The 64,958-nt window shown below is 41.1% G+C and overlaps 2 protein-coding genes, 1 long non-coding RNA gene and 1 pseudogene across 6 annotated transcripts; 3 read left to right on the top strand and 1 right to left on the bottom strand.

Annotated features, from left to right (window-relative positions):
- The first annotated feature begins 9,098 nt into the window (after positions 1-9,098).
- Positions 9,099-20,184, top strand: LOC103710229 (nuclear poly(A) polymerase 4-like). Of its 3 annotated transcripts, XM_008795880.6 has the most exons (12): positions 9,099-10,108; positions 10,226-10,303; positions 14,012-14,119; positions 15,626-15,688; positions 15,782-15,943; positions 17,243-17,356; positions 17,441-17,503; positions 17,601-17,930; positions 18,020-18,184; positions 18,317-19,378; positions 19,484-19,560; positions 19,664-20,184. In XM_008795880.6, exons 1-12 carry the CDS (start codon positions 9,983-9,985, stop codon positions 19,686-19,688), a joined length of 2,373 nt encoding a protein of 790 aa, XP_008794102.4. In that variant the 5' UTR covers positions 9,099-9,982; the 3' UTR covers positions 19,689-20,184. The 3 variants fall into 3 exon arrangements, with proteins under 3 accessions (XP_008794102.4, XP_008794101.4, XP_088565635.2); XM_008795879.6 differs by having other exon boundaries at positions 9,126-10,108; positions 19,484-19,734; XM_088709509.2 differs by lacking the exon at positions 9,099-10,108 and having other exon boundaries at positions 13,966-14,119; positions 19,484-19,734.
- Positions 20,185-20,224: 40 nt separating this feature from the next.
- Positions 20,225-21,313, top strand: LOC149751580 (uncharacterized). Its single transcript, XR_016397932.1, has 2 exons — positions 20,225-20,501; positions 20,600-21,313. It is a non-coding gene; the product is annotated as an uncharacterized LOC149751580 (long non-coding RNA).
- A 14,298-nt stretch (positions 21,314-35,611) lies between these two features.
- Positions 35,612-37,750, top strand: LOC103710230 (protein DETOXIFICATION 51 pseudogene; annotated as a pseudogene). Its single transcript, XR_015972489.2, has one exon. The product of XR_015972489.2 is annotated as a protein DETOXIFICATION 51 pseudogene (transcript).
- A 10,346-nt stretch (positions 37,751-48,096) lies between these two features.
- LOC103710231 (uncharacterized) lies at positions 48,097-52,055 on the bottom strand. Its single transcript, XM_008795883.6, has 2 exons — positions 49,001-52,055; positions 48,097-48,920 (listed from the first exon to the last, which is right to left on the bottom strand). Exons 1-2 carry the CDS (start codon positions 51,651-51,653, stop codon positions 48,472-48,474), a joined length of 3,102 nt encoding a protein of 1,033 aa, XP_008794105.4. The 5' UTR covers positions 51,654-52,055; the 3' UTR covers positions 48,097-48,471.
- Positions 52,056-64,958: the final 12,903 nt, after the last annotated feature.

Raw genomic sequence — 64,958 nt, 5'->3', positions numbered from 1 at the left:
GGAGAGTTAACCTCCTTTATTTCGATGAGCAGACCTCTCATAGGTCGACGAGCTGACCTCTTCTATAAAAAGGGGCCCAGGCACCAAGTATGCAGATCCAATTATTTTACACTGCTCTTCTCTTTTTTGTTGTTCCTCCAAAGCTCTGTCTAACTTAGACATCGAAGCCCCCTGGTCAAATTAGCTCTGACAAACTCCATTATTCTTCTTTCTTCCTGCATGTAGATTTATGGTGCTCTCCAAACCTCCATTGGACAAGATTTTGGTGGCAACATATGTGCTTACTACCACATACAAAATCCAAGTGCCACAAAGACTTACAAGCTTATCCCTAAAGGAACACGGTCCACCAACCTAAAAACGCCAAAGAATGGAGGCCAAGTGCTCGATCACAAGTACTTGAAAGCTTCTCCAACAAGGACCAAAACCAATAACCTTGGCCCAATCACACTGGGAACTTGGGATAAGGATTTACGGAGGACCAAAGTATATTCTCTCGGCTTCAACAAGCTGATCTCAACAACGAATGCAAATACCTAAGCCTATCCTTAAAGACACTTTAGCCTCATACAACTGACCCGATGTCCAGGAGATGACCTTAACTTTTTGAGTGGAACATTAAACACTCAAACATGACAAAGAATATGAGGTATGAGCAAAAACAACTTGATTTCATTTATATCAAAATGTTTAATTGTAGAGCAGAACAAGCTCGCCGCGCTATGAGCAAAAAGAAAGAAAAAGAAAAAGTACAAGGGCCCTTAAGCCTACTCCTTGGGGCTTGACGAAAGGAGCTCGACCACCGCATCCTAAGATGGAGGATTAGAGGCGTCCTTTCCTGCTCCTCGGCACCATCGGATTCTTCCTCCATGGTAGGGTTGAGGCAGTTGAAGTCGACCTTAGGGAAGAGCTTTGCCACTTGATTCTTGCATTCCTACAAACTTTGCAAGAACAAGTTAGTGACGCCCCCGGCAAGCTCTCGCAGAAACTCCTTCGAAGTCTCCCCCACAGCTCGGAGGGTTCTCTCCTCTACCTTGATATCCTACTGCTTGGTCGCCTGCAGCTCCTTCTTGACGTCGACATTATAGAGCTTGGCAGGCTTAGCTCGGCTTTTCAAGGCCTCTAGCTTGCCCTCCACAACCGTCAACCTGGCCCATCCCTCATCCACCCTTGCCTCTCCATTGGCCACCTTCCCCGTGGCATCACGAAGCTTCTGCTCAAGCTCTGCGACTCGATGCTTCACGGCCACGAAAACCTCATGCAGGACAAACATGGTGTCAGTGTTGTGAGTAGAGAAATGATTAGCGCAATGTCAAATCTCAAATAAGTTTAAGTATGATAGTTTGGAGCTTACCTCCTCCTTCTTCTTCTTTTTTACTAAAATGGGCATTTCATACATCACGGGTACGAATATATCCAATAAAATCGAAATTTGGAGCTTACCTCGATGACTATCCTTTACACCTTCATGAAGAGGTCATCTATTGTTTGGCTCCCTAGATAGGCTATGTTGTTGGGGAGCAAGACATTGCGAACCAACTTTCGGGCAACACCAGGACCGTTGAGCCCAAAATCGATGGTTTTCACTAACCAATTGTGGTTGTGCATCTCGACTGCAAGTGCTAGAGGTTGAGAAGAAATGGGACATACGATCTCCATCTCGGATTGTGCCTCCGCCCGAGGAGCTCTGTTCAAGACCAAGGCCTCTAAAGGAGCCAGGGTTGCTGGTGTCTCTGGAACTGGGATGACCTGAGACTTCTTAGTGGAAGGCCCAACCCCACTATCTTCGGTCGTCCTCTTCTTTACCGTGATGACCTTCTTTAGTGTAGCTCGATCCAACTTTATCTCTGCACAGAAAAAGAAAGAGTTAGGTAGCCGATTAATTATAGCTCATACCAAGGAAAAGAAAGTAGAGATCTTCACCTTGGAGGTTGGCTGGGTTTAGACTGACGTTGATCAGCATTTGCTCAGCCAAAAGCTCGCGTACAAGAGAAATCTTGGCTAAAAAGAAGAGCATCCAACGCTCGTTGATCGTTGTCCAAAAGGCTGGGGGGCTTATTCAAAGCTCTTTCGCAGCCTCCATACTGCTCAAAAAGCCCAAGGCTGCTTGGGTGAAATGAAGAAGAAGCAGTCCTTCCACCCATGAATTGAGGAGAGGTTTCCAGGTAAAAAGCAATAAAAGATAAGAATCTGACTATGATCCTCTATGAATTGGGAACCAATTCAATCGATACCAAAGGGTACCGATCTTAAAAAAAATAAAAAAATATGGTAGTAAGAATCTTAGCCTTGCCTTTAGAGTGTCTTCATAAAGGTAGAGTAAAGAAGTAAGACCTTTAGTAACCCAATTTTTAAATTTGGGCAAACTCAAGGAAAATTTAGGAGGGGCAAAATATTCTCCTCATTCTATCCAGTTCCATTCGATCTAGGACACTCTTCGATATCTGGATCGAAAGGGATCCAGATGGTCCTTCCTTCGAGCTATCAAAAGCTGAACTAGAAAGCATCCTAGAGGAGGGTTCAGAGTTGGATAACCAGCTTGCGGACAAGCCGCTCATGGTCACTCGCCTGACCCGAAACAAATGAAAACAAGAAGAAGAAGGGGGGTCGAAGCTGAAGAAATAGAAACGAGAGTGAAGCAGGAGAAGGAATACCTAGAGCCCTAGAGGTAGAAGACCAGGAACCAAGCAAGGAAAGGTGACCCAAGGATACCTACGAGCTAAGGAGCGACCTAACCCAGAACTAGAAACCCACCAAATGAATTGTAGGAGTGGATGCTAGCACCCCTTGAATCTATCCAGATGACCGACTCTCAGCCGATCGAGAGCATCTCTCTCATTCTATTCCACATTGATCGTACTCTCAAATCTACTCTATTTTACTGAAGTACTGCTTGACTTAGGTATAGAAGGGTCCTCGATGGGGTCCAACAATCTTTGATTTCTTCTTTATTTGTAGGTCGAACTTTCTCTCCGAACAAGCCAGCAGTTCTATCATCCAATTTCACTGGTTCACTTAAATCCGTCAGATTAGATTTTGGCAACAATACTTATCAAAATAAATTAAATATTTTAAAAAATGTAGTGTAGTTATTGATGGAAACGAGCTTGTCTAATGCCAACACAAAAAGCCCATGCTTATGGGCTCACTGAATGCCGACTGGAGGAAAAAATTCTAGCCCTCACAATTTCTTGTTCTCCCGCGAGACCGGTACCCATTTTTAAACTTTCCCGATGGTTCAGAATTTGCCTAAGGTCAACATAATTTTTCTATGCTCAGGCGTGGTCTGAGCCTTACTCTTACTTAGGCTTGGGTTTGGATCTCAGGTTTCATGATCAAGAAATTTTTTACCCAAAAAACTTTATATTAATTGCTGTGTCCTGAATATTAGTTCAAGCCAATTTCCATCCGGGAATTCCAAGGAGCAACAACTGCTTTGGGTCTCAGCATCTCTCTCAATATCATAGAAGACGAAAAACGGACAACGAAATGGCAGTTTTGTTGCAGGCATCTTGTGCACATGAATGTCAAATTTATGAATACAAGTAAATAACGGTAACATATTACAAAGCAAACAGGCCATGATAGCTCTCTAAAGAAGATTAATAGCCCAAAATAGATATAAAAGAGTGCTAAAATATTGTCCCGCCTCTTCCATTCGTGTCAGTTTGAAAAGCTGATGGTCCCCGGAACGAAGTTGAAGAAAAAGAACAGCTTACTTCACCCTTCCAGAATTTTTAGTCTCATTTGCGCCCCCCCTATGCCACCCTGAAGTAAATACCAAAACTATATTAATACATGTCAGAAAATGAAAGCGAAATAATGCTCTCTCTATTGGCAAGGAAGAAACCTATCTGAGTTTTTTTTTAAAAAAATGGAAATGGAGGGGATAAACCCCCCAACTACAAGAGAATTCTGAAAGTGGGAAGATGAGCATAACGAAATATTGGATTTTATAAGTGATTACATTACTTGGAGACAGATTATTATTAAAGTATGATGATATGTGCGGGCATGTGTTTAGTCCCGGATCAGTTATTCGCCGAGAAGATCTTGAGTGCTCATACAGAATTAAGGAACCTAAAAATATATTTTCCAGCTGGCCATTTTGGATGAGGATTTAGGTTGTTACAAATGATATCAAAGCAAACTCGGCCCATAGCCTATATGAACTAGGGGACACTGCAATACGGATTCATAGAGGCTGACTATGAGCCAGTTGTGGTGCTTAGTCTACTGCAACACCGATTCTGTTGGCTGTCTACGAGCCAGTCGCGGTGCTTAATCCACTGCAACACGGATTCATGTAGGCTGACTATGAGCCAGTCGTGTTGCTTCTAATGGGCCTTTGTGATAGCATAAAATTACTTGATGTTCCTAAATTATAAGTCTTCTATAGGAACTTCATTGCATTGATGGACGCTTCATGTTAAAAGAGAAATTTAGCATTGCGTCCAACGCTATTAGACTTCCTGGTTGTACCTTTTTCTATTTAGCAATCGTAAAAGGCCACTGATCTTGGACTCTCCATCTCAGTCCGAGAACTCCAAGCCCAAAATCACTAAGCCTACGTTGTGGGCTCTGGTAATGGGCCGGATCAACTTTGATCTATAGTGGTTAGCATTACAACGTTAGACTGGAACTGGAAACTATCCTGTTCGGCGCAGCCCAGCCAATGGTTCAATCAGTAAACGTCACTCAATTCCAGGTTAGTAAATCTACTTTTATTTGACGCAACAGGAATAGTTAGGATCAGATTGGATAAGCTGGCCAGTTGGGATAGGTTATGGGTGGAGCACATGAGCTGGACCTCAATGATAAATCTTCATCATGATATTAATATGGAATACAAGACTATAAGATGTTAAGCTTGATATATATTGCTGAAGGTTAATTGGTTCATTAACATGCTACCAAAGCTCAGATTTATTGGAGATTATAAGTTCAAATACTTTTTTTTTTTTTTGGTTATAATCCTTCTAGTTAGTTAAGAAAGCTAGACAGTAGTTTTTATTATTATGAGCTGGACTTTAAATATGACTTGTTGGGTTGGACTTATATATCAATCTGCTTAATGTATCAGAATATTCTGGCGTCCAAGTTCCAATAGTTCTTGTGACTTAATTATCCTCCCATGTACATGTTTAAGGTTTTATGGGAGGGAAGGCATCGAGACTCATATCCAGTGTTGATCTATTCCCAATCAACATATAAACTTTTGCAGTTAGTTGGTTAGTTAACAGATTTTAATATGCTCTCTCTCTCTCTCTCTCTCTCTCTCTCTCTCTCTCTCGCGTGCACATGCACGTGCATGCATACACAGGTGCACACACATATACGTGCGTACGCACACAAAAGTGGGTGTTTCAAGTGAAGTACTTTCTCCTACTAGCCCAACCGCTGGACTCCTACGTTAACATAAGGCCCTGGCCACATTGAATTGTGCTAAAGATATCCTGGCCAACAATCTAAACTAAACGTAACCTATTTAATCCATATTATAGCATGGCATGTGATGAGATCCAAATGAGTCAGGAGCCATGATGAGATCCAAATGAGCTGCGTCAGGAGTCATGATGAAAAGAAAAGATCCCATCAGCTGAGGCTTGTGGTTAGATGAGACCTGATGGAAGCGCGTACGACGCTATCTTTGCTATTTGACTACAACCCAGATAACGCCAAAACAGTTGGAGTTTGATTCATTGCACTTGGCCCACTTGGGTTTGGTCCCTGGTGGGCCACCCGAGCTGAAGCGAACTGTCCCAATCGCTCGCGATAAATTGGGCCGCAGGTTTCACACTTTGTTTTGTAACTCTTCCCTGATGGGCTCCCACTTGTATAGAATGATGATGGTAAAAGGCACAAGCTGTTGGAGGGCGGGGTGCATTCACTGAGAAAGCAAAGCATTTGCCATTTACTTCTTCTCATGCCTTACATGTTTGAATTGGCTTGACTCGACACAAAAATGAAAACTAGGGTCTTGTATCAGGACACGAAGTTAACTATTCAAGTTTGGCTCTTGAACTGCCAAACCAAGTTCAATGTGGAATCTGCTCTGCAGCATTTTGCTAGCATTGATCGCATTAGAGTGAACCAAATTCTTGTAAATCATTAATGCGATATTGTGTGAACAAGATCAATAGTGCACTCATATGCATTGCGCAAGGATCAGAATTGTCTACAAACATATATTGTGGTGCAAAGAAGGATCACTAAGATTAGAAGCAATATGCTCTTGCTCTGCTTTGTGTATGAAAGGAGTATTGAACTTCAAGCTCGAGTCAAGCTTGGCAATAGCTTGATGAGCTCGAGTCATTTTCTAAAAGGAGCTTGAAATTAACGTGTCTCCAAACAATGATTTGTTTTTGCAGTCAAGTGAGTCTGGGCTGTAAATGGGCCAAACTTTAGTGGGATAGGCCTCTCTCAAGCTCAGGCTCTGCAGAACCTCACAGCCCACCCTGCCCAGGCCTAAGCCCATATTCTCAATTGCCCAGACCCCGGGCTGAACCCATGAATTACGTGAACGACACGCGTGGCTCTACGGATTCGTTAAACTAGCAATTCGCGTTCATAAAAAAAACAAAAAGAAAGCAAGACGTCGCCAGCCGTTTTGTATTCCATCGCGCGGTCTGAGTCGTCTGACGCGACCCTCTATACTTTGACCAAAAAAAAAAATTCTGAATACCGTTCACAAGCCATCCTTTCTCTCTCTTTCAAAGAACGAGAGGACGACCACCAAGGTGGTAGCTCAGTTGGAACGGGGCGTTTACTTCCAACCAAGTGGTTCCAGGTTCGAAACACACGGGCGTCGATTAAATTTGGGGACCGAATGCTCCACGCCTGGACACGGGGTCTGAAAGTGCTACTGGTCGGCTGATAGCCTGGGTGGTGCCAGGTGTGACGTACTCACACGGAGGGTCGGGTCGGGTAACCAAGCCGGCTCACGGGTGGGGAGGGTATAAGGCCCTGTTTGGGGGAGCTTTTGATGAAAAACTGTGTTTGGTAAATTTTTCAAAAAGCTGTTTCAGCTTTTGCGGGAAGCTGAAAACAGCTTTTGGGAGGAAGCTCCAATTTGGAGCTTTTGGGAGGAAGCTGTTTCAGCTTTTTCGGAGAACTGTATTTTTGACAAAAATGCTCATATTAAAATAACATAATTACATAGTTTATCCCTGTATGAACCTAAAAATCTGCTGGAGCCAAGAACCCAAGCCGTCAGACTCCCTTCCGTAAGAAAAGGTATTTTTCTTTTCAATTTTTGTATGCATCTCTTGAACCACATTTTAGAAAAAAAAAATTTAATCCTTTTCCATACCTTCCAAAATCAATCTATTGTTTTTTTTTTTATCATCAACCTCGCGGCCCACGCTGAGGTCCTCCTCGAGCGTGGACCACGAAGAAGAGCCCCTGGACCGCAGGAAATTAATTTTAGAAAAATTATGAAAAATTATTATGGGAAATTATTTTATACTAATAATTATAATATTTTATACCTTTATTTTTGTATTATACTATAAATATAATATCATATTATATTATATCATAATACATTAATATGTTATATTAAATAATTTAATATTATGTTATATTATGGAAAATTAATTTATACTAATAATTATAATATTTTATACCTTTATTTTTGTATTATACTATAAATATAATATCATATTATATTATATCATAATACATTAATATGTTATGTTAAATAATTTAATATTATGTTATATTATGGAAAATTAATTTATACTAATAATTATAATATTTTTTACCTTTATTATTGTATTATACTATAAATATTGTATTATATTACATTACATTATAATATATTAATATGTTATTATAAATAATTTAATATTATGTTATATTATGAGAAATTAATTTATACTAATAATTATAATATTTTATACTTTTATTATTGTATTATACTATAAATATAATATATATTACATTATATCATAATACATTAATATGTTATGTTAAATAATTTAATATTATGTTATATTACCAAATATTAATTTACTCTAATAATTATATTACTATTATGCTATATTAACATAATATTATTTTGTATTACAATAATATTATACTATATCGTATATTTATGTATTAATTTATGTTATGTTTTATTATGTTGTGTTGTATAATACTATGCAATGTCCTTTATGGTAATTTTGTCATATAAAAGTACTTTCTCAATTTGTTTACCAAACACAAAACAAAGTACCACAGCACTTTACGAATGTGGTTACCAAACAACAAACAGCTTTTTATAACAGCTCTACTTCAGACAGCTCTACTTCCAACAGCTCTACTTCCAACAGCTCCCCAAACAGGGCCTAAGTAAAATAGGTCGGCGTGCCCAACACACGACCCGGTTTGCCCGCATCGAACATTCTCCTGGCGGGGTGGCTGCTACGCGGGGTTGGGCTTGTCCCTTCCTCCCCCCTGCTCCCTTTTTTTTTTAGCAAAAAAAAAAAAAAAAAAAGAACGAGAGGACGCGAAAGAAAGAAAGTAAAGAATCTAACGGGTCCAGTTCAGTACCTCTTCTCCTGTCCTATCGGGACCGTCGGATGGACGAGATCAGTCCACCAGCAGGCGACAGCGAAAGAGATGCACCGACGCAGGCCATATCTTTTTTTCCCCTATTTGACCCAGCCAAGGCAGGGAGAATTCAAAGGGATATTTCACTTCCCACGGTGCATCCGCCCACCAACGAGGACGGTTCCGGCCGTTCCTCCGCCAGCCTCTACCAGCCTTTCATCGGCCTTCTGCTACTTTCTGCCGGCCTATACGCCGCCAATCACGGCTATTTTTTTAAATTTTTATATTTATTTTGAATGCCACTTATCATATTTATTTATTTATTGTGATATATATTGCTATAGGAAGAAGCGGGCTGTGATTATCAAAGAGAAACGAGCGGCTGTGATTATCAAAGAAAGCAAGCGGCAGTGATTATTAGATAAAAACCACCGGCTGTGATTATTAGATAGAAACGAACGGCTGTGGTTATCAACACGTCGTAAACGCGGTGTAGGATATAATTTTTCTCCACAAAACCGCTTAAAGGTCGCCGCTGGGAAACCGCGTGGAACCTTCTCAAACCCGGCTTCCTTTTATTCGCTTCTAATCCTAATAATAATATAATTACCTCCCCGTATTAACACGTGCGCTCGCTCCCTGCTCCGTGATTACCGTGCAAGACCTCGCCGTCTCTCTGTCTCTCTCTGCCCCCCGCTTCGCCGCCCGGGAAACCGCTCGCGTATTTGGGGTTTCGCCGCCTCCCTCCGGTGGCGGATCCACAGATCGCCTCAGCGGAAGAAGCCCTGCAGAGCCGATCCTCTTTCTGGTTCGATCCCCTTTCCTTTGCTCCTCGATTTCGCCTAGGATTCCTTTTCTAGGGTTTCGGAGAGATCTATTTGTTCTTTCTCCTTCGCTGGATATAATTTCTTGCTCGAATCTATCTATCGTTTTTGCGGTCGGATTTGGTGTTTGGGTTCTGGATTTCCTCCTCTCGAAGATTTTTGGGTTTCGATCTGACGAGAGGAACGCTTTTATCTGAATTGGATTGCTGAAAATATTTTTTTTAATATCGTCGGATCTTCCTCCCATCGCTGAATTCTTCTTGAAAGTGTTGCCCTTGTTAGATTTCTGCAGCGCGGATCAATTTCTCGTCCTCCTTTGGTTCTAGGGTTCCCGAGGTGCTTACCGTCTCCGCCATCGCGCAGAGCTGGTGTATCGATTTGCTTTTAGGGTTGTGAACTTTGATCCTGTCACTATTGATGTTATTTTCTCGAAGATCTGAGTCAAAGACCGTTTTTTGAGTGTTGGTTCTTGAACTTTCCCTTTCGTTTTAAGGATTTCTTCTTCGTGTCTCCAAGATCTTAGCTGTCCTATTTTCTTTGAATCGCTCTTGGGCTTTCAGTGCTGCGGACGTTCTTATTTTTCGCTTAAGGTTTGGGTAGGGCTTTCATTGGGCCGTCCGATGGGTAGTTCTGATGCCATGGGCAGAATGCCGCCACCGCCTCTAAGGCAGTATGGCATAACAAAACCTATCTCCACTGCTGGGCCCACTGAGGCGGATCTCCAGAGAACAAAGGAACTAGAAAAAGTATGCCCCTTCTTCTGCTTCTTCTTCTCCTCCTCCTCCCTTCGTGGTATCATCTTGTAATTACCTGTTTATATATTTAAAATCTTGGTGTTCTAATATGTGTTTGTTATGCGGAAGTTCTTGGTTGATGCTGGTCTCTATGAGAGCAAGGAGGAAGCTGCAAAGAGAGAGGAGGTTTTACAAGAGATAGACAAGGTAATATCTTTTAAAGTTTCCATCTAACAAATTATTCACTCTGAATTTTGTTTCTTGGTTTATGCCCTAAGATAGCTTTCTTATTGAATTTCACTTTTCATAGGTTGGGTTCTTATGGTATGTTTTTAGATATGATGTCAAGAATTGATTAGCAATTTATGTAGTAGATCAGCTAAATAACTAGGAATAATTGAATGTGTTAGATGTTAGAAAAGTGGTTACATTTGAGTCAATTCATCTAGAGTTTTATCTAATGCTTTCTAAATTTTCTGCCGGTAGATATTCAAAATTTTTAGGGAAGATATCATAGTTAAAATATGGAATTTGTATGTTCCAGATGATTTTCTTATTAGCAGCATGTTTGTTAGGCATGTGCTTGGAAATTGTAATGACATCAAAAATTGGCAGGTTCTCTTTTAAATTGCTGTTGTAGTTGGATCACTCTTGTAGGAAATGAGGAAAAGAAGTGATCACTTGTTGAGAGATTATTAGGAACCTTGTTTGGATTATGAAATATAAATAGGTCTAGAACATGGAGAATATAAAACAAAATGATCTATGATAGTTTTTAGCTGGCAAGCATGCATCCTTGGTTGACCATTCACTAGGTCCACACTGTTGTCTTTGTCCTCTCTTCCTCCCTCGTTCCCTCTCCAGCACGGATGATAGCGTTGACTTTTTCATTAACATCTTCGTATAACTTCTATCTAGAGTGAACTTGAGTGCAGACAATCAAAGCACTGGTCTTTCCCAATGAAGTAATCATGCCATTACAAGAGAAGTTTATTTTTTTAATCTTGCACATGTATTGCCAAGGAAAAATGTTGAATGTTTTTGGTCTCTGCTCAAATCGAGTTAAGTTTTGTAAGAAGTGATCACTTGTTGAGAGATTATTAGGAATCTTGTTTGAATTCTAGAATATAAATAGGTTTGGAACACGGAGAATATAAGACAAAAATGATCTATGATAGTTTTTGGCTGGCAAGCATGCATCCTTAATTGTCTATCCACTAGGTCCATTCTATTGTCTTTGCCCTCTCCTCCTCCCTCGTTTCTTCTCCAGCATGGACCATAGCTTTGACTTCTTCCTTAACATCTTATAACTTCTATCTAGAGTGAACCCGAGTGCAGAGAATCAATTGTTGCACTTGGATCGCTCTAGTAGGAAATGAGGAAAAGAAGTGATCAGTTGTTGAGAGATTATTAGGAATGATCAGTTGTTGAGAGATTATTAGGAACCTTGCTTGGATTCCGGAATATAAATAGGTCTGGAACATGGAGGATATAAAACAAAGTAATCTACGTTTGTTTTTAGCTGGCAAGCATGCTTCCTTGATTGACTATTCACTAGGTCCATTCTATCATCTTTGATCTCTCTTCCTCCTCCAGCACGGATGATATCTTTGACTTCTTAATTAACATCTTCTTATAACTTGTTTCTAGAATGATCTCGAGTGTAGACAATCAATAAGTCAAAGTGCCAATCTTTTCCAATGAAGTAATTATGCCATTACAGAAGAATTTTATTTTTTAAATCTTGCATATATATTGCCAATGAAAAAAATTGAGTGTTTTTGGTCTCCAGCGCAAATCAAGTTAAGTTTTGCCTAGGCAAGGGTGCTACATGTATAGGCAATGAAAATGCTTTAGTCATGATTTGCATGATTATCATTTCAGAAAGTAAATGTAAATTTAAGTGGAGTGTGCAACTTTATGTTGGTGTTTGTGTGACCTGGTGGACTATATGCAACCTATGCCCATTCCTATTTGCTGAGCACAAGCAGTGTGAACTTGACTTAATGCGGGTACCAATGAGCATCTCCAAGTCAAAAAAAATGCAAAGTCAGGACGTGTATAAGAGTGTTTTCTGAGTGCATTTGGTGTTTCAGAAGAAAAGAAAGTCTAGAGTGATGAACTTCCGTTTGTAAACAAGCATATGTTTGTGCTGTTGATGCTTTTGAAAGAAAAGGCACATTTTTCTTGTTTAATGGATGATAAAACTGAGGCAAACACAGTCATCTTGATGAAATTGATGTGGTTGTTGATGTAGATTAGCTTTGTAATTGGATCTGTAATAGGCTTGGGATCTGACTATGCAATCAAAGCTAAAATAAAATGGCTCTAAATTTCAAGTTTTTTGTTTCATGGATTATGCTAAAGGTTACGTAGGGATGGTGCAAGTGATTTGTTTAGGTGAATTCTGACCCTATCATTGAACTAAAAATTAGCAAAAGAAGATTAGAGATTGAAAGTATAGTGTATGATTGTTTTTATTTTCATATGGTAATTATGATCTTCATCTCCTCTTAAGTCATTGCCAAAGGAATTATATGAGCAAATAAGTTGTATCATGCCATAAAAACAATAAAAAAAAATGAATTCTCGCCAGATGCTCACATTCTCAAGCTTATTGTGTGAATCAGCACAGAAGTTGGGTGCTGGAGTGAGGGTCCATTTCCAGACAATATGTCTAGAGAAGTTTCTAGCAAACATTTGTATAAAGTGACCGAGGGGGTTTACTTTACTAAATAATTCTCGATAGCCAGTTGGCAAGGGCAACTTCAAGCTTGGTTAGCTTTGTCCTTGGTCCTAGTTGGACTGAAATCACTTTGGAAGGTGGGTGGAAAAGAAGAGACTGGTTCACATGCTGCATGGAAGCATGGAGGAATTGTCTGGGAGTAACAAGAACTTGTATAATTAACAGATGCTCTAAGTGATGTGGACAAGGGAGTGTAAAGAGGGTCAACATCAATACATATTTTTAAATAACAGTTTGCTGAAATGAAATCATTATTTTGTGCTGCTAACTGTGTTCTCAGGGGCTGCATATTTGCTAGTTATGTGAAATTGACGTCGCACAAATTCTAAATCAAAAGCTCATATTGGAAGACTTATTGATTGCTTTTCAAGGAACCTAATTTGGAATAAATAAGGACTCATAAAGTGTGAAGAATGAGTTATACAAATAATAAGGAACTAAAATTTTGTGCATACAGTATTAAATTTCATTTTTTTTATCTTACATATATATAGACACACACACAACTCGAGGCACCTAATTATGCCTTATTTTTTCTTTTTCGGTTACTATTTTCCTAGCAAGCTTTATGGAAGTCTTTCTCTATAAGGCACTTAAGGTGTATTGCCATTACAGGCATGGAAGATTTTTTTCTTATAAGGAAGTAGATAGTAAATTAAATTTACTTTAGAAATTTTCATATTCTCTTTCCCTGTAGGAATTTGTTAGATTATTTGAATTTGCCGCTTTATGTTGTCGTTGAGGGAATGGATGAGTTCCTCATAAAAGGAAGTAGATTGTAGATTTAAGTTACTTTATCAAGTGTCATACATGTATTCTCTTTCCAGGTCTTCTACCATGGATTTTGTTAGATTATTTGAATTTACCATTTTTAAGCAATGCATAACAACTTGGCTTATGACATATTTCTTGGTGTTTGTAAGTTGCTCAGTGACAATATTAAAGTGATCGTAATGTTGCTTTTGAAAGTTGGGTGCAGTGATCATCCTACTTTTAGTATGGTTTTGATTGGTGATCATTAATTGCTATTATTTTTCCATGCAATTTGTTTGGTTTTTTCTCCTTCTGTTTACCTGTTCAACTGTACTATATTAGATTCAATTGTTTTCCACATTCTTTTCAGTTGTAATGGATTTGACTCCTTGTGGTATCGTTTGATGGACTCTCAGATTGTTAAAAGCTGGGTTAAGCAATTAACTCATCAGAGGGGGTACACTGATCAAATGGTCGAGGATGCAAATGCTGTCATTTTTACGTTTGGATCTTATCGCTTAGGGGTAAGACATTTTATGCCTTTTTGGGATATTGAATACTAGTTTTTCTTATATCTTTCTTGAGTTTCCAGAACCATAATTATTACCATAGCGATAATTATTAAGAATTTACACTGGGGCTAATTCTGTGAATCATGGAATTCTTATTTACCAATTAACCAGTTAGAAATTTTGTCAAAATCCTCGTTATAACCTTTTAGCACTAGTGATAATGCTTTTTACAGATAATTAGATGCATTATGACTGTAAAGCAATTTATGATATGGATGAAAATTTGTGACATTATTATGTGTCAATTTTTAGGATTAGTTTTGGTTCTTCACGCTGCTTGCATTTTAACATATTGTTTTTATCTTTAGTGATGCTTACATTTTTATTATAAAATTGTTATTGCCCTTAGTGGTTTGGTTTATGGGTAGAACTAGATCTTGATGATTTTTTCCTTTCAACTTTTGATGACGTATAGTAATATTTTTTGTAGCTTGAGATTTCAGTTTCTTTGTTGTTATATAGTCATCATGTTTATTTTCTTTCTTGCAGCTGGATGAAAAGAAAGACATTGCAATTTGTTTGGATGCTAAATGAACTAGAGTAGGAATTTTGAATGACTCACTTCTAGTGGATTCTTGATGACAATGCAACAAAACAGCTGCAAAAACAATAATGGTTGACTAGCCTGACTCGAAGAATTTGTTATGAATTGATTTGCTGTTGTTTATTTTGAGGGATATTTATTTACTCTTGCCAATCCTTATATTACCTTAACAGGTTCCAGCGTTGCTCTTCCTAGGGATTTTTTTTCTTTTTTTCCTTTGGACTTGTCCATGTAAATTAGGATTGATCTCAAAGTTATTGATATATTTCATGATCGGTTGTCAACCTGACGTCAACACTCAATGGACCAATCTCTGGCTACTTGGTTGCAGTAGAAAGCCCACCTACCTGGCCCAAACAATAGAAAATTCAGCCTGTGGGCAGGCCTATTTGTCTCTTTTTTTATCATTCTTTGTTGGTGCTATGTCTGTATTGTGTGCAATTGCTTACTATTTCAGCCATTTCATACAGTTAGGTATTGTGAAGTTAGAGTGAGGTCTGTCAACATTCTGGTGCATATTTTTGTTATACTTTTACTTTGAATATTTCTATCTCAGTATGCTACCATATCTACATTGTTTCCTACATGACCCACCTAAGTTTTCGTTATATAATGTGATAATACTCTGCTCATGTGCTGTCTCATATTGCTGTTTTTTTTCCCTCCAAAGCACTAGCAATTTGGTTTGTCTATCTGAATTTTCGTTCTCATTTTTTTTAGATTCTTACTTCCAAAGCACTTGCAATTTGGTTTGTCTATCTGAATTTTTGTTATCTCATTTTTTTCAGATTCATACTTTGGTTTGTTTCTTCACTTGGTCATTCTTTTGTAATGTTCTCTCTTAATTTTCTGGATAGCCATGCAACTAATGAATTCGATATCTGAGTATTATATATTATTTGGTGTTGTGACAGGTTCATGGACCTGGGGCTGACATTGACACTCTGTGTGTTGGACCTTCCTATGTTAACCAAGAGGTTTAATTATAAATGTTCCATTTGGTTAATGTCGAAACATTTAAAACCTTAGCATGATTTTGTGACACTGGTTTTGTTGGGTGCTGTCTGCAGGAGGATTTTTTCATTATTTTGCATAACATTTTGGCAGAAATGGATGAAGTGACTGAGCTACAACCTGTGCCAGATGCTCATGTTCCTGTTATGAAATTCAAATTCCATGGAATATCTATAGATCTTCTTTATGCTAGTATCTCCCTCTTAGTTGTTCCTGAAGTAAGTCTGTTAACAACTAATCAATTTTTCCCATATTTTTTGTAAAATAAATTGCCAGTCCATGTCATTGTATTGCTTTTATTTCCTAGTGTTTCCATTCCATGTCAATTCCATCATCTAAACTTATAATATATTGCAATCTCATCTTTTTTTCTCTGCTTTTTTTTTAGCGGCTTCTCTTGGGTAGGCTATGCAGCTGTCCTTTTTGCCTTTTATCTATTTACAAATCAAGTTGCTTTTATTTTGTTTTTCTTTGATCATTAAATAAGTGGTAGTTTAAAATGCTGCATATATATCATGCCTTATGTAAGTTGGTCTTGTTGACTATCAATGTGATTTTTTTTTTTTAAATTCCTAGTTTCTTGACCTGTTTTCTATGCAGATTGTCCTTTACTATGTCTGCTGCTTTACCTGTTGGTAACTTCATTACATTTTTTTATATTTTTGTCATTTCAATAGTTTGGTTTTTTTTTTTTTTTAATCAAGTCTGTGCTCTCATATCTCTTGCAAAGCATGCTTGCCCTCTTGATATGGACAAAATTTTTCAAAGCAGAACAAAATGTTTTTATTTTATGCAGTGCAGTCAGCATCTATTGGCAACACATAATTCTCCATTCATATTTTAATGTTACATTACAAAATTGGGCTTACTGAGAGGATCACTCCTCCTTATATTTTTAGGATACTAAACTTTTGCCCTTTGTGTGGTTAGGTTCTCTTATTTCTCCTTTTACTTTTCTAGAAGTGATATTTTCCAAATTTTGTGGACTTTTTGAGAAAATCATGTTCACTATTAGATGTTTCTCATCATCGACCAAGAGAAGCATCATTATCTGTTCTTTAGCGCCCAGAAACTTTGTGGATGGAAATGTGGCTTTTGAACTTTGTGTTGGCCTGCAAGCTCATGTCTGAAATTGAGAAATAAGTTGAGCCTGGCATAGGACTGGTTGATTGGGGCTTCATTGCAGAAGTTAACTAGCTGCACATATTCGGTATATATGGGACAAAATCTTTCTTAGAACATATCATTTTGTATTTTAAATGTCACAGAAGATGTCTGCAGGTGATAAAAATTATTCCAACCAGCTACACCGTGTCAGCAATTTTGTGCCTGGAGGCTAATTGTTCTCTGTAGTACTTATTGGCTATTTTTCAGTTTCAACATAGATTTGAGATCCTCTATTGTTTGACAATCAACTACCTGTAGATCCAGTTGACGTGCAATGTAGATCTTTTTTTTCCTTTCGGTTTTATGTTACGTTTGATGTATGTAGTGTTGCTCTACTTACTTTCATGCAGGATTTGGACATCTCTCATGGATCTGTGCTTTACAATGTTGATGAAGCAACTGTTCGAAGTCTTAACGGCTGCAGGGTGGCAGATCAAATTCTTCGACTTGTCCCTAATGTTGAGGTTACAATTCTTAAGGATTCCATCATTCTTTAGTAGTTTTCTTATTGTTGGTGTACATTTCTGAGCCATGTCGGTTTTCTGTAGAATTTCCGCACAACGCTTACATGCTTAAAATTTTGGGCTAAGAAGCGTGGTGTATACTCGAATGTAAGTTGGAGGTTTTTGGCTTGGTATTATTTGAATTAGTTGACTATTTGGATGTTCATTTTTTCATGTTTTCTTTTCTTTTCATTGCTTTTTCTAGGTGACTGGATTTCTTGGGGGTGTCAATTGGGCTTTGTTAGTTGCTCGTGTCTGCCAGCTTTATCCCAATGCTGTGCCGAGTATGCTTGTCTCCCGATTCTTCAGAGTCTATACACAATGGCGCTGGCCAAATCCTGTGATGTTATGTCCCATTGAGGAGCATGAACTTGGGTTCCCTGTGTGGGATCCACGCAAGAACCCTCGTGATCGAACTCATCATATGCCTATAATTACACCTGCATATCCATGCATGAACTCTAGCTATAATGTATCAACTAGCACCCTCCGAGTTATGATGGAACAATTCCAGACGGGCAATAAAATCTGTGAGGTATGAAATTTGTGATATCCTTTGTGGCATTGCTGAGCAAGGTCTTTTTACTATTCCATTGTGAAACTCATTTTTCCCCTCCTTACTAGGATATCGAATTAAACAAGGCCATCTGGAGTGCTTTGTTCGAGCCTTACCTTTTCTTCGAAACGTACAAAAACTATCTGCAGGTTGACATTATTGCTGCAGATGTTGAGGATCTCCGTTTATGGAAGGGAAGGGTTGAATCTCGATTGAGGCAGTTGACCCTGAAGGTAAGTTCCATTTGTGTTTTGGAACTTTCTTCATGACCTCAGAAAATTCATTTCATTCTATGCAGGCTGTTCTTATAGCACAATTTTGATGTGCCTTCTTCTATGCTTTCCTCTCTTCTGCACCTTAAACAGATTGAGCGGGACACATATGGGATGTTGCAGTGTCATCCATACCCCAATGAGTATGTAGACCCATCCAGACAGTGTTCGCATTGTGCCTTCTTTATGGGCTTGCAAAGGAAACAAGGGGTGAAAATACAAGAAGGCCAACAATTTGACATACGTGGAACAGTTGATGAGTTCAGGCATTCAGTTAATATGTATATGTTCTGGAAGCCTGGAATGGAAATATATGTATCTCATGTTCGGAGGAAGCAGATTCCTTCTTATGTCTTTCCAGAAGGTTACAAACGGCCTCGTCCATCTAGGCTTATAAGCCAGCACCAGGTTGAGAGACTTGGTGGTGAAAATGGATCTGAGGAATGTGAAGGTGGATCTGCAGAGGGACGACTGAAGAGGAAAAAAGATGCTGATGTAAATGATTTTAAGTCGAATGAACCTGAGAAACGGGCATCCCCAAATAGGCAGAAGTCTCCTGTAGCTGAATCTGTAATTGGTGGATCTGTGGAAGCACCTAATGTCAGTAGGGTTGTGGAAACTGAAGTGGTTAGACAGAATACTGATGGTGCATATAACCGTTGGCCTGAGAGGAAAAATGATAACCTAATAGAACTGGATAAGCAGGTAAACATGGACTTTGTTTGCCCAAGCAGGCAGGTGCGGACATTCTCACCTGATGTAAATGTTAATGGTATTGCCAGACCTGTTTCTCAGGACAATCAGCCAGAGATGACAGTGGACGCTGAGGTTAATTGTTTGAAGAAGAAGGGTTTGGCTGGTGTCAACAGGTCTGCAGAGGCAGGTGGTGCAGAAATAGTGCACTGTGGGAATGACAGCAGTGATGTTTGTAGGAAGCTGACCAATGGAACTTCACATGTGGAGATTGTTAGGGCTTCAGCAATTGTTTGCAGCAGTTCAGAGAGCATGTGTGCAGAGGTGGGACAAGAGCAACTTGTGGCCAACAATGATGGGAATGACAGCCTGGAATCATTGCAGAAAGGAATTGTGCCTTTGGAGAAAGAGTGCTTGAATGGAAAGGGAATGATGCAAAATGGCATGGCAGATGAGCTCGAGGTTTTTCTTCTGCTGCATGTTTTCCTTCTGAAGTTTTAATGTGGTAATGTAATTTTTTTCACCGAATGCTCTATTTTTTTTTATTCTCGTCTTTGATATGTGAAGGCAAATATCACACTTGGAGTGGTTCTCAAAGCTCGTGGGGGGGTGAACTCTGATGCTGCCCAGAAATCTGCAATAAGGCATGCGTTTCTAATCCCTAAAGTTTTATGTTTGTAGTGTTTGATTGCTCTGTTTTCTTTATATTGTCCTGTTTGGTGGTCTTTGTTTTTATGCTCGTGGTAGGTTGAGCGTGACGTCCACAGCATGAGGTTTAATGGAACCTGCAATGGATTGGAAACTTGCCATTGGAGGAAAGACAGAATCACCTGCTCTTGGGAGGGTAAGTTTTGCTCGACTTGAGTTTGGGTTTTGTGCATGGATTGGTTTATGCAAATATGACAGCTGATGGATACATGTAATTCGTGGTGTGAGCTTCAACGACTGGGGATCTTTGGGCAAGTTGTGTACAGTAGTTGTTTTATGGGAGATATGGAAGATGATACAAGCGCTAGAACTTTTATGAGGATCATTTATGAGGTGGTTGAGGAACCTGTAAACTGTTATTTTTCTTTGGGTTCTGGTGTCTGTCATGTCTAACCGGGTGGGATCAATACCAGGGAGTTGGTTTTGAAGGAATTCTGAACTCTAGGTTAGATTAGTGTAGGTTTATTTTCTCTAATTAATTCATTTGCTTTCGTTTTTTTAAATTTTTTTTATGTCACCTTGTATACTTTCCTGTTATAATATAACTTTTAACTCTGGAATTCCTTCTCTGGATGTTACTGCATGTGTCATCTCCATCAGCTCGTTGATTCTATTGGAGAATTATTTGCAACTTCCAACTTTTTTATCTCCTGTGGCGTGCAATTTTGTATTAGCTCTTGCTTGACAATACAAAGGCCAAACAGTGGTTTGTCTTCAGACGCATGCGTGCCGTAATGGTAAAAAAAATTATTTATGCTGGTTTGCTTGGTTTATAGGAATTGAATAAATCACTGTAAGTTTTGCGAGGATGAATTTTCGCGGTTCCCTCGGTGGCCAACTGTTCTGCCACCCAAAAGAAGTATATTGAGGAAGCCTGGTAATGTGGTTGCATGCTGATTTCACACCTTATTTCTCTCTCTTTTTGATTCTCAGGCTTTCCAACAGGTTTGATGGATATCATAATTTTCTTTATAGGAGAGTTTCCATCAGATTTTTGTCCTGGACTGCATTTGGTTTATGCTGTGGAGTGGGGAGTTTTACTGTAGGACATAGCAGGCCTATTCATTAGAAGTCTCGTAATATTCTGTTGTTACTTGAGAAAGGGTCATGGATGTCGGCGCCATCCTTGTTTTATTTCTTTTTGTTGGTCTTTGGATTAGATGATCGATTTGGTGGCTCTATTGGATCAATAATGCCTTCAGGACGTAGTAATGTCAAAAGTGCGCGGTGTTTATCAGTGCAGCATATGAAGGATTTCATCGTGTAAGGTATTCATTCTTCTGGCGTGCAGATATCTACTAGAAAGGGTTTCATCATAATGAATCTATCCCAAGGTTATATATCGTTGTTCGAGGTTTATTGTTCTTTTGGGGTGCAAATGTCTACCACAGGTCCAATGATTTCATCGAAGTGCAGCAATGGTCCTCTTCACCTATTTATTGTTATTCCTCTTGGAGTGCAAAAATCTCCTGCAAGTCCAACGATTTCATCGAATTGCACCAATGGTCCTCTTCGCCTGTTGTGTGGATGCAAAACTAACGTCCGCATATTCTTGTTCCTATGCATGGCATGCCCATTTGTGATTTGGTGTGCTTACTGTAATACTTACGTCAACCACGAGGGAGTGGCTGAAGTTGATGTTCCAGGGTTTCTATATTCACAAGCGATACAATAATTTCCTTTGTTCCACATTCCATAAGCGACTCATCCTGAGCTATTCTCGTAAATGCTGATAGCTTTGGGTGTTCTTTCGATTTTTGAGTTGTCAAGGCTCAAGCCTCCCAAGTATCGAAAAGAAACCTTGATTGAGCTTATATAAAATAAATAATTTGATATTTTATAACATACAGAAAATGATCAGAAACCTTACAACGGCACATATAATTCAGATACATTGACGAAGCCAAAATTCTTTCGGTCAGCTGTTCACGTAAATATTTGTTTCCATTCCTCATTATTCTGCAGTCACCTGATTGCTGATCAACTCTAGTTAAATATATAATTTATTTAAATCAGAACGATAAGCCTTCTAAATATACTAGGAAAATTATAGTTGGAACCCCTTGACTTTTGCCGAGTTGCACACCCACTCCCTTGAGTCTGAAAATTTTTAATTGGATCCTTCACATTTGCAGCTTGATCCAATATCATCCCACAATCCACCTGATATCATAAGTGCACCGTCATCCTAAATGATGAAAATAGGCTATCCCTTTTAAACACTTTGCTAAGTCCTCTACCTTGGTTAAACAATACCGTTTCATTCCATCTTTCCTTCATGGCGATTCTCCCTCCATTGATCCCGAGAGGTCATCCAGCCTCGATCCGCGAAAAGCGCATATCTTCCAACTACGGACATAATCTATGGCATCCTTAATCGAACAGTGATCAGAAATCGAGCCATAGATCTCGGTGAGTCCTGTCACTGCCTCGATCTTTACCCCTTCTCTTTTTCGACCCCGCATTCTTCGTCTCGCTTCAGATTGGTGATGGCACTGGCTGCTTTCATCAGGCCATGCTCTGCACCTCCACGCTCCATCTCCTCGTGTTGGCCTCCATCATCTACACCAACCTCTTCGTCCTCTATGCCTTCGCCTCCTCCACCTCCGGTTGCTGCCAGGTGCCAGCTGCCATAAGAACCTGTTCTTCCTCATCCTCCGCTAGATCGGGGTCTCAGAGCACCGGCTCCACCTGATCGAGCGCCACCCCTCCCCCTCAGCCGCGACTCATGCTCTAACATCATTCCATGGTCTCCTCTGTTGCCCTCTCTTCTGGGTGCTTGCTTCGCCCTACCTCCCTTTCTCTCCCTACGACCCCCTCCCCTCCTCTTGACGTCGATGATCGTCTCCTCAGAGAAGAAGAACTGAAGAAGACGAGAAACAAGGGAAGAGAGAAGAAGAACAGGAAAAATAGGGAAAAAGAAATAAAAACTGGAAAGAGAGAATGAGAAAGAAAGGGCAGCACAGAGAGAAAGGGTAATGCCAATGATGGTGGGAGGATCTCTCGGAGGTAGATCTTTTCGCAGGCAGTGATGGATGGAGGAGATCCGGGCCATCTCAGTAAAAGTGGGGTTCTTGGGATGGATGAGATCGACCATGATAGAGACCGTGATGGCGGTGGGGGCTCCTGTTGCGGTGGATGGTGGCTATTGTGCTGACTCCCACCTTGTGTGGAGTGCGACCAGCAACATAAGTAAAATTTTTATAAAAAAAATAAAAAGAGGAAAAAAAAGGAGTTATAATTTTTTGTCCTATTAGAGGGTCGATGAGAAGAAGAAGAAAAAAAAAGCCGCCTTGGTGAAATGTTTGTAGAATCCATCTGAAGAAGAAGATGAAGATCTTATACAAGGCATCCCAAGAAAAAGAAAAATCTTATGCAAACTTACACTCGGTGAGATTGTTTTCATTTTATTATTGAAACCTACATTCTTTTTTCATATCAACTCTTTGTTTGTGATCCAAGGAAGAGATCTTTGATGTATGTGATCCTCTAACTTAGCCTAGAGAAGATACTTTGTAAACCTATTATTGTTGATAGTGGAGGTTTGAGATAGACTTAGGTCCGGTGATTTTTTTCCTCACATTGGAGAGTTTTCCACCTAAAAATTGTTCTCTTGCTTATGGTTTCTTGGGGTTTGATTTTGGTAGTTCTTATATTGATTAGTTATTATGTTATTCTCATTCTCCTCACACAAAGATAGAAAAGTTATTTGTCTAGTAAATGAGTCTTTTCTAATAGCAATGGAGGACCTCAATGGTGAAAGAGGAGGTGACGGTGAGGGGGTGAGCAAAGCAACAAGTGCAAAAGGAGCATCAAAGGAGGTGAAAGGGGTTGAGAGTGTTGGGAAATTTCACCTGTCAATTCATAGAAAAATTTGCAAAACTAGAAATTAATTTAGGTTAGGCATACCACTTAAAATATTTTTTAAGAAATAATTTTTTTGACACTATGTAGGTGATTCTGTGGAAATATTATTCTTAGGATACGAAGCCCGCACTTCCTACATTTTAGGCCATGCGTACCCACAAATGCCCACAAACTTTTTATTTATAAAAGAGTTATCGGTATATGCCCAGAACGATGAAAAGAGTTATCAGTATATGCCAAGTGCACTGTATTATAAGAAGTAAAAAATAATATGTAACTCTTCGTTAAAAAATATAGTTGCTCAAAATTTCAAACTCTCTCCCAACATATAAGAAGTGGAAACGAAGTGTCTCTTCATTAAGGAAACCAAACATTCAAAAGTTCAAAGAAACAACAACCTCTAATACATAAGAAAAATCAGAGTTATTTTGAAAATAATAAAACTCTAAAAACACCTAATTATGAGCATTGGAAAGAAGTTGATGGAGTTTTAAGACATCTTAAATGTGCTATGAACTATGGTTTGCATTCTTCTGGTGTTCGATCTACTTTAGAATGTTACAGTGTGGCAAATTAGGCTTTTGGTAAGATGGATTCTATGTCTACTGGAGGTTGGCTATTCACACTTGGTAGAGGAGCTATTGCTTAGTCATCCAAAAAACATACGTGCATAGCAATGTTTTAATCGGAATATGTGACTATGTCACTAGCGAGTGAAGATATAATCTGGATAAGAATATTTCTAAGATATATTTCTTTTATAGAGGGATCAGTGCAACTAGTAACTATGTACGACGATAATAAGGCAGATATTCACTTGACACAAAATAAAAAACTTACAAGCAACTCTAAATCATATTTCAAGAAAATATCATTATATTAGAAAATTAGTAAGATAGGGTAAGGTACTAATGAGATGCTAGCTGATCTTTTTGCTAAAGCTATATCTATAGAAAAGATATGGAAAACCTCGAGGGAGATGGGATTATTACCAGTATAATGGGATTAGCGTAGTTGTATATTAGTTGAATATCTCAAGTCAAGAGTTTAAAGGAAATTAACCATAAGTGTTTCCGATTGGATTTGTAACAAGGTCATATTTTCTAAGTGCACTAAATCTTTGAAATTTGAGATTTTGAACCAAATTCTATTTCGACGGGGTAATATACTTTCTCTTTCATATGAGTTGGAGGGATAGAGCTTAAGTCTTTAATAAGCTTATAGATATATATGTTGGACTAAGAAAAAGCACTTTTGATAAGCTTACCTATTAAAGTGTAGAAGTTAAGGTCTCTACCTATAGATTTAACTGGTAAAGTCCTAGAGCAATTATGAATATAGGATAAAGTGCATGGTCTTTTAAAACGCAGTCATTTAAACACCAGTACTCAAGTATGATATGAATATAATTTTTCGAACAACACTATTAACAAGATCAAGGTTTAATCCTCTTATTCTTAGAGCCTGATTGAATACATTCAAACTATAGGTAAGAAGTTTTCTACCTGCAGCATTGCATCATACTAACACTTATGAATTTATTAATATCAATATTTTTGTTTATTTTGAAAATGGCGAGGGATTGTTAGAGTTTTAATATTTGTAAAAACTTTTCTTATCTATTAGAGGTATTTGTTTATTTGAATTTTTGGCCATTTGGTTTTCTTAACGAAGAGACATTTCGTTTCTCTTCTCGTTCATTAGGAGAATGTTTGAAATTTTGACCATACGTGTTTTTAGATGTGTCGTCTTTTTTTTTTCTTTTTTTTCTTTTTACTTCTATATAATATGATGTATATCAATAACTCTTCTCTTCATCCTTACAACCATACTTTTTCTCTCTCTAACAAATTAACAAGTATGTGGGTATTGGTGTACTATACGAGAGTGCAACCTAAGGTGCAGAAAGTTTGGGCTTTGCATCTTAGGGACAATAGTTTCACGATCATCTGTATAGTGAGGAAATAATTTGTATTTAAGAAAATACCTTAAGTGGGACGCTTAGCTCAGATTAATTTCTAGTTTTGCAGGTTTTCCTTTGAATTGATACATGATCAGAGAAATTATGAGAGTTGGAAAGGGGTCATTAGAGATTTTAGCAAATTTTAAGAGTTGCTTGATTATCATGTCGCATCGAGTCAATTAACAAACTCAAAAAGATCCGATTAAAAATTTTTGACCTACGGGGATGGGAATGTAACTAGGGCAAAGTCCAGGGGCATTAAAAACCACAAGTTGACCCCGGACTTCATGAGAAAAAATGGAGATTGACACAAGGTTGTTTAGTGGTTGCAAAAAGCACGTTAAACTAAGAAATTCCTTGATAAAAATGAAGATCGGGAATTGTGATAATTCATTTGAAACCAAGCACAAGCACCTAAAAAATTGGTGAAATAGGATTCACAAAATTCATCCCCAAGGATGAGGCGATTATGATTATAACTCAACAACATAATCAATTTTCTAAACAAATATTTAAACCAGCATTAAACAAGGACAGGGTAATCTAGCATTAGCACGTGAAGGACATTACAGCCCCTTCAATTAAAAATATTAGACTCGTGCAATGCAGTCATACAACAGCATGCTAGTGTTTGCCCTTAAGGACTCCCAAAAGGGAGAGGGCAAGTTGCTGAAAGCTGTTTCGTGGGTCATCAAGAGAGGGTCTCATCTTAGCTCTCTCCTTCCAACTTTTAATAAAACAATTTGTGGATTTACAGCCAGCAAAATTATGAGATTACACGTTGGGTTAGACCTATTTATAAATATTCAGGAATGACTTTGGAGTAGGCTAGCCCAATTTCTATAAAAAAAAAATTATCAGATTTGTTTTTTCTTATAGAATTCGGACCCTTTCCACTCTAAAGGCACTTTTAGATATTTATGAATATAGGCTTGGACCAACCTGTAATCTTCTGATTTTGCTGATTATATTTGCCTAACCTATGAATCCTATAGAATTTTTAACCCAATCATCCAAACAGTTTCTTAAGGGTTATCCCCACCAGTCCCATAAACAATTTTGGGATCAATGGTGAGGGACATAATGATTAACTTAACTAGAGGCAGAATGAGATGTCCTCATAAACATTTAGTCTAGAGAGGAGGGAGCAGTAGAAAAGAACCCAAGCTGGAAAACGTTATTTGCCCGTCTTTAGTTAAGAAAAAAGCAATCGATGTTGGCTCTTGGAGTCGTAGGACGTCGCCTATTAATGTTTTAATCGTTTGTCCTCAACATTGAAAAAAAAATATATTAGATGCAGCAGGGTGGCACACAAACCCAAATTTAGCCCGAGGGACCATTTCTCGAGGCGGTCCCAACGAGCATGGCAACTGCAACACAAGGCTCGTTGAGCTTGGCTTTATTGGAACACTAGAAGTGGTCCCTCTAACTCTCTAAGGAAGTCGAGGATGCGAACCGGGTCCTAGCTATCACTAAAGGTAGGAATCATGTCATCATTCCTTCATGCGTATTTATTGTCACGTGATCGTGAGTAAAAATGATTTGCTAAACCTGATATACATATTGATTTGTTCTCTATCAACTTGAATTTTTAGAACAAATTGGTTAGTTAGCATGGTATTTCAGTACAGATTGTTGGAAATGGTGAGTTTTGAATCTTCTTCGTATCAGTTAGTTATTCGACTAGATTATCATTTTGACTTATTTCGATCATTTTGATGATTATCTTGATTCATTTTGGTTATTGTTTCGACTCGTTTAGCCCTTCACATGCACTCATGATTGGGAGAGAGGATGTTGAGCCTGAAATATATTATTTTCTTGAGAGGAAGGAAAGAAGATATACCGTATCATAATTATCTAAGTTCCAATAATTGAAGATCTTAAATCCTCTGGTTGCCAAGCACGAAGGATGCGAACAGTTGAGCAAGTCCAAGCTCATGAGCCTGATACACATTTGCTAGCGATTCTTTTTTTTTTATCATTTCAAGCCTTTGGAGTCAGCTGATTAATTATCAAAATTTGTTAGAGACCCACTTTTTTTTATCATTCCAAGCTTTTGAAGTCAGCTTATTAATTATCATAATTTGTTGCAAAACCATACGACCTACCTTAGATATTTCCAGGTGAGGAAAGCTATTACAAATCACATTCAAAGTCAAAATATATAAGTACTCAATACCATGGTGTTCTTTGTAAATAGGAAGAGATATTCGCAATTGGCTAACATGATCATGTCGCTATAACCATCAAAGCCAATATATACATGTTCAGCTAGCCGCAATTTGCACAGCACGACCTTACTAATCTTGGCTGGATATCGAAGTCATTCAACATGTTCGCAATATTTGGCTAAGATTTGGCGAGTGGTAACATGTCATGTCGCCTGTAATGCAAATAAAGAGTTTCTTTTGAGACCTCCGCCCTACATGTATGCATCTTAATATCGTCCTCCTTCATGGCTCGTGCTTGTAATTGGGTCCTTGAACCTAATATCATGAGTCACACAACCTTGTCAACCCAAATTACATAGACCTTAGCCTGCTTGATGAAGGCCTAGCAAAGTCATTTCCTATCATGAAAGGACCTCATACTCCCCCTTCAAGGGAGGCGTTTGAAGAATGGACGTCGTGCAAGTTGCCTTTGAAACACAGGCCACATGAGGATGGAGAATGCGTGTGGGTCTTCTCTATGCCAGCTGTTGCCCTGCAAGGAAGCACAGGATAAATGGTGGACGTAGGCCGGCCCTTCACCATCTTTCTAAGAAGGAAAGTTCCACACACCAGGGAGAATGGAGATTAGATGGTGCCAAGGTGGCATCACATTACCATGTCGTCGCTTCATCAAATTTTCACTCACCATTTGTCACATTTGGAAGGAAGGTATTGTTACGTGCATGAAGGGAACGCATGCAAAAGATGGCACGACAACTTGTAGTGCATGGCGACAACCTGGTTGCTGATCGTAGCATCTTCAGAAGGATTCGAAGATATTTTAAGTGAATGAAGTCCGTGGGTGACAATTAATGGTTCCTTTGTTTTGAAGTCATTACTTCCATGCTCTCCAGCTTTCGAGCAGTACACCTTTTGGAGAGTCGTATCAGCGAGGTGGTAAGTTGGAAATGGAAACCAAAACCAGACATGGACCATTGCCGCGGCAGCATGCAGATCCCTGGCAGCCCAAAGTTGGCTTAGTACATGGCATGTTTTTAACTGGATAAGTGAGGATAATGTCAGCGGTTAGTATTTTTTCCAACGATAAAGCCTCCATGCTTCCCTAACTACTGCAGGCAGTAAATGTTAGTAGCGTGGTTTCCAAAAATTGCTAATAGATGCCCAAAATAATTGTAAGGACAATAATAAAAATATAAAATTATAAAAATTAAATGAATGAAATTGTGAGGTGTGTGAAAATACTGTCCTCAAAACAAAATTCACCCCCTCACCCCGGCGCGGATCCATGGTTTGATCATCTTCAACGTACCACGAATCCTGATCCTCCTCTTAGAAGCACAATCATGTGGGAGACTTGGCCCAATTAACTCCTCTAGCTACCCAATTGAAATGTTAGGAAAAAGGAGGAAAGAAATAGTGAAAAATTAAGTAGAAAGGGAGTGGGAAAAGAAAGTGTAAGAGGCTTTCTCTCTCTCTCGGACAAATCTCTCAGAGTCTCAATAGGTCTGGATGTAACATGCTAACACCTAGGACTTGAAGCGTTTTTATAAGTTCGGTCCAAATAACTGCCAGAGAGATCTATAAAGGCTTCAATAGCTCTCACAATAAAAACCTTAATGGCCCATTAGTACTGACACCTCATAATAACCTACCAGCACGCATGCACTAAGAGCCACAACTTATACGTCACAGTGCGTGTTCGAACTCAAAGTCAACATACCGCCTACATTATGGTTTGTCGAGCTGAGCCGAGGATTTGCACACGCATATAGTTATCCAATAGAAGATTATTAAAAATTAAATTTTAAAAGAAATTGAATTTATTCAAAAAAGAAAGAATTAAAGTTCTATTTAAAAGTTTGCATCTTTTAAAGTAGAAAGTTCAAATATTTAACATAAAATAGATGTTTTAGAAGGGAAGAAGAAGAGAAAGTTGTGCTAGAAAAGGAAGGATTTGTTTTCAAGCCTAGCAGAGACTATTGAATTAATTGGGCATTTTCTGAGTCATGCTTAAGATTATTCTCAATGAGAGATGGCTAAGTACGGGATCGATTCATCTCTTTGAGCCAAACTCTAGCTGGCACATCATCAAGCATAAACTAGGCCAACAAGAAGCAATAATAGCACTAGAACTCTGATAAGCTCGCCCTCTTTTTTTTTTTTTTTTTTATTTCGTGATAGATAAGCATGCACCTCCCCTACTTTGACGTAGACTCTCTCCATCTCCATCTTCTTGATTACCACTGAAAGAAATAAACCTTAATTTGAACCAAGTCCTGCCCTTTGTTTATGTTTGAACTTTGAAATGACATACTACAAATGCAAAACGACAGTCGAAAGGAGACGCCGAAACACTTAGGTTATTAGAAAAAGATGGCAAGATCTCTTAGTAGGCCGATAACGTCATCGGTCCAACGTCCAAATCTGGGACATATTAGTCGGAAACAAAGTACAGTCAATAAGCTAGATTTTTTTTCGAAAGAAATTTAAGGTGGAGGCCATAGTGGAGCCCAAGTTATCAGCATCCATTGTATCTGCTTTCGAGCCGTTTTAATCTCTCTCTAATCCCTTCTGGGCCCACGGGACAAGTACATTTGGAATTTATTTGCAGGCTGCTTCAGTGCATCTTGACAACTTCACCATCACAAAATCCAGAAAATAATTGATTAATGCTAAATTGCCCTCCTACCTAGGCTTGATGACGCTTTAGTTTGGTAACTAGCATTTAAAGAGCACTAATTTTGAGGCGGATGCATGCACGGCACCTTGCACATGGAGATAAGAGGGATCAAGTCAACAGTACTGGCAATATGAAGGATGTGGTCAGCATTTGGATGTGACCCAAAACAAACAGAGATACTTTCTTATCCACGGAACATGAGTGTGTCATGTAAGCAAAGTCACATGAAGCCGCGTGCGATCTTATCATGCAACCTTCCTGTTTTTTTTTTTTTTTTTGGTTTTCTAATCCGAAAGCAGCCCTAAGTTAATTTCATTTATTCTGAAAATGTTTTGAAAATAATATCTTGTCTTTGAGGACATGAGCACGATCAAAAAGGTTCATAATAATAAATATTATCTATATATCTGAGATGCTATTCATATCATTTGAGAAAATATTAAGAGACTGTGCATGTCTGTTACTAATCACAAACACGGCTTGCCATTTTGCGTAGCTACAGCGTGCAAAGCTGAGACCCTTCATGTCTTCGTCAGTTATTTTTTCTGACTTTATTAGCTGCTCTCACTTGCATATTGTGTGAGAAGCCGGCGTAGGAAAAAAAACAAACTTGAAAAATTAAAAGTAGTGCCATTGAGATGATCCATTCATGGGTTAAAGTTTTTCTTGTGCGACGGACCGAAAGGCCAACCCACTAGCAACCATCGATTACTGTTGAAGGTGATACAACCATAGGCGTGGCCGTCAGCCTTTTCTCCGCCCCCGGCGCGACCCGTTTCGCACAACCCCAACACACCATCAGGACCATCGAACCAGTGATCCCATCACGCAATCGCCCTGATCGGACGGTCGAAACACCGTCACATGGGTGGGAATATTCGTCGACTCCCGAGGAGGAATCCCGTTCCGGGCCGTTCCCGTTCCCATATCTCTTTCGGCCGAAAAAGTAGAGCAGTGCGGCGGGCGCCTAACGCCACCATAATTGCCAAGTGGGCCCCGCGCGAAGTCCCTGGGGAGGGGGGCCCACCTTATCTCTTTCAGCGACGGGCTTCCGGGCCCCAGCGCGCGCTCTAGAGTGCTCCCTCCACCTGATTGGCTCGCTGGCGGAGATGGGACGGCTGGAATCGATTCGTCCCGTTGGATCGGTGGGGTGGTTGTCGTGTTCGTCACGGACAAACCCGCAGGGCCACAGCCCCTGTCGCCAGCCCGCCCTCAAACGCTAACCGCTGCTGTGGCGCAGGCAGACAGCGCGAAAAGGCGGTGCGCACGCTTCCATCCCGTCCACCCCCGTGCACGTTAGAGCAAGTCCATTTCTTTTACATCTATCCGAAAATTTAAGCGATGGAACGAAGAAGTGGAACACTGTCTCCTTCCAACGGACAACTCTCCCCGCCGAACGCCCGTATAGATGTCTCTATGCGGCCTTTCGAACATCTGCCGTCCAAGTTACGGCTCCTCCAACGCAGCATGTCGTCGTGCCTTCATAGCTTTTTTATTATTATTATTAATAAACTTTTTGGAGAGGGGAGAGATAACGACGACCTCGTAGAAATCTGTATGCGAGCGTACGGATGCTAGGCTCTGCCCCTTGCTCAGCCAACCTGCCGGGCGAAATTACGGATCCCGCGAATCATTTGCGGGGCCCACGCCACCTCCGTTTCTCGCTTCCGCAATCCAACCGTCATCGCTCCCCCTTTTTGACGCGCCCATCTCACGGCTGTGCGTCCTCCGCACCAACGCTTGATTCCCATTAGTTCTGGTTGGAATATAATCCGCCATAGATATGTGGGAGCCAACAAGCCCGTCATCGGGGAATGATATATCAACGGCATCGAATCGGTGCAGCTAATAAAAAAAATCAAAGTTAAAATTAAATTTCACTTTCTCTTCTCCTAAATCAAAACGGTAAAAGTAAAAAATTATAACCAGTGCTGAAAAAAATTGCAAATCCAAAACCAAACCCAAAAAATCAAAAACTATTTAATTTTTTTATTTAATTTTAGATTTTTATATATAAATAACTAAATTAAAAAATATTACCCATAATCTTTAGAATATAATTCATACTGTCATCTAATAAATATATTCTAAAATAATAAAACCATATTCATAATGTTAGTAATTTGGCTTTTTATTAAATATATAAAATATTAATGCTATTAAGTATCGAGTACATTCGGTTTCATATTCGGTGCAGGGTTCGGTGTAGGATTCGGTTTTGAATCAAAAAATTATTAAAACTGTAATCAAAATTGAATAGTTTTTAAGTTTTAATTCTATTCTTAAGACCACCTTCATTTAATTTTGATTAAAATAAAAATAAATAAAATATTTAAATATCCATCCTCGTTGACATCTTTATTTTTTTTTGGTACATTGGCTGCTCATACCAATCTCGCATGACTACAACCAGCTACATCACTGGCAAGAGGGCTGCGCAAAGAAGAAGGAACAGAGGCCTACTAGGTCTAAAGGATTTTACCAAAATGATGGGCAGCAAATGAGGCGACCTAATCAACAACTTTGTTCGACTCCCGAAAGACATGCCTGACATAGAAAGTACGACACTCCTGCAACATCCAGGAGCGGGTGCTCTAGCTCTCCCCGCCTCTCCTCCAGTAAGCGCTCAATTAACAAGGCTGAGTCTCCTTTCAGGATGATATACTCAATCTCTAACATATTATTTCGCATAGGAAAGTCCCTCCCATGCTGTCCTAAGCTTCGCCCCAAATACTGAAATCTCGAAGAAACGATGCCCCCCATAGCAATTAACCTGGAGTCGTGGTCCCTGATCACAAATCCCACTCCAGCACCATCACCATTAGTGGGCAGATCCTCATCGAAATTCCCCTTAAGATGGTTAGAGGGTGGAGGCTCTCAAGAAACAAGGACAAACCTGGGCACTGTGATGGCGAAGAGGAGGTTCCAGATATCCCTAGCCATTCTAGATGAATCAGACTAGACAGTCTCAATAACTTCCATAGCCTAATGGAGAGGTCGTTCCATAATAGACCTCATGGGTGCCCTCCTGTCCTCAAAGACTCCATCATTTCTGTCCAAACAGATGTAATAAGCCAAGTAGATGGCAGCAATACCCTACTCTGCAGTGCTCGGAGATTGTATGGTAGACCTCACATGTCCTAGAAGGTCCCCAGCCGCCACACCGGTCTCCAGTAGGGGAAACGATACCCTTCTTCAAACTCGTGCTTTTCGTGGGCACTTAAACAAAATATGGCTGACAATCTCCACCGAATCTAGGCAATCCACACACATCGGAAAAATCTTGTCTCTCCTCCTAATCAGCATGCTCCTAGTTGACCAAGCGCATACTGGCCATCCCAGTCGCCGCCCAAACCTATCTATCCAATGCTTCCTAAGGTAGCAAGATGGTAAGTACCTTCTCAGGTAATTGCACCCCGAAAGTCTCCCTGATCGAAACCTTGTCCCACCAATCCTCACCTGAGACGGTCAGGTTACGTCGCTGTAGCCTGATACCACTTGGAATGCAAGTACGAGCATGAGGGTGGTGCGCGTGTGCGGCCAATGTTTCTCATAAACCTAAAAATAATATGATTATAATAAGTAGGTTCGGGGTAGGAAATGGCGCAAACGAAAGCATTAGCATGCAGATGGGATCCCCGCGCCGGAAGTACGCATGTGCCACTTATAATAACACGGAAAACATACGCTTCCCGCTAGTACAGTAAAGAAAGATGGATGGAAGGACCATGTGAGCCGACGGTTGAATCAGAGCCGTCCATCCAGCAAAAAGAGGTTACCTGCAAGTACTGTTTCGTCGTCATACCGTGCTGTCACAAAATAGCTGTTTTGTGTTAGATTTATAGAAAAGCACCGTCTCAGCTGTCCACTTCAATCCGGCTGGCTTTCTTCTTTTGGGTCGTGCAGTGGTACAGCCTGTGAATCTATCGGGCGGTGGCGATGGCCCAGGCCCACGATACGGATGGATGAGCCGCCGGTCGGAGATAAAAGATGGCGGTAGTCCCCCCCACGGGCGCAGGGGGGAGGGGATCTCAAATCTCAATACGTGTGGTCCACCTGAGAAAGTTGATCTCCTTTATATTTTTATCAATTGCGTGCGCGCCCCGGTTGCCATTTCGGGGGGAAAGTACGGGAATTGAAAGGAGTCCCGCCCGGTCATTATGACCAATACTTCAAACCAAGAAAAATATAATCACGATGGGAGCAAGGTCCAAGAAAAAAACATAGTATGAAATCTTATAACAAACCATATCTCCAGTAATATTGATAAATAGATGATAATAATATTTGGACTCTTAGGCGACCCAAATCTTCCAATATTTGTCGAAATTATGAATTCTCCATGCAATTTGTTGTGCATCTAATCAAAATCCATATAGTTTCATATGCGTTTTATGTGCTGGATTGTGTTCCACAAAGAGAGAAAGATGATAAGAATAATATTGTAAAACAATTTTATGATAGTACCTTTTTTTAATTTTTAAATATTATATAAAAATTATAAAAGTTATGATAGTAACGGCCAAAGCAGTCCGCATCAAGTGTAGGAATCCTCCTAGATTACCAGCACCGTATTGTAGTTGTCATAGCTAGAGCCTTTCGTAATACCGCCATAACCATCCTCTCGGCTCCGACTCTCTTCATACCACCTTTCTCTCTCCCTCACTTTCAAGTAACCTTGCCGCTATCTTTCACCTTCGCCAACCTTTTCCTCTCTGTCGCTTGTCTTGGCCTAGCCTCTTTGCCATCCTCTGCCTCCAATGCCACCCTGCTTAATATTAGTGCCCTGGTTGATCCGGCTACTCTAGATTTCTCCTTCTACAATGATATTATTGCCACCCAAGCCTGCTTAAGCCTGGCACTTTGATTTACCTCGTCACCTTTGATTCTCCTTCTATGGCACTGCCATGTTGGCTGGGTTGACTCGATCTCCCTCCTTGCTCGATTTTGAATTCCGAAGCTTGCATTGACCTGGCCAATCTTGCTTCGCCCTTCTATGATGCCATTGCCACCGGTTGTGCCAACTTAATCTGCCTTGATGGACTTTGCTCCCTAAGCAGGTGATGCCGCCGTCACATTGCGAGAGGTAAAAAAAGTAAAGAAGAAGAGAGGGTAAATTGGAAAATCCATTGCTTCATATTTAACCATGATGAAGCTGTTCATTTTTGAACAAACAGTTATGAAAGCCAAATACACTAACATTTTATACATATATACAGATATATGTATACATATATTTATACACATGCCCGTACACATGCGCACGCCGAAATATATGTACATGTATGTTGTATGTATGTATCTATGTATGTATATACATATAGGTGTAACTATTAATATTTATTCCTTTATGATTTTCTGTGAACGATAGTATAAAACTGTTCTCATCTTTTGCTGCAAAACCGAAATAATTTAATCTCCGGCCGATCTCCCCTATATTAATAGGCCGAGAAACGAAAACAAGCACAATCTTCTCCGGGAGCAAGAGGGCTTTCTCTTCTAGTCTCAGTTTTAGCTCCCCTCCCTCCATTTCTGTTGATGAAGCCGGCGAAAATGCAACCTTTTTGAAATCTAGACTCAACGGGAAATCTCCTCTCTTTCTGTTGAATTCTGCAACTAGCCTCTACCACTATGTGTAATACGAACAGCAGCGCCGTTTCCATGGCGGCCACCGACGAAAAGAACCCACTAATGCCCCATCTCTGTTACACCATCGTCCCGCTCTCGAAGCCCGGAAAGAACCAACCTTTGAAGTCGCCGGAGCTTGAGAAGCCCGCCCAATTGCCTCTCTTGCCCTCACTGGCCGAGACCCTGAGGGAGGCCTCATCCCTCTTCCACCTCTCATTCCCCATCGCGCTTACCGCGCTCCTTCTTTACTCCCGCTCTGTTCTCTCTATGCTGTTTTTGGGATCTTTGGGCGACCTCCCGCTCGCCGCCGGCTCCCTCGCCATCGCCTTCGCCAACATCACGGGCTACTCTGTGCTCTCGGGCTTGTCGCTGGGAATGGAGCCCCTCTGCTCGCAGGCCTTCGGCGCCAACCAGCCCAAGCTCCTGTCGCTCACCCTCCACCGCTCTGTTCTCTTCCTCCTGTGTTCTTCCATCCCCATCTCTCTTCTCTGGCTCAACATGTCAAAGATCCTCCTTTTCCTCGGCCAGGACTCGGAAATCACCTCCGTCGCCCAAAGCTTCCTCATTTTCTCCCTCCCTGACCTCATTTCCTTGTCTTTCATTCATCCCCTACGCGTATACCTCCGCTCGCAGGGCATCACCCGACCTCTCACGCTCGCAGCCTCCGTCGCCGCCTTCCTCCACCTCCCGGCCAACCTCCTCCTCGTCGCCCACCTCCGCTTCGGCGTCCCCGGCGTCGCGGCGGCCTCTGCTGCCTCCAACATCGCCCTCCTCCTCTTCCTCCTCCTCCACCTCCGCGGCGAACCGGACCCCACGTGGCGGCTTCCCACGCGGGAGTGCCTCTCCGGGTGGGCTCCCCTGGCCCGCCTCGCCGCGCCGAGCTGCGTCTCCGTCTGCCTCGAGTGGTGGTGGTACGAGCTGATGATCCTTCTCTGCGGCCTCCTCCCGGACCCGAAGCCCACGGTGGCCTCCATGGGCGTCCTTATCCAGACCACCGCCCTCGTCTACGTCTTCCCCTCCTCCCTCAGTTTTGGCGTCTCCACCCGGGTGGGCAACGAGCTGGGTGCCAACCGCCCGGCCAGCGCCCGCGCTTCGGCCGCCGTCTCGGTGGCGCTCTCGGCCGGGATCGGGTTCGCGGCGATGGGGTTTGCGGCGGGGATGCGAGAGCGGTGGGGGCGGATGTTCACGGACGACGGGGAGATACTCCGGCTGACGGCGGCGGCGCTGCCGATCGTGGGGCTGTGCGAGCTGGGGAACTGCCCCCAGACGGTGGGGTGCGGGGTGCTGCGGGGGAGCGCGCGTCCGGCCCACGCAGCCCGCGTCAACCTCGGGGCCTTCTACCTCGTCGGCATGCCGGTGGCCGTCGGGCTGGGGTTCGTCCTCGGCGTGGGCTTCACGGGGCTGTGGATGGGCCTCCTCGCCGCCCAGGTCTGCTGCGCCGGCCTCATGCTCTACGTCGTGGGGACCACCGACTGGGAGGCCCAGGCTTGGCGGGCTCAGGTGCTCACGAGGAACCCACCTGCCGGGCCCAAAGATAATAAGGAGGGAGGCAACGCAGTGCATGATGAGGTGGTGGTGGTCGAGGATGGAAAGGCTGCACAAACTTGCTACGAGCCATTCATCTCCCTCAGAGTGGTAGACATCCAGATGTGACCTATTTATATAGAATGCACTTCTGAATTCTAACTTTTAGGACTGGAGAGTGATAGAGAGGAAAAAGATGATTTTGCGAGAATTATGGATTATATAATAATTATATATATATATATATTATATATAATTTTTCCTATCTAATTGAAGCTATTCTTGATGGACTTTGTATCCATGGGTAATGACTTCTAGGAGCAGAGAGTGCGAGGATCTGTGCCTGTGACTCGGTGGTGCATGCGTTTGTATTACTAGACTTGTATTTGTACCTTGGATTGTAATTATTTTTAACTATTTTTCTCAGCTTAAAATGCTTCCTTGTAGTTTTGCATGCTTCTTGAACGGCATGCCTGAGTGGTTGGCCAGCATCTTGTGCGTTACATTTCTTCCATGATTGCTGAACTACGCACGGCTTTTTCATTTGATTGGCTTATTGCAAGCAGAGGCAGAATGGAGGCCACACAAGGTAGGGTATTTGCTGCAAAAAAATGGGATCTTTTTCATCTTTACGAGTCAAGTAAAATTTACATGAAATGGTTCGGCTATAAATTTTACTCAAACGTTAGGGTGCACTTCCAGCGGCGTTGTGACAACAACAACAATAGTAAAAAAAAATGTACATATTTGAAATGTTGTAGGCTTCTGAAACGAATCAGCTTTCTGCCAAGAAAACTATTAGGTATGCCAGAACAAACAATTACTGGCATTAGAGTTGTGGGGACTTTTGAGTCCCTTGGAAATTGTCAACAATATCTTTTGCAAAGGAACAACATTGGGTTATATTGGGAACTTAGTATAAGGAATAGGATAGCTTTTAGATTTCTCACTAAAAGAAGGATGTAGTTTAAGTTTCAAGAATAATCACCCGGTAGTCTATTGTTACTCCACACATCACGATTCCACTTCTAGCTATCTCTCTTTCGCTTGCAATTCAATTGATGACATCATACCAGCTAATTTAGTGGTCAGCCTGTATATATAAAAGAATTCCTTCAGCCTATTCTAAGGCAGAAAGCCTTACAATCTCTAAGGATAAAACTAAATTCGAATATCCAGTTATAAATTGAGTCAGTTCAGAATATTTCTTTGAATTAATGCGTACACAAGGTCAAATTAGGATAAATTGAGTAAAATTGAATCTCCATTAGGCCCGACCAATTAGGTCTCTTTGCTCCAAAATTGCGACTAACCTAGTTGGAATCCAAGTCTACAGTTTAGGACTCAACCAACCAAAAGCAATTGGATGTTTGGATCTTGGATGGTAATGTTATATGGTTGTTAAAAAATAGTTATCGGGAATGCTATGGTGACCCGTGTGGGTGTGTATCAAATACTACTTTTTCTCTAATCCTTTTGGGAGAGGCTTTGAATTGTAAAAGCAAACTCGGTTCACGGTCCATGTGGAGTAGCGGATGCTGCAGAGCATAGGTCGATCATGATTTTTATGATTATATTTAAACATCTAACCTAATGAGGATGCTAGAGCTCAAATATAAAGAGCATACGAGGATCCATACGTTCGGTTTAGTCCCTCGTTAATCATTTGTTGGAAAGAATTTAGATAATTATGCTGAGTTAAAAAAAATTCAAGAATACCTTCTGGCTAGTTCTTTTGAATATGTTCTAGATCTTAGTTTCACATTGATCGTGCATCGAAGAAATTTTAGGTTATCACTGCAACAATTTAGTTTCTATACATTCAAGTTTCGTCCGATTAAACCATACCGTCCAGCTTAAATGGGTTCCATCGCTGGCTGGTGCGACCCACCAGGATGGATTGTAATATCTCATTGAACTTTAAGAATGGATTGGGAACAAGAAGAACGGACAGCAATTTCTAATTTGAGCTTAAAAGAATTGAATGGGAACACGAAGCGGGAGAGAATCTCAACCCGTTAATGTTTTCATTTGGACATTAAGCGCATGACTCCCGGGAAGAAGGGGTGTGCTCTTCCTCATTGTTAAAAAGGATGTACTCGAGCTGCATAAATAAAAGCCAGGCCCCATTGCGAGTTGCGTCTTGGAACGAAGCCAGCAACCAACCAGCCGAGAAGCCGCGAGCTGACGGCGCTAAAACCAACATTCCATGCACCAAATTATTCGCACCGCATGGGCCCAGGGCTCGCACCTGTGAGGGCCAACCCACGTGCCACTAGCTCAGAACGCAGAGATGGTGACCCCCAGGCCCCAACGTTGGGTTCCAGTACTGTTCTTCCGTGTCCCCTAGCCCTAGCTTGTTCTCTTTTGCCAACACCGGCCCTTTTAGCACCTAAAATGAATAAAAATATTTGAAAGCCTCACCGTATTGGCTTATTGGTTAGCTATCACGACTCATTGCTTTTAAGGCTGCTTAATTGGCACCTGGGCTTATTTGGTTCGTTACGTAGGGAGCACTCCAGCTCCAGGTAGTGGCCTTAGATATTGCCTCGCAAGATGTTGTTTCTCATCTCTTTTCCTCCTAATTAAATGCTGCCTACTATTATCTACGTACAATGTATGATCAATACGATGCGATGTTTGTCGGACTTCAAAAGAAGGTGGTAACCAATGCTAGCTTATTCTCGCCATTTTAGGCAATCTTGTCTGCTTCTCTGCCTCCCTTTATTTTGCCATTAATCTTTTGGTTACATTATACCTCTTTTTCATTGACTGAAAGCTCAAAGAAAGCAGGGAGGCCTATGTCTAACGTTTCCTTAAAACAGGGGAAAAAAAGAAGAAACAAAAGCTACTTACTTATATTCTTTCCCTTCGTCGGACAAAACCAGGAAGAAGAAAAGTAATTCCACGCACGACCCACAGTTGAATCCTGTGCGCTTTGCAATGAGAGCATTAATTGAGGTCCGGCGCCTGCATTCCCTAGGTTGTTAGGGTCGCAATTATGACCGCCATTCCTATACGTTGGGGAAACAAAGGAGGAAAGAGAACAGCACCATCATGCTCCTCACATGGATGGACAAACTGTCGTCGTACAGTTCTGGTTCCTTTCCTTTCGTCTCAAACACAATCCATTTAAGAAGTCATCCTTTTGTGATGTGTTTTCCTGCTGCTATTGTCTATTGTGTATGGGGTTCCTCTTGGCTTTTCCTGAATCTCAACACCTTTTATCCACCATCATCTTCCCCAACCATGCATGTCCATGCAATGCTATGGGTATGTCTGCCTTGGTTTGGTAAGAAGGCTGGCGCTAATGCTCTTGCATGTGAGGTTTAAAGTGGTTGAGAGAGAGAGAGAGAGAGAGACCTTCATTTAGTGTACACGTTTTTTTTCTCTCAAATTACTTGGCATGGACATGTCTCCCCCACGGGTGGCCTCTACGTGGCCTGTGTTTCCCAATAAGCTCACGTTCTCAGACCATCATGCTTACCCCCTCTTAGGTTGACATATGGGCCCATGCAAACTAGAGAGTGTGTATTTGTAGCTGGAAAGATAGCAAGTACCATCACCAGCTCTAAGGGCGCGGAGTAAGTACCAAAGTCTCATGGTTTCCAACGTGACTTGCACCGAGGCCAAATTAAAAAAAAATAGTGTATCTAAATTCTAAGGGTGCATCTGCATCTGGTCTCACTCAGTGGAAGGGAAACAATCCATTAATTTTTGATGTATATTATGAACCTCGAGTCCTCGGAACTTGGAACCGGACCCACAGGATTCCACTAGGGTTAATTATTGGCGTCTAGCTACTAAGTACGTTTGTTAGTTTATCTGGTACAAAGCCTCATGGAGAAACGAGTCAGGAGTCATCATCGATATAATTCTTTCATGTAGCACATGAAAGAATTATGGTACAACCTGCATTACTTTTGTTTAAGACTTAAAGAGCCGGGAAAAGTTCAGCTTTTATGCAACGTACCCTTTTTTTTGGTCTTGTGAGCAGATGAGCTTCCTAAGGACCATGCATACTATTAGTGATACAAAAAGGTGGCCTTCACACGTGCACTGCATGCTTTTGGTCGTGATCATAACGCATCACTAAGAAATTTGTGGTCCTTGGATGGTCCAAAATGAGCCACCCGTGAATCTCTTGAAACTTCTCGCTCGTAGGTCTCGCGGTGAAAGGAAAAGGTGCCCGCGGAAGTACGATCTCAAGTGCGGAGGAGAGAGATAAGACCAACTCGTCAATTACAGCAATCCAGAGTATGATGTAGATAAGTTGTGGAGTATTAAAATATTTGGAGAGCAGAGAAGAAAGAAAAATATAATTTTATTTTTTTTCACCATGCATATTCGATATATCTTAGAAGTTAAATATATTTGTAGACAGACTCCAAGCAAAAAAAATAATAATAGACTGATATAGAATCAAGCTAATAAAGAAAAACAATACTCACTAATATATGTTGTTATGTAATTTCTCAAATCGTTTTAACAAGATCATGCCGACAAAAAAAAATAATATTGATCGATACAGGATCACGCTGGTAAAGAAAAATAATATTGACAATACAGGATCATGCTAACAAAAGAAAATAATATAAGCTGATACAGATTTTTATATGCTCTCTAAAATTATGCTAACACACCCTTTTGAACTTTTTATATAGTACCATTGGTACTAACTTGAGTTTGAAAACTAGATCACAACTGATGCGACAAATAAAGGAGCTTATGCAGCAAACTGATGTGTTTGATAATACTGACGTAGCTAGATGATGCAGCAGACTAATGCGTCCATTGACACAACTAACTAACATAGTAGGCTGGTGTACCTGACTAACATGACAGATTGACATGTCTGTCGATGTCGCGATTGACTTGTCTGATGATGTGGCAGCAAGAAGATATCTAAAAGATGATAGTTGCAGCGAGAATAGAGCTCAAAAAAAAGGTAACCGAAGGTCGACGATCCTCGTAGACGGAGGCACCATGGAAGAGGGGCAATTGGCTTCGAACTAGATAGTGAAGGAGCAGAATGCAGCAAATAAAATTGAAGTTAGAGAGAATGAGCCCATGCGACGACGAGGAAAGACGATCAAAGATTTGAAGCTGATGAGAAAAGCCATGGAAAAGAGTTGTGGATCGATAGAAATAGAGGATCTTCGGATATTAATCTATCATAAATAGAGAATATGCAGATCTACTAAGGAGATCAATATTGATAAATTAGAAAATAAAGGATATGCGAATCCACCAAAAAATGGAAGATTTTCGGATGTTGATTCATCCGAAAATAGAGATCGATAGATCGACAATGGAGATCTTCAAAGCTTCTTGACATGGTAACGATGGCCACAACAAAAACGGAAAAGATGATGGCGGCAGATTAGGTGATCGGTGGCTCTGATACCATGTTAAAATATTTGCAAAAAAATAAGAAAAAGATAGAAAGAAAACAGTAATTTTATTTCTCTATTCCGTCATATTTGTTACATCCTAGGGGTTATATATACTCGTGTATAGACTCCATTTTAAAAAAATAATATAGGTTAATAAAGAATCATGCCAATAAAAAAAAAACTTGCTGATATAAGTTGTTTTGTGATTCCTAAAATTATGCTGACAAAAAAAATAATACTGACCGATACAAAATCATGCTAACAAAAAAAATAATACTATACTAACATGGAGAAAGAGAGATAATGGACAGAGATTTAGATGAGGTAACCTTCACTTAATTGTGTTCTTCAATGTGTGCCGACCGCATGCTTGCAACCATTCCAGATATTTTCACAACTGGAAGTCATATAGAAAACTTGACTGTTTTATTTCAGGCATTTGTCAATATCGTTCCTTAACAAAGCTTAACCTAGTAATTTAATAGTTGTTGATCCTCGTTTGTGGCATTGGATTCCTCGGTGTAAATAGTTGAGAGAAAACCTCTACGAGAACATTGGAGAGACGTAGTTAATTTTTATTGTTACAAAGAGAATTTCATCAAATGAGAATGGTCCATGTATAGACTCCAAGATCGAACATGCACTGCTTCTTTAGTTACTACTGTTTGTCATGTAATATTCTTATGTAAAGCTAGAAAGCCTCACGGAATTTCTCTTAATAGGGCCATTCTTTTCCCTTAGGTCCTCTCTCTCTCTCTCATTCACTTGCAAAAAAGAAAGGGCCATTGGCTTATCTGAAGTGTTTGATAAGACCTAGAGATTTGGCTCATTACTTGATGGTGGTGGTTGTCCCGAGTGCTGTCGAGGGTCCCAAATTAGATTCGGTGGGCTTCGAGGATGTGGCTCTGCCACTGGTGTCCATCAGAGTGCTCTTGTCACATACAAAGCAATTGACTTGAGCCTGACCCGAGCCTTGCTGTGTGAAAATCCGTGTGAATACTTTGCCCTTGGCTTGTTGCTTGTGAGGTGACGTTGATTGGCTCCTTGTGCCTTTAGAACTGCATCTGCACTGTAATTTTGGTCGCGTTGGAAATTGAGCACCCATGGACTTTTGTTCATTCGTACTGCCTTCATTTGTTTTAAGATTATTTTAGGAACCAATTTCTATTATAATTCTTGTAATATTCTTAAGTAGTCTCCATTTTATCTGTCTAAAGCACGCGCGCACGCGCACAGAGCTTCAGCAAAGGTCACACCGTCCGCTAAGCTTTTTACTTGTCCAGCTCACATTATTCCAGCGCTGATTTCAGTACTTTAGTCATGTCCAATCCTGCCTTGGAAGCATATTGAGCCTGTCGTTTGTAACTTTCCGTTTGAATTATTACTTTGTTGTTTATCCTCAAATATGATTGAAGCATATTACCCCTTACTTACCATTCAATTATCATGTAGTCCTAAAAAAAAAACAAAAAGTACAGAAAAAAAAACTACAGAACAGATCAGCCCCATTTTTGATCTGTGCCTCAGCTGCAATCAACCTCCTTAATGTCTGAAAAATTACAACTTTATTTTCTTTCGACTACAGCTCTTATTCTTCGTCTTATGCCTTTCAACAGATTATATTATGCTTTAGAGAAAATACCAGACGTGGTATGAAATTAGTCGAGGAAAATTAGCTGTTTGCTATTTCAAAAACTCTCTCAAGCTAGACTCTTCTATGAAATTTAAAGCTTGCGACCATTCTAAATTTTGGTTTTTTTTTAAAAGTCTCATTTGAATGTGGGAAGGAATACAACAACTTGGTCTTTTGAGATCGGCAAAATAAAGCTCTTTATATTAAAAAGAGGCTACCATAGCAGAAAAGTGTTGGCCTGGGAATCCTTGTGAAATTGCTTGGAACTTTCAGGCAATGAATGCTCTTACTTGTTGGTATAGATGAAGTTTTTTCTTCTACTGCTTTTTCTTATGAGCATCAATATTTTCTGCCCTAATTATCAGACAGTTAGTTTGGAGTCATTTAGCTTCTTTTTCTTGCATCTGTTCTTCTTCTTTCTTGACAATGTAACTGTCTGCCTCTCATTTCTGTTGTAAATACGATTAATCTTTAATGAAAGCCGGATGGCTTTTTTGGCCTCCTTTTACATAAAAAAAATATTTTGTTGTTTATAACTCAAAATGACGTTCAGCTATGTTATATTTTCAAAATATTATTTTTAGCTAAATATTATTATATTTATCTTAGAATTACCATAAGCATCAAATGCTGTTCCAGTTATTTGGGTTTAACAATGTGGATCTTCGATCATCACACATTTCTATTTACTGCTATCGACGAATTTATATTGAAATTGTTAAGATAAAAGATCATCAGATTCCAAAACCAATGAGAGTGCTGAAAAGTGGTTTCTATAAGAGTTATAGCATTAGTGTAATGCAATCACGCGCCCTTGGCTCAAGTCTTGTACAGTTATTTCTCTATCCTTCAGCGACTTTTACCTAGTAATAAACCGGGCCGAGTAATATATGGGCCTAACAAATGCCTAGCGGACAGTGGACGCTGTGCTCGCCATTTACTTAAAGCTGACACCTATCAGGATTGGCCCAAGTTTGGTCGAATCCGGCCCTGCCCCGCCCATTCAATACCCTGACAAGGCTCATGGTCTTAAAGCTAAGCAGCAACTTCTTAAGCAACTCCTCACTGCTCCGTGAAAGGCAAGGCCCAACATAGCAAACAAAGCTAAAGCCAGATCCAGGACAAGCCTAGACCATCACTAGAAGGCCGAGGGATAAGCCTCCTCTGTTATTTTAATGCGTATTGGGTAAATATAACTAGAAAAATATAAAAATATATCATGATTTTTTTTTAAAGAATATTAGATTCATTGGATGTAAAATCGGCGGATTGGTATTGATTGTGTTAACCTGTCGATTGTGTGTTCGCACAATTGGTAAATCGTGTCAGCTTGAATTTAAGTGTGTTAACATGTTGATTGTGTCATCTTAAAGACTAGTTTTCATATTTATTAAACGGGCAATACAAGCTGACCTATTCTACATGTCTGCTAAAGCCTGGGTTGGAATTATTATCTTGTAAAATGGGTCGAGGTTAGGTTGATAATTTTGTCATAATATTGGCCCAGCAACTTAACATCAACTTGTCCTAACTTGGCCCATTTCTGTTCCTCCTTTGTCCGAGTCAAATCTTATAATAGTCTTTTTCTAAGTTGTAATAGATTTCATAGTTGGAAAAAGAAATCATAATAAGAATTACAGCTTCTAGTAAGTTTAAAGACTCAAAATGATCTAAAGCTTCTAGTAATTCGTGAATCGTGAGAGAGTTACTAGACCTTATATGATGCTTGTACTGCATTGCAGGTTATTAACATGGAATGGGGTAACTTCCAGTCACCTCATCTTCCTATCATAGAATATGATCAAGAGTTGGATCTTGAAAGTTTAAATCCTGGTGAACAGGCGTGTATTCTGCCATATCTTTGAGCAGTCCCATTTAATGTGCGGTTTGATGTTATATTAATCTTACATATTCGATGTCCATTTTCAATATTGTCAGATCTTTGACAAAATTTCGGGAACGTACTTAGGAGAAATTGTACGTGGAGTCCTATTGAAGTTGGCTGAAGAAGACAGCCATTTTTGGTGACGCTGTTCCACCTAAACTTTTTGCTTCTTTTATGCTATGCTAAGTCCTTATTCATCCACAGCCACTTCCGAGTTACTCCGGTTTCTTCTTCATATTCTTATTCTGGCGCACAGTGGTCCATGATTATTTAAAATGCCATAGTTTCTTCCTGAAAGTTACTTTGTAATCTTATCATCTCATATGGGAAATAGTGGATACTCTTAGATGCACTTTGAATTGTCCAGCTTGAATCAGATACTTCCTGTCAGTGTTAGGTTGTAGAAATGGTGCCCTGATAGTTAACTAATCTCGAGCTATGGGATGTGCAGGACCCCGGCAATGTCTGCCATGCATCATGATGCAACAACGTCTGATCTGAGAATATTTGGGAACAAGTTGAACGATATCTTAGGGGTATTGTCTCTCGTCTTTGGTTTTTGACCCTGAGCTCTCCAAATGTGCAAGAACTTTGCTTAACCTTGTGTACTCTCAAATGTTCAGATCACTGAAACCTCCCTGGAAACACAAAACCTAATTGCTGAGATCCGTGAGATCGTCGCAAAGCGTGGGGCCCGCCTGGCCGCTGCAGGGGTAGCGGGTGTCCTCAAGAAGCAGGGGAGGGACACTGCTGGTGGTGACGAGCAGCGGGAAGGTGGTCGCCATGGATGGGGGGCTGTTCGGGCACTGCACTGTATTCAGCAAGCGCTTGGACAGCAGCACTCTTAGAAAGGTGCATGGTGAAGGAGGCGTCCCGGTATATCATCGTCAGGCACGCTAATCATGGTTCCCGCATCGGAGCTGCATGAAAAAGTTGATGTGTATTACTTAGCTATGTAATGTATGTATTGGATCACTGCTGAGTGTGTATCAAAAAAGCCGATAAGTATGTTTCAATCAGCTATGTAGTGTGTACCGGTAAATATGATATTTCGAAAACTATGTATAATTTTGTTTGGAGATGTGTGTTGGATTACTAAACGACTAATTTACTAAGTATGGATCATCTGGCCATGTACTGTGAATATTATAAAGTCTGATAACTGCGTATTAATTCATCTAGAGGTGTATATTAACTTGCTAGATAATTAATTTGCTTGATATATATTATTTTGCTATATAATATATAGTGATAAAAAGCATGTTTTGAAAATAAGAAAGAAAGACAGCATTTTTTTTTGTATTCACGAGACTAACGACTCTATTAGTAAGAAATTTTTTTATTTTTTTATTTTTTAGATAAATATTAGAAAAAATATGATAAAATAGGAAACACATTCCATACTTCATTGTCTAGTGCCCGCCCAAATATTTTTTGTTTCTCTGCGGGCGGCATCTAAAAGAGTAACGAGGTTGATGTCTCAAGCACATTAAATGCAGGAGCTGGAAGCGAGGATATGATGAAACTGCGGCCTGCCAACTTTCCTCTTCTTTTTGAGAGTCATCTTGTAGCTAGCTTTTCATTTTTCATCATGTCTAAAGTTTTGCATCTCATTAATAAAGGGGAACTGAACTAGCTCTTATATATTTACTTGGAGCTAATGGTTCTGAATTCTCTTTGTTACATATGCAGTATTAATGAGATGATAAAAGTGCCAAAGTATTTGGAGGATAAATCATGAGTACATCTATAAACAAATATTGTTACAGAAATACATACAGGTAAAGACAGCCCATCTCTTTGGGCAAGTGTTAAACCGCCCTTAGCGGCCGCTCATCTTATGGGTTGAGGGTGCGTCTTCCGTGCTGTTCAGATACTCTCCAGTCACCGAAAGGTCCCGTTCAATCATCCACCATTGATTTAATCATGTTAAGGGGGTGATTGGACAGGGCCGAGCATGCTGTATGTGGTTTCTCTCTGCCTGCGTGGGCATTGGCCCAGCATGCAGTGGTCCGACGCTGATCCAGCGCGAAGGGCACCATGCAACAAAGGAGGAAACTCCCCCGGCACAGAGAACAAGATGTGAAGCAGTCACACCTAAACTAGACCTGCCAAATAATTGTGATCTTCTCTTTCGCTTGCTTCTGACAGGCTTTGACGCCGGCTACCCTTCTTGGTTTGCAGAAAGGGAGCTGCATCGAACTGGCCGTGAAGCAAATTTCGAGGCCTCAGCCTTCTATCCCACTTTGCTAGGACTTGCGACACCTCTTTCATTGAAGGCCTGCATGAAGGCGTTCTTCCTGTGCAGAACAGGCCTAGCCTGAAGACCACTTCTATCTCGTCAAAGTAAAGCAGGGGATCTCGAATCTCCTCGTCTATGATATCAATCACCCTACCACCCTCCTGGTAATGGCGCCATGCCCACTCTGCAAGGCATTCGTGCTCACCCCCATCGTTGGCTCCCCTTCCTGTTACCAGCTCCAAAAGGACCACCCCGAAACTGAACACATCCACCTTCTCATTGACCTTCCTCGAGTATCCACACTCTGCAAGCAAAACGCACATCAATTACCCATAAAGCCCATCATTTTACGTCTGGGAGAATGATCGAAGAATGATTAATTACCTGGAGCCATATATCCGAAAGAGCCTGCTACAGCCGACACGCTTTCGGGGTCGCCGCCTTTAACCAGCATCCGAGCCAGACCGAAGTCTGCGATCTTGGCACCGAATTCTGCATCCAGTAGTATGTTGCTGGACTTCACATCTCGATGCACTATGGGCGGGGAGCAATCATGATGCATGTAGCAGAGCCCCCGTGCTGCTCCGATCGCGATCCCCAGCCTCGTCGGCCAATCCAACGGATCAGAACGCTCCGAGCCCCTATCGATTCTCTGCAATTTGTGCAGCCACTGGTGCAGGCTTCCATTCTCCATGTACTCGTACACCAGCAACTTGGAGTCGTCATTTGAGATGCAGCACAAGAGCTTCACGATATTGGCGTGCCGGATGGAGCCCAAGATCTCAACTTCCGCCTGGAACTCCTTTTCCAGCTTGGAGTCCAGCTTTCTGCGGTTCCATATCTTTTTGACGGCCACGATCTCCTCTGCACGATCTCTGAGGACGACCCGGTAGACCATCCCCGATCCACCGCTCCCGATCGAGTTCCTTTCGGTGAGCCCAGGGACGATGTTGTGCTCGGTGAAATCCAGAGAATGGAATGACGTGAGCTTCCACGAGGCGAGATCATCGCCGTCCATCCTCCTCCGGCGGTGCTCTCTCACCATCGAGTGACCTATCACCACCACGGCCAAGAAGCAGGCCGCACCGAGGACCACAAAGAGGACGAGGAGCCCCTTTGAGAGCTTATCTGAGTCGTTTGATCGGTATCCGCACGTGTGGAGATTCTTGATGGAGTTGGATGACGAGCAGAGGCCGGGATTGGCCAGAAAGCTACGCTCGTACGCTTGGTTCTGCAGCGAGGTCGGGATCTCTCCGGAGAGTTGGTTGGAGGAGAGGTTGAGGAAGTTGAGCGTCAGGTTGCCGATCGCCTGCGGGATCTCGCCGGAGAGCTGGTTGCCGGAGAGGTCGAGGGAGGTCAGCACCGGGAGCGATCCGAGCGCTGCCGGGATCTCACCGGAGAGACGGTTCTTGCTGAGATTGAGGTTGACGAGGGAAGTCAATAACGAGACCGCCGGCGGGATCGATCCCGAGATCTGGTTTCCGCCGAGGAAGAGGATCTGGAGCCGGGATATACCAGCTAGTGTTCCCGGGATCTCGCCGGAAAACAAATTGTTGCTCGCCCTGAACACCGCCAGTTTCTTCGCGGTCGACGGGATCTTGCCGGAGAATCTATTGTTTTGCATCTCCAACCGTGTTAGATTCCATGGGAGCTCGTCTGGAAGAGTGCCGGAAAGGGCATTATCGTGGATGATGACGGTGGTCAGGTTAACAGCCGACCAGATTCCTGTGGGGAAGTCGCCGGAGAATGCGTTCCTGTAGAGCTGAATGTTATCCAGAGTCGAGCAGTCGCCGAGAGACGCCGGCACCTCACCGGCGAAGTTGTTATCGAACACGTTCAGCGAGGTCAGAGCCTTGCCGGCGCAGAGATACTCCGGCAACTTGCCGGAAATGTTGTTCCACTGGACTTCAAGATTCAACAGTCGGGAGTGCTTTCCTAATTCCGGTGGCAAAACCCCCGTGAGATTGTTGCCGAAGAGCCGGATGTCTTGCAGGTTCGGGAGCGATCCGATGCTTGCCGGAATCTCACCAGATAAGCGATTGTAGTACATGAATAGAATAGAGAGGTTCTTGAGCTTTCCGATATCCTCCGGTATGGATCCAGTCAGCTGGTTGATGGAGACGTCGAGCTGGACCAGACTCAAGGCTCTGATCGTTCCACTGATCTCGCCGGAGAATTTGTTAGCAAATAGATAGAGCTCCTTTAGCTTCTCCAGCTTCCAGATCCAGCCGGGAATTGTTCCATTGAGAGAATTCCACGCCAAGTCTAGGTGCTCCAGTTCGACCAAATTCCCCAAAGACTCCGGGATCTCACCAAAAAGATTCATTTTTGTCATCCAAAGGTAGCTCAATTTGGCCATTTTCCCAAATTCTGAAGGAATTCTCGCAGGGGTGAAGGGGTTGTAAGCGAGAGTGAGGGTCTCCAGAGCAGAAAGGTTGCCCAGTTCAGCTGGGAACGAGCGGTTGAAGAGATTGTTGTCGAGGAGCAACGACCGGATGGCCGGAAGCCGACAGATCGAGGGGGGAATGTTGCCGGTGAAATTGTTACCAGACAAGCGGAGATCGGAGAGACGGGAAGACATTCGGTAGATATCGGCAGGGATCTCGCCGATGAAGAGGTTCTCAGAGATGTCCAAGTACTCGAGATTGGAGCAGTTGTAGAGGATAGTGGGGAAAGGTCCTGAGAGATCGTTATCATGGAGATCGAGAAGAGAGAGGTTTTTAAGGTCACAGATGGCCGGAGATATCGGTCCTGTGATGCTTTGTTCCCCGAGCGATATGTCAGTAACGGAGCCATTAGTGCAGAGGATGCCGTCCCAGTTGCAGTGGTCACCGGCGGCGCCGCCGGAGTTACTCCAAGAGCTAAGAGCGGGAGGGTTTCCCCAGTCGGCCTTGATCTTTAGGAGAGTTCGTTTGTCGTCTTCCTGCGACGTCCTTTGGGAGGTGGATCTGGGAAGGAGACACGTGGACAGGAGGAGGGGGAGCAAGCAAATGGAGGGAAGGGCGTGGATGGATGGAGATCCGGACCTTGGCGCCATCTAAGGTCTCAGTTTGGGGTTGCTCGACTTGAAGAGTAGCAACCTGTTCGGTTCTTATACAATTTTGGCTTGCTACAGGTGTTCTTAGTGGCGATGATGACGGGGCCTTGTGGGGTCACAAGGATTTTGACCGTCGGATTAATGGTCCTCGGGAGCAGGTTTTTAACTATTGGGCGCAAAAAAGAATGACCAGCCCTCGGGATGGTCAATGAGGTAGGTGGCTATCCTCGGATCGTGTCGTCCCTGGATATCTTCTAGATAGGGTTGGGTGGTCTAGCCCAGCGCCGTAAGTGAAATGGCAATAGCTATTGAATGATGTTCGGTTACTAATTTTCAGTTGGCTTAAAAATATCATTTTATTTGGTGAACCGGGATAAAATCAAATGGCAACCTTATTTTCTTTCTCGGTACATCGGTATACTCAATTACCAAGCATGCAGGCAAGGAGCCGACCCTTTAGCACAATGGGTTAGGCATCAGTCCATAAGAAGTCACATGATTGGCTACCATAACCTTTTCACCATAATGGCAAATGACAATAGTTACATGTCACAATAATCATCATTTTATTTGAAGGGCAAATATAATAACCAAATTTTTTTTTGAAACAATGAATGATGTTCATGTTTGCTTTGGGAACCGTGCACGACCGGCGATGGCCGAAAAAGTGAGCAAGACGGTGGGCGGATCAGCTACCGGTGGGAGCCGAGGACCGCCGGCACAGAGCAATAAGAAGGGAGGCCGAGCGAAGTCGGGGGGATGGGCTACGCACTGGATCTCGGAGGAAGATGTGGAGAATCTCTGGCAGCATTTCACAGCAGTCCTCAAACTACCGGAGGAGACAATTGAGACGTCGAGAAAGGCTTGGGAAGACCTGTCGGTGGTCGTCCAGAGTCTTGGCCGTTGAGTTCTAGCGGAATAGGTAGCCTAGGACGTAGCACTCCGGGAGAAAATAGAGCACGACGTGGAGGCTGTGCCGGACCACTTGGCTCTTTGCTTCAAGACAGTGGCTGACCAGGACCATCGCCCTAACTGGCGGCCACTGGGTGGTGGACCAGGACCATCGCCCTAACTGGCGGCCACTGGGCAGCTGTTAGCCATGGAGTTATGAGATCCCAACTTTGTTCCGGGGTTGGACGCGATGAAGATGACGATGGTCTGGATTCGGCTGCCGAAGCTTCCGATGGAGTACTGGGCGAGTGAGACTATACTGCAGATCGCCACGGTGGTCGGCCGACTACTGGCCATCGATGGAATCGTGGAGCAGCAGAGGACGATGGGATTCATAAGAGGTCAAGGTGGCCATCGACGCCACCGTATCACTGCTGCCTGGAGTCCAGACCAAGGGTAAGGCTAGGATTCTGTGGCAGCCCTTTGTTTATGGCTGTAGGTGAATCGGGTATGCCGAAGTGGCCTGCAAGTTTCTAGCATCGACGGTGGAGGGGGATGTCTAGGAACAAACATGGTCCCCTGCTCCCATGGTGGTTGAGACAAGTGGAGACTAGGGGGTGGTGGTGAGCACGACTCGAGCTCTGGCGAAAAAGCTCGACGGCTGATCTTCGGCCCTTAGTTGGTGGCTACAAGGATCTGATCACCGCGAGCTATGAAAGGGTCGTCGCGGTCGAGGAAGACGGCTGAGTCAACTCCCAAGTCATCCTCTTCAAGGCCGCAGTCCCTTCCTAACCAGTCAAGTTCCTTTGGCTCACCATCAGACTCAGACGGGCAGCAGAAGGTGGCGCGACGGTGCTCTTCTATAAAGGATCGGCTGGCCGGTGAGGGTGCTGACTCGTGAACTAGGTCTGGGGTTACTTATGGCAGCCATCGAGTCAAGTCGAGTTTCGACCCGTTGAATGACTTGGTTGACTCGGCGGATGACTCGAGCAAAGTTGGGCCGGCCACTGTGCAGGCCGACCCAGAGGTGATGATGGTTGACGCGGGCCTGGGCCTGTTGAATAAGAGGCCCAAGAGCCTAGTGACTGGGTCGGCCGGGTGGGCCTAGGCCTAACAGATTTGGGCTAGTTCGATGGCATGCACCGAGCTTCCCGGGCAAATTGGCCAAGCACGCCCAAGTCACCCGAGTTGGTGACTCGGTTCGAAAAGGGCCCGGGCGAATGAGAGTTGGCAGCCGCCCTAGCACTGGTGTCCTCTCCGGCGAGAGGGTCTCCTGCTCCTGCAACCCCCGACTCTTCTCCGACATCACTGAGGGTTTCGCCTACTCGTTCCCCCAAGGCCGATTGGGCCCTTGCGACGCCGGGTGACAATGCCCTAACCAGTCTAGACTCAGTGGCGCCAGTTTCTTGTTCGGCTGGGGAAGCAGCAGTGCCGACGACCGGGAAGGGGTCTGATGGTAGCGGGTTAGTGGCTGGCTGGCCGAACTCGGGCCTGCCTGCATTGTGGGTGAAACATCGATTGGTGGTGAGGAAGGCCATGGCGGCCATTTTGGGAGGTGGTGCAAGAAGAGAAGATGATGATGGAGTTGGTGATGGATTGACCCAGGTTGGTGATGGACCGGCCTAACTAGGTGATCATGGCAGTGGGACCCCGGGTGGCGAGGTACAGGGTCCGGATTTATTTGGATGTAAAGCGCTTTCGAAATTTGTTACTTTTTGATTTATTTGGATGTATTCAAGATCTATATGAGCCATTCATTAGAGCCCCAAAAAAAAAAAAAAAAAAAAAAAAGATGCTCACAAGGGTCTACAAGTAGACACTATTGCCGTTAAAAAAATCTTAGTGATTTATTGAAGGGAAGCATTGAGGCCTTATCTTTTCCACTCACCAACCCACTTAATCTTTTGACTTGAAATTGAATCACACAAAATGCTCTACTTTCAAAGAAGCAATCATGCTCCGTTTTTTTTTTTTTTATCATGGAATGTTACCCACAACACCCACTGCCGTCAAAAGTCATTAGTGGCACAACGGAATTGCTTCCCATAGCTGATGGTAAAAAGTGGTTCAAAGCATTCTTTCATTGCTTCTTAATGGGGACACTTGCACTCCAATCTACCTACTTGGTGTAATCATAGCAGCTATTATAGGTGGTGTGGTCCATTGGCACTACAGATTTTTACATCAACCTCCTAGATCTAGTTTAGGGTTAGCCACCTATCCAACAATGTGCGATATGCACACGGATTTCGAGATTCCTTTTAATCTATAAAAATTTGCCAAAACTTATCTCTCAACTCATGTAACAGTACACAATCTTTTTTTTCCAACAATTTTGGGTTTGATTTTGAGCCTCTTGTTTAGTCGGCACTACATAATAGTGTCTAAGCTTATTTCATCTAAGTGTACTAAAATTTTAGCCCACCAGCCTTGCTGAACGACAGCTAGATTCAAATCACTCCTCAACAACAACAACAAAAGAGAGAGAGCGAGCCAGAGGTACATCTATTTCCCCAACGATCAGACCAAAATAGGAAAAAAAATACTGCCACAAAAATTTAAATTAAGAAGGACCAAACAAAATGGCAGTCAATCGAACGATATATTATCACTAACGAATGGCACGAATCACATGGTCCACGTGTCAATGCGTGCACGGTAGGCCCCTGATGAGCATTTTCCACATGGAAGCTTCCACAGGGGCGATCAATCATAGGCAATCCATGAATGCCATGGCATCCACGTGAAGGTTCAGCTATATTTATTCGCTTCCGTGGCGATCTTCTACCGAAGGGGTTTGGGTGTTTGCTGTCTGGAGCCAAGGGCACCGCATCGTTTGATGCGGACCCATAGGCTAGCCGTGTTCATTGACCCAAAAATGTGAACACAATGTCCATCACGGTGCGCATTTAATGACAAAATTGTGGAAAAGAGAGAGAGAGGAGGTGCTCGGCGTCAAAAGAAGGACCCATGAAGGAACCATGGGTAGTCTTAGAAAAAGTACAGCAATTAGGCTGTGACTGGGGGTCATTGGAGCCCCTTCATCACGTACAGCGACATGTAGCAACTCGGATTACTGATTGATGGCAACTAGGGATTCTGACTGGTGGTTTGTTAAAGTTCCTCTATTAGGTACAGTGCTCTTGGTCTCATGAAGTAGTCTTGGGCTCAAGTGTCGTGCCGTGCCGTGCATGCAGGGTTTCTAAAGTTCGGGTATACGTATTTACTTATTTTTCAGAATATGATGGATACTAAAAAGCTGACAAAGGCTGGGTGTAAGTATTAGCCACTACTAAACATTAAAAAGATATGGGAGCCTGTAGAGCTTGAGATGAAGCATTCGAAGCCTAGAGTTGTTAAGCAAGTGAACTGTTTATCAGCAGATGTTTGCCTCAAAAGTTGTCTCGCATTCGGCTAATCAAGCTGGTAAACAAGCTAACTTAGAATTAGGCTCGGCTAGCTAAAACTTATCCTGGTTAAGCTTTAAACAAAACGTAATTATTAAAAAATATCATATATAATTACTTGTTATTTATAAAAAAAACATCTCTATATTTATTTATAAAGACTAGTATGACTTGCAATAAGAAATATATTTTCATGTATGTATAAAGACATATGGGTGAAAATTAGCTCAAAAAGTGTATTTTTGTATGTACGTACGTACATACATACGTATGTATATAATGAAGCTTCAAAAGATATTATTTTTCTGATGCACTCACGCTAAATAAAAGATCTGGCCCAGGCTTGGTGACCCTTAATAAATTTTGACCGGTTATCCAGATTCTGTGGAAATTTTCAATGGACCCCATCGATGCCTATTGCCCGACTCTAACGTCAGATAATCCTGAGCCTTATATTAGTCTGAAATAAAAGAGAAAAACAGAAAAATGTCCATTCCGATCCTTACGAGTTCGCTTCTTCTTTTTTTTTCATTTTTTGTGGAGAGTAGGTATACCAGAAGCCCACTATTGACTCGACATTTAGTTAGGTGGTCATGTTATGGGATATATAATGAAGGAATGATGTGATGGCTATCAAGTCCCAAACAACTATGGACCCTATATCTCATATTTTTGGGAACCTTTAGGTGGTCGCACCTACAAAGCATGTAAATTATCATTTCATCATTTATAATCCACTGTGCAGAGAAGCAACGTATTCTCACTATTTACCGAGCCATAAACGTATCTCATCTCCAACAAATCTATGCAGCAGATGCAATTAACATGCTTACCAAATAAAAGAGAGGTAAGAAATTAGATGATAATAATAATATTTTAAATAACAACAAGAGTTTGTGTTGAAAAAAGATAGACAATTCTTCCACAACACCCAAACTAGCCTCCTATTTTTGAAGTTGCAGGAAGATGGACTTAACCTCAAAGCCTAGCCATAACCAACCAAGTCATGATCTGGCCCATGCAAGTCCATAGTTCGATGTCAAGGCCTAGCCATCTCTCAGAAAACGGGCCATGACAAACTTGAAGTGCTCTAATTAAGCACGACAAAGTCTACAATGCGACTTGAGGTGTTTAGACATTACAAATTTATTGCTATTAAAAAGATCAGTCTGTTTGTGAGTTTTTTTAATATTATACTAGATTATTTCTATGGATAAGTTCTTACAACCCGGATCAAGAACTTTTGAAGATTAGTTCAGATCTCTAAATTTGCACCCACCCCCCTTGCATGTGATTGATGACATAATTTTTATCATGTCAGTGAAAACAAAGAACCCATCCTATGGTTAGGTTATAAGCAAAATAGCTAAAATGTCAGGGTGCCTTTAATACAATTAAAACCTTTATTCCCTGTTTATTTTTACGCACCATGTTCCTTTAGGTAGAAACCAGGCCCATTCTTGACAAAAAAAGAATAAATTATATCCTACACCACCTGCACCATGCTAGTCACCTTGTATCATTCCTATGAACCCATTTATTATATGCTTGTCTCGATGATTGGCCTATAAGAACAAGATGGGGCGATTGGTGTGGTGTTCTGCACGGCCACATTGGTTCAAGTAGTGTAGGGTATAATTTTTCCAATAAAATGTATAAAAGCTAGAGGCAGAGGGCGCAATAGTAGCATCCCAAAATTGAACCAAGAGTATGGATTCAAGTGTGGCTACACGCTCAACTTTGAGCCGAGAACCACACTTTGAATATTTAGCAGAGAGGGTTAACCCTGCTCATACAGCAATCTTGGTAGAACCGGTCGTGAAATCATGTGATACAAGGGTAGCAACATGCTAGTTTTGGGATTGAGTAGATTGGCGCTAGACTTGGACTTAAAATTGAGAAGATCCTAGGAAATCGAGCATCATATTCTTCTAAACTTTACAGAGATTTGGTCTGATCTATATTATCATTTGAGGATTTGTTTGGTTCGCCGGATGAGAAGGAAGGAAGGCATGGCTAACAAAAAAATGGAGAAACATAACAAGTTTGGTTAAAGTTTTCAAAAAAAAAAAAAGAGATGAAAAATAGTTTTTTCATTGGAATAAAATTTTCATGTTTCATGGACCAAAAGAACTATATGGAACATAAAAAAGTCCAATATTTACCGATTGAAAATTGGGGTTATTTTTTTTTAAAAAATGTCTTTAAACTTTTAGACAGAATGGGATAAAATTTTTTTTTTATTAAGAGCATAACTGGTATTTTTTATAACTTTTTCTAGATAATAAATGCACAACCAAATATAGGCCGTTCTGAAATATAACACTTTCCAATAATCAACCAAGCATACAAAGATAATCTTCACATGCATCATATATCATAATATAATTTTTTTAAAAAAATATTTTGGCGAGGCAAAATTTTTTACGCGAACCAAATGAATTTTGAGTATCTAGTGGCATTGAATGTGGCATATTTTTTTTTTTTCTTTAAGAAAAATATAGCGATAATTTGCTGCCACTGAGAACAACGGAGCAATCCATTTGAGCAGAGGGATGGATGTGATTGTAGCACGTACCGGCAGGCTTATTTGAAACTGCAGTGACTGTGTGTACGTGTTCAGTATGTGGCCTCCACATGCCATGCACGCATACTGATTCCTTCAATGGAAGATTCAACTCATTGTAGCTAACTACACTAGCGCACGTGCAAAGCGCCCCATTTTTCTTAGTCAAATTTCCCTCCTGCTGTACGGCCTTCCTATCAGAAACAGAAAGATATTGCTGGAAACTATTAGCTAGCGAGTACGCGAACATGTGTCGCACGGCAGAAACGTGCCAGGTACTGAATACTGATGCTATAGATTCGGCTTTTAAGTTCGATTCTAGCCTTGCATTAAAAAATTTGCCAAGATTAAGCCCAATTAAGCCAAGAAAGCACAAAACCCTTAAAAGGTGGTTGTTTGCAAGTGCTCGTCCGAAGAGCTGGTTAAGCATGCTGAGTGTTGGAATGATTTTTTAGAACCAGCATATTTTTAAAGAGGTAAATAAAAAAATATTTTTTTTTTTTATATTTTTTACTTTCTCGTGACTGGGCTGGATGTATTCAAGTTAGAGCTATATAAATACCACATTTACCAACAAAAAAAAAAGAGGTAAATAAGGTCGTGGATTAGATAGCCTCGTATGTAGCTAGTCACTTCAGAGACATCTTATAGGTTGAGGAAAAAAGCTGTCTAGAGTGCTCTAAAACTTATTATTTTTTGATTTTATTGAATATATTCATACTAAAAATGTATGAGTCATTTATTTTAGCGAAAAAATAAAAAAAGTTCAGCCACTCGACTATGGGTGTAGGTGGAGAAAGAGAAGAAGAGATAGGAAGAAAGATGGGAAGAAAATGGTTTTTTTTGAATTTTTATCTCGGCAGTGTCTTGATAAGGTGCTTCTTTTATGTTAAATTTCTCATTAAGATCGATCTTTCTTGTATTTTCTATGATTTGCCTCCCTCGGCAAACTTTTGTAAAGACCTTGTCCTGTCACTCACTTTCCGGTAGCTGTTTCAATTTTTCGATGAATTACATCAAATTTTAAAATACTCTTCTATTTTTATTTTTTTATCATTTTTATTATTTTATTTAGTTATTTCCATCCAGCACGCAAGCTTCTTCAAGTCTACTCACCCTTCGGGGGAAAAAATGCGACTATTATGTGCTTTTGTCTCTAGTATTTCCACTGGTGGCATAGGATTACTCCAAAGAGATTAGCAAGTTTTCCCCTCTTCTTTAGCTAGCTTGCATATCAAATCAATCCGTCACTAGAAAATCAACCGGGCAATCTATGAAGGATGGCTAAATCTATTGGACCCTAAGGCCAAGGCCCCTAGCTTGTGAGGATTTAAATTAGGTCGGGCTTGGAGTTTTTGTTGAGTGGAATGCAATGAACGATGGATTTTAAAATCCACAATCAATAAATAACTTTGAATGCCAAATGCAAATCTTAAAGTTGATACATTCCATTCTGCGGTGATGCAAATATATTATTATTTTTATCGAGATACGCTATTTTGGTACCGAATTTCTTATCAATATCATTTTATTACTGTGTCGATATATCTGATGTAGAAGCCAGTTTGACATATATTAGTATGCTCCCCATACCATATATCAGTACCGAATTGATATGGTACAATATGTTCTTCTTTTTTTTTTTTTGCTAGACCGGATGATTCATACAACACGTGTACGGATGCACCCAATAAAATCAAAAAACAAAATATCACTGAGCTCCCAAGGCGGCTCCCCATCCCTCGTCCACAGGGTGCTATTGGCATGATTAGCCACGTACATAGCTACCTAATTCGCAGCCCGTTGGCTTCTCTAAACACATGCTTTGCCTGGACAACCCCTCCATCCCTCATCATCATTCAGATATCGCGAATCAAGGGATGGTCAGCAGCAGCGACCCTCGGACCTCCCTGGATCCAGTTAATGATCGTAGCCGAGTCATCCTCTAAGATGACTGAACTAGTGAGAGCACACGCCGAGCGTATCGAAGACCCGCCCAGACAGCTCTCAGCTCCGTATCGAAAATCGTGCAGTCAAATAACTGACAGTCTTCTGCTGCTACAATCTTGGAACCATACAATATGTTCTTTAACGTCCTATTCGATACATATAGTATATTATAATTTTTATTATATAATATACTTTAAGCTGTATGATAGTTTAGAGTAGGTCAACTAGATTTAATGTGATTTCACGGGGCTTAAAAAAAATGGGGGATTCAAAATCCTCAAACTATTGGCATGTTTATAAAATGAAATGATAACCCGAGTGTAAACAAAACCCTTGGTGCGTCTTTGAAACCTCGCCTTCGCCCCCCGAGAGAGCGGGAACAACAACCAAAGAAAATAAATAATAAACAGACCCCAAAAACCCTTCCCCTGCTTCTCCCCCTCTTCCCCTTCCCCTTCTCCGCTCTCCTCTCTCTCCAGATGGCTACCAAGGGTTTCCTCCTCGCCTCCCCTGACCTCCGCTCCCTGCGGCGGCGGCGCCGCCCCTCGGCGGCCCCGGTCTCGTCCTCCTCAGCCGTAGACCTCTGACCCGACGTCCGGATCTCCTCATCCCGTTTGCATACGGTGTACATATACGGCAGACAGGGTGAAGCCAGGCAGCAGCAGTTTCTCTCTCGGCAGCTAACAAATATAGCCTTTTGGGATCCCCTCTCACACATGGATTTCGTCTCTCTCACAAAGACGTGATGCTTCTAATTACTTTCACCGAATGTGATCAAGTCTTGTGGAGGAATCTTTCTTTGCTCGTTTTGTATGAATCTTGATGTTTTTTCCTCTGTTTGATCCCGAAATGTACATTCTTCATTTTCTACCTAAATATTTGTGGGTGCTTCTCTTTATATCTATGGACCATGTTTCATTTTGCTTGACAGAATCAGTCGGATGTTTGTCAAAGTCCCATTTTTTCGATCTGTGTGGGATTATATTTTCTTAACTCTTTGAGATTCTGGTTTTGCGTTTCTTTTTTTCTTTTTATATGCTACAAGTTTTGGAATTGAATGACAAATTAGATGCGGTATATATTAGCAATATATGACTGTTTAAATTGGAGGTTCCAAGGGAATTACTCTGTTTCTAATCTAAAAGGACCTGAACATAACTGAAACTAATTTGGACAGGATGATTTGAATCAGACCAGCGTCCAAAACATAAACCTGTTTGGACCGAACATTTCCCTTGCTTCAAATTTGTGTTCCAGTTTTATGTCTTAGCTAGCTAATAAGAATGTTCTTAATTTATAGTTCAGATAAAGCTGTTGATCTAGCTATTTTTATTATGGAGTTTTCTCTTTATCGAAAACAAAATCTCAAATTAGTATGGGCATGGAACCTACTAATGGTCCGTATCCTGAGCAGCTGAGCTGCCAGATCACTGAAAAACAAAATGCTATCTGTTTTGCTCTGCGCTGTTCACTTAAATTTTGATTGATCCTACCATTGATTTACGCATTTTTTGTTTAATATGCTAGAGAAAATAGGAGACGCCCTCCCACGCTGTTTTGGCCTCCGCCCCAATCACCATCTGCTCAAAGATCCGACACCTTCCGACAGTCGGATTTTCTGATCTCTGATGACAAACCCTACACGTCCGCGGCCTAACCTCGCTAATATCGTCGTCGAAGTTCACTTTCAATATTTTGTACTTCAACATTCGAAGCCTTCCTTTTATAAATCCATATTGGCCTAGCTGGTTAAAAATAATATACATGCAGAATTGCTTGAAATTACTTGATTAGGGCTAACCCATTGCTCCTATTGGCTAATAGCAACCATACTGTTCTTCATAACTCATAAGCCATTAACAAGTTCTGAAGTAAGGGTTCTATCAATCAGGGAAAGGAAAGGGGGGGTGGGGAAAGAAACTGAAAAAAAATAATTCCATTCAAGTGTTGCAACACTGAGATCACATAAAACATCAGTAAAATAGGAGAACATCAAATCTTTAACCAAAAATAAGAAATCTATTAGAGAGGAAAGACGTAGAATGATTCCAGTCAAGCATTCCAACATTGAAATCATCGATCACACAAGTAAAACAACACAAGACCGAATGAGATTAGAAACCTGTCAAGCACAGCAAAGAAATAAAGGAAGAAAGGAAAGAAAACACAACACAACAATTCTACCGAAGCATTCCAACACTGAAATTATTGTACACAATAGCAAAAAAGTACAAGGGCAAATCCTCCACGAGAAATAAGAAATTCATCAAGCAGGGAAGAGAAAAAAAGGGAGAGAGAAACCAGAGTACAAAAAAGATCAAATCACAGAACCTTGACGAAGTTATTTCACCGGAAGTCTAAAACAAAATCCAAAACAGAACTATTTATGCTTGTGAAGCGCAAATTTTGTGCAGGTTAAAAAAAAAAAAAAAAAAAAAAACGCATTAAGTCAAGAATCCAATTGCCAAATATTGTCTAGACTCACCAAATATAATCTTTGAATTACACACACCGAGATAAAATCAAAAATGGAAGTAAACCCACTCCCGATCAGTGGGAATTCGGTAATCATCCCCCCATTGACGGGCTAATGCTTCATGTTGGATGTGAAAACCCACGAACGTTTTTTTTTTACTTGTTGGGTAATCTGAAACGGACCAAACAACGGCCAGAGGGACAGGAAAAACAATATGGGCCTTCCACCCCTTATTGGGCCAAGCTACCGGTGCAAAAAAATCCACGAGCGTCACGACTCTAAATGTTGGGAGACATTTCACCAATACATAATAAGATTATGTGCATAATACGATCCTCTTCTTCTTCTAATATGTTCATCATCTAATGTAGTTCTGTTTATTATCATTGAATTTAGATAGTTGCATGGTTATTGTTGTTTCTTTTCTTTTCTTTTTTCTTTCTTTTTGAGACTAGTTACATGGTTATTGTTATTCAAGGCTAACTTGACATCTGTGATTCAAACAAATATGCAGTACCACTATTTTTCTCCTTTCCTAACATGTAACAACTGCGTATTGGTCGAATCAAATGAGACTCAAAATTGCTTGTATTCATGATTGTTCATAAGTTTTAGAGATTTTCACTTGAGATATCCAGAATTACTACAATTTTTCCTTAAAATTAAATGTTTAACCATCTCAATTTGAGAAGAGACGACAGGAGGTGTAAAGCAAAGGAGAAAATATGCCTGCAGGTGGGATTTGGTTCCTTCATAACATATAATTGCCCATTCCTTATGGTGACCAATGATCCACGTTACTCTTTAAGCTGGTTCCAACTTGTTGCTCTTGTTGTTGTTGAGGTTTCCAAGTCTTGGGTCTGCAACATTTTTACCCGCAAAGCTATATGGTAGACTGGTTTTGCAATCCCCAATTTTTACTTATTTCTTGATGATAACAAACTAACAAAAAACAACTATGAACTTGAATGATCTCGCATTTGCTGACCAGCAGAGATCCAAGATGCCTGGCCATAAATTAGGCCTTAACTTGTACAAGGAATTTATGACATTAAACAAGCATTGCCTAAGTCAAGGATCCATATGAGCATGTGTTTAGTTCAACATCAGTTATTCACCAAAAATATTTTGGATAGTTATATAGGATCAAGAAATCTAAATAATACTTTTCAACTAGCTTTTTTTTATGGAAGATTTTATATTGTGACAAATGGTATCAGAGCAGATCTGCCCTATATCCTATGTGAACTAGGAGATACTATAGTATAGATTCATTTGTGTTGACTAAGATGGTATAGCTCCAATCAGTCACTGGTAGGCATTTGTGCCCCTATAGCCCCCCTGCCATAGATGAATACAGTGATTTTTGGCTAGTCAAGGCGCACAGTCTACTTTCTTGCAACAATTATACTGATCGGTAGCATCACAAGGCCACCAATTGCTGCCGCTTCCGCTGTAGCTTTTCTTATATTCTCCTCCATAACGCTCTTGTTCTCCCATGTCACAATTAGCACCGTTTTCATCGTGCTGAATAATTGAAGTGCAGTATTAAGTCTATCAATGACTGATATGTCGATCTTGTCCGCATGCATATTTTGTATATAGGGACTTGTCGATTCATTTTATGATAATAGTTTCTCCTATTTCACCATGATATTTACTAAGAGTCGATGTTATTAACATTTAATTCCGAAATGTTAAAAGAACTGAAAATGAAGTAATATCCATGAAAAAAATTCTCTAATTCCAGTTAAACTGAAGCGCTTTGAATTTTTTTTTATATATAATTATGATGTTAATCTTGACATCATCAGAATGTCCAGCATGGTTGTCGATAGTTTTCATGGAAAGGGGAGCTCAAGTCTTAAATATTTACTCTAGAGGGAATAAAAAATAACTTGCCATAAATCTCAATTCTAATTGCAACTCACAGGCATGGTGAAAAAAATTATTTCTACAATCTTTAGGATCGAAGGTAGATGATAGATATTTATATGCCTAATCAAGCTATGTTT

This window comes from Phoenix dactylifera, chromosome 12 (assembly GCF_051530095.1).
Source record: "Phoenix dactylifera cultivar Ajwa chromosome 12, Ajwa_hap1_PhDact_Kaust_v1.1, whole genome shotgun sequence".
NCBI lineage: Eukaryota > Viridiplantae > Streptophyta > Magnoliopsida > Arecales > Arecaceae > Phoenix > Phoenix dactylifera.
Note: the sequence above shows the minus strand (reverse complement) of the source record. Positions and strands in the feature narration are given on the sequence as shown.

What these genes read in the sequence shown, in the direction of transcription:
- LOC103710229 (XM_008795879.6), top strand. Translation starts at nt 9,983, where the DNA reads ATGGGTAGTTCTGATGCCATGGGCAGAATGCCGCCACCGCCTCTAAGG. An exon ending in CCCTCTTAGTTGTTCCTGAA is followed by an intron (nt 15,944 to 17,242) that starts GTAAGTCTGTTA and finishes ACTTTCATGCAG; the next exon opens with GATTTGGACATCTCTCATGG. An exon ending in TGAGGCAGTTGACCCTGAAG is followed by an intron (nt 18,185 to 18,316) that starts GTAAGTTCCATT and finishes CACCTTAAACAG; the next exon opens with ATTGAGCGGGACACATATGG.
- LOC103710231 (XM_008795883.6), bottom strand. Translation starts at nt 51,653, where the DNA reads ATGGCGCCAAGGTCCGGATCTCCATCCATCCACGCCCTTCCCTCCATT. An exon ending in TTTCGGATATATGGCTCCAG is followed by an intron (nt 48,921 to 49,000) that starts GTAATTAATCAT and finishes TTTTGCTTGCAG; the next exon opens with AGTGTGGATACTCGAGGAAG.